At 44.6% G+C, this 71,802-nt stretch overlaps 3 protein-coding genes and 1 long non-coding RNA gene across 8 annotated transcripts; 1 reads left to right on the forward strand and 3 right to left on the reverse strand.

The window, feature by feature from the left end:
* Nucleotides 1-12,902: 12,902 nt before the first annotated feature.
* Nucleotides 12,903-25,972, reverse strand: LOC109735540 (uncharacterized). 3 transcript variants are annotated; one of them, XM_020294757.4, is made up of 24 exons: nt 25,760-25,972; nt 22,816-23,042; nt 22,610-22,715; nt 22,190-22,291; nt 22,030-22,089; nt 21,828-21,906; nt 21,559-21,709; nt 21,341-21,464; nt 20,810-20,987; nt 20,637-20,665; nt 20,152-20,300; nt 19,974-20,076; nt 19,710-19,805; nt 19,570-19,622; nt 19,328-19,451; nt 19,044-19,106; nt 18,899-18,958; nt 18,624-18,785; nt 14,634-14,704; nt 14,455-14,548; nt 14,072-14,208; nt 13,887-13,967; nt 13,576-13,681; nt 12,903-13,214 (listed from the first exon to the last, which is right to left on the reverse strand). In XM_020294757.4, exons 1-24 carry the CDS (start codon nt 25,955-25,957, stop codon nt 13,158-13,160), a joined length of 2,610 nt encoding a protein of 869 aa, XP_020150346.1. In that variant the 5' UTR covers nt 25,958-25,972; the 3' UTR covers nt 12,903-13,157. The 3 variants fall into 3 exon arrangements, with proteins under 3 accessions (XP_020150346.1, XP_045089359.1, XP_040256008.1); XM_045233424.1 differs by lacking the exon at nt 25,760-25,972 and adding an exon at nt 24,255-24,587; XM_040400074.3 differs by lacking the exon at nt 25,760-25,972 and adding an exon at nt 24,248-24,502.
* Nucleotides 25,973-54,035: 28,063 nt separating this feature from the next.
* On the forward strand, nt 54,036-56,396 carry LOC123495657 (uncharacterized). The gene is made up of 3 exons (XM_073509679.1): nt 54,036-54,284; nt 54,796-54,901; nt 54,996-56,396. The coding sequence occupies exons 2-3, from the start codon at nt 54,797-54,799 to the stop codon at nt 55,479-55,481; spliced, it is 591 nt and encodes a 196-aa protein (XP_073365780.1). The 5' UTR covers nt 54,036-54,284; nt 54,796; the 3' UTR covers nt 55,482-56,396.
* A 570-nt stretch (nt 56,397-56,966) lies between these two features.
* LOC141041366 (uncharacterized) lies at nt 56,967-58,564 on the reverse strand. The gene is made up of 3 exons (XM_073507510.1): nt 58,472-58,564; nt 58,201-58,430; nt 56,967-57,393 (listed from the first exon to the last, which is right to left on the reverse strand). Exons 1-3 carry the CDS (start codon nt 58,562-58,564, stop codon nt 56,967-56,969), a joined length of 750 nt encoding a protein of 249 aa, XP_073363611.1.
* Nucleotides 58,565-59,243: 679 nt separating this feature from the next.
* Nucleotides 59,244-64,354, reverse strand: LOC109735542 (uncharacterized). 3 transcript variants are annotated; one of them, XR_002226143.4, is made up of 5 exons: nt 63,832-64,342; nt 63,313-63,446; nt 62,629-62,757; nt 62,102-62,170; nt 59,244-59,530 (listed from the first exon to the last, which is right to left on the reverse strand). It is a non-coding gene; the product is annotated as an uncharacterized lncRNA (long non-coding RNA). The 3 variants fall into 3 exon arrangements; XR_012203563.1 differs by lacking the exon at nt 59,244-59,530 and having other exon boundaries at nt 62,101-62,170; nt 62,629-63,226; nt 63,832-64,354; XR_012203562.1 differs by lacking the exon at nt 59,244-59,530 and having other exon boundaries at nt 62,101-62,170; nt 63,832-64,339.
* Nucleotides 64,355-71,802: the final 7,448 nt, after the last annotated feature.

The raw sequence follows: 71,802 nt of genomic DNA on the forward strand, positions 1-71,802 counted from the left end.
ATGCACGACAAAACTTTATTTGTGATGTAATTAAACCGTCCTCCTCGACTAGCGACGATCACTCTAGTTAGGGCATTTTGGATACGATCAACTTTGTTATTTATGCTTATGATATGTTGCTTCTATTTTTGCCAAGTCTGTCTCTTTCTGTTGCTCAACTATATATGTTGCATATCATCGACTCATGTGACGATGCAGGTGCATAGATCATCGATGGCGAAGAAGTGCTACGCCAGGAGTATATATACCACAAGTGGCCGGAGTGTCAGGCCCAGGTGTACCGGTTTTCGGTTTCCGAGCGACAGGCAGTAGTTAGTTTAGGTTCACGCTAATGCGAGAGAGGGATACGAACTCATGTACTACATAGTTCCGCTCTCACTCAAAGTGATAGCTCTTCTCGCTTATATCATTGTTTAGATGGATGACGATGTAGTTGCAAGTAATCGAGACTTGTATCGCTATTTTCGAGATGATGACGAGAGACCACTTTGTGTTGGATGATGATTATGATGATGACATGATTTGATGAGACTAGTTGTATGTATATGCTATGATTACATTTGTATATGTATGATATGCTAAAGATTATTGTATAAAGCCTATTCAAATACAAAACAAATATGCAGAAAAAAAACTAATAAAACTAGTAGTAGCGAGGGGAACAAAGTTAGCAGTAGCGCCGCCTTACCAGTAGCGCTTCCCTGTAAAAAGCGCTGCAGATAATATCAGCAGCGCTCTTCACCAAAGCGCGCTACTGCTATCCGTGTATAGCAGTAGCGTGGGACGACAGGCGCTACTGCTACACGTTAGCTGTAGCGCCTTATCAGTAGTGCATCGTCCCGCGCTACTGATAGGCCTAAAACCCGCGCTGCTGCTAGGCTTTTCTCTAGTAGTGAACCAACATCAACACACACAGATAAATAAATACGTTGGCAAATAGCATAGTCATATAAGACCAAAGCGATTAAATTCATGATTGATATATAACATCAACAACCATAACCGCACCAACCATCTCTTGACACCACAAGGACAACGAGGTTATTCAACAACAACGCATTCAGAAAGGGAACGGCGCTCAAGCATTGCCGTCACCGGATCCAACCACCAAAGGTCAGATTCTAATTTTTGTCAACCTGAAGACCAATCTGATCATGTACGAACAATTCCTTCAACAAGGTAACGATGCAAAAAACACCAGGTTTAACCAACTCGACCTTGGCTTTCACCCTAGAGCTCGAGACCAAAATTTTCACATAGTTCAAAGAAAGAAAAGGATATGCTTTTGTTATGCTCTCTAGTTACGACATGCATATTTTTTAACACAAAGGATCAAAATTAGCTCTGCTTTAAACTAGTAAAGCCAAGATCGATCAAGAGTAACCATATAGCAACACTGGGTTCCGGGGTTGCTAGTCCCTAGATTACAAGTGTATAAAAAAGAAGAACCTGCATGAAGTATATGTATCAAGAAGTAACAGTTCGACAGCTGACCGGAGAACGATATGTTGCGTTCAGCCATCAAGGCACGCATAGCCGACGGTTGCCTGGACGAGAGAAAACAACCTGCATGCAGTATATGTATTCAGCCAGTCAGACATCATCACAATCAGTACCTGGAATGTGGAGGTTCAGACATAATTTCTGTCAAAGTTTCAAAAAAATTACCACAAATATTTCATAAAATGATTAAGTTGATGATATGTGGAAACGACATGTTCAGGTCTTCCCCAAGAAAATACATACACCATTTAACTTTCTTTTTATCAAGTTTCACTATTTATTGCAGTGAAAATAAATGATCGTTATATTTGGGACACCCTGCTGATTTTCAATCATATTTTAAAGACTGGAGGGAGTATATGACTTCCATTGGTGGAGATACATACATACATACATACGCAACATATCGTCCTTTTCCCCTTTCCATGGATCACACGCGAGAGAGAGAGGAGGCCGAAGGCTGTCGCCGCAGCATGAAGTAGGAGGCCGGAGACCGCCGCCGCCGCCGCCCCAGTCCGCCCGCTGCTGCAGCAGCAGTTCCGCAGCCGGCGAGCGGCGGGCGCGCGTGGCGGGCGTCGGCGTCGGCGGCGGGCCCTCCTCGCCGCCTGACGGGGTGAGGCTGAACGAGATCGGCGGCGGCGGCATCTCCGGGGTCCTCTACAAGTGGGTCAACTACGGCCGCGGGTGGCGGCCGCGGGTGGCGGCCGCGCTGGTTCGCGCTCAGCGACGGCGTGCTCTCCTACTACAAGATCCACGGGCCCGACCGCATCGACCTCTCGCGCGACACCGACCGCGGCGCCAAGGTCATCGGCGAGGACTCGCTCCGCCGCCTCGCGCGCCCCTCCGCCACCCCCTCCTCCTCCTCCTCCGCCTCCGCCCCCCACTCCAACGGCCACGGCCACCACTACACGCCCCGCAAGCCAGCGGCGGTGCTGCAATGGAGCTCTTGCCGGCGGATCCAGGTGCTGCGTTGCAGCACTCGCCGACGGCTGTTGAAGCTGCAGTGCAGCGCTCGGTGCTCCAATGGAGCTCGCCGGCGCTCTCGAAGCTGCAGTGCCGCGCTCGGTGCTCCATTGGAGCTCTCTCCGGCGGCTCCCGGTGCTATGTTGCAGGGCTCTCTGGCGGGCCCGAAGCTGTAGTGCAGCGCTCGGTGCTCCAATGGAGCTCTCACCGGCGACACACGGTGTTGCGTTGCAGCGGTCGGCGGCGGCTCCGGTGTCGCAGCTGTTGAAGCCCCGCCGGAGTTGAAATGGAGCTTCGCCGGACGCGCCAGTGCTGCGTGGGCCGTCGGTGCTGCTTTGGAGCTGCGCCCGGGCTGCAATGGAGCTCGCCGGAGCGTCAGTGCTGCTTTGGAGCTTTGGCCGGGGCTGCAGTGGAGCTCGACCGTAGTTGGAATGGAGCTTCGCCGGAGCGTCGGTGCCGCGTTGGAGCTGCACCGGGGCTGCAATGGAGCTGGCCGGCCGCGTCGATGCTACGTTGGAGGCTTGGAGCACTGCGCGAGGTGTGATAGCGCTGCGTTGAAAGCTTCCCTGCGCGAGGTGTAATCCAACGGCCACTAGTAGGCAGATCGGACGGCTGGCAAGGTGGTGTAAAAGTCCCTGCCATCAACCGGTTTACGCCTATTTGATGGAACATATGAAGTACATGAACACTTTTTCATCGACATGAATATTTCTAAAAGTATATGATGAACATTTTATTTCATATATATAAATGTTTTTACCAAGACACGTTAGCATTTCTAGTTATTTGTTATGCAAAAAAAATCATTTTTTTTGTCAATATCTTTTAAAACATCTTAAACAAAATAAAAAAATTCAAAAGAAAAGATAACAAACTTAATGGAACGTTCTAAAACTTCAAATGATCGGTTCTAAAACGAACACGAACAACACAAAACTCGGTACCAGTACAAAATTCTCTACTTATGAACTCCAAATTTCAAATAAAACATGTTGATGCACACACTCACTTACACCACTGCACGAATTTAGACAACGCCGCCTACAAAAAGAACAACTCTTGGACAATTTTTTGCTTGTTAATATTTTTTGATGTTTTCCTTATTCCTCCAACAGCCATAATTGTTTTCTTTCCTCTGGGCAATTTCCATACGGAAATGATAAATCCCGAACGTTTGGGATTTTATCATGGCAAGTCGAACGTTTTCGGTGTCAATTTTAGTGCCGCGAGGACGGCAAGTTTAGTTGACACGTATTTCAGTTTTCTAGCAAAAAATACACTGAGCACGGAGTTGCCATGACTGCCCACTAAAAATTTCATCCTTGCGTCATTAAAATTGCCATAAAAAAGTTTGATTTGCCATGGTTAAATTTCGAACGTTCCGGCGTTATCGGGGTCCATTTCCATAAGCCTTGTATAAATATTCTTGTGTCGTTTGCGACAGCTGTACTACTTTTTCAAGAATTTTCTTGTGTTATCACGCAAAAAAGAAAAGAATTTTCTTGTGTTCCACCAATAAAAAACCGTGCTGTGTTTCTTTCATCTGAGTAGTTTGTACAAGCATGGTAATTAAACATGATCTATGCATGGAAACATTTTTTATGAGGCAGGGAGTACTAGAGACACATTTCAATAACCATATCAAAGATTTGTCCGCGTCCGGCAAGAAATTAGTGCTTTAGTTTTGTCTTCGGTCAGCTCGGAAAATGAAAGAAGAAGAAGAAGAAGATCGTTCTTTTGCGGTAACGGGATCATTTTCATAGCCCCTATATTTACGGACCTTGTTGAAGCTCATGAAGCCGAGGTCGAGCTGGACGCAGCCGCCGGCGCCGTCGTCGACGGCCACCGTTCTGGCGTGCCCTCCGAGGCTGTCCTCCTGCTCGTACAGGGTCACACGCACGTCGCCTCCGCCACTCGTAGCAAGCAGCTCATGCGCCGCCGCCAGTCCGCTCACCCCGCCGCCCACCACCGCCACTCTCATCTTGCTCTCTGCTTTGCTAGTCTGCTCTCACTCCTGCTCACTCTCTCGCTCCCTTCCACTTGTATTTAAAGTCGGATGGAGGAGTGGACAATTGGCTGGTCTATTCTTTTTATTTTTTTGACTGGCCGGTCTATTCTACTGTACCCTCGATAGGGATGACAATTTTACTCATGGTATGGGTACCAGCAGTACCCTACAAAAAACAGCGGGTATGGATAGGACTTGGTAAGATATTGTACCCATGGGTAATGGATATCCATACCCGCAAAATATATGGGTAGGGTATAGGTATAAAATTGCGCCCATGAGTAACCCAATGACCCAGATAAAAATATTAAATTAAAATAACTCCTGTGATATGTGGGGTCAACATTCAACTCATATGGCCCAACCCTCAATCGCTTATTCCGATTAAATCAGCCGCCTCGATAGCCGTCGGATGCCACCCGAAACATCCATCCGATCTATCATCCTAGCCAACCGAGGACCTTTGCAACAACTAGCTTGTTGTGCTCAGGGGCTTTGCAACAAGGGGCTTGTTGCAAAGGTCCATCGAGACAGCACCGTTGCCCCGCCATGGCCTGAGCGCCTCAGCCATGGAGTGCCGCCGGCCGCCGGAATTGCCGCACCTCCTCTAACCCAGCACCCCGAGCAGCTGCCTCTACTCTAGCACGACGACGACGAGCTCTCAAACCGGGCACTCCTTTGTCGATTCCTGCAACTGGAGCTATGTTTCTGAAACATGCGTCCTCTTGCAATGCTTGGCCTCGTATGCTCTAACACCGGGCACTCCTCCGACGCTTTGTGCAACCGAGGATATGCTTCCGAAACAAGAGCCATGTTGCAGAAGAAAAAACGTCACCGTCAAACCATATCTTTTCTGAAACAAGACCTATGTTGCAGAAACTTTCTGAAACTAGGCCAAGTTGCTGAAAAAAACTTCACCAACAATCCTTTTTTTTCTTCTGAAACAAGACTTCTGTTGCAGAAATCTTCTGAAACAATACGCTTGTTGAAAAATAAATGGTTGCACGAGACTGGTGGCCAGCGTGAGCGCTCGATCAAAATGGACTACGCAGGCGGCGGACGCTGCGCATCAGTCGACTGAAGGATAGGGTTTTCCATAATAAAAGCAACATCAGCTTTGAGAGGCGAGGTCCGTCCAAGTCCAATACTACATCGATCTGCACTTACTTGCTCGCTCCCATTGAATGCTTGACGATGTTGCATTCGCGCGTAGGGGCCTGGTTCTAGCTGAGCTGGATCGGGCAGACCTTGTGATGCTGAAACGACCAAACTAGCCACAGCATTTACGTGACGCTTGAGAGGGACCCGGGTACGACGGCAGACACATATTTACAACGTCTGTCGATCGAGCTGTCGGCGTGCATGATCGATGAATCTGACCCTCTTCAATACTGCAGGCCGGCTAGCATGAGTGATCTGCATGTACAGCAGCCGATCGAGTAGACGAGTACACGTACGGGCTGACCACTTTTCACCGTCGTGCACTTTGCTACTGTAGCCATGCATGTGTGCAGCAGCGTGAGCGTCCCAGCCGGTAAAGGTTGGCCCGGCAGTGGGTGCTCACCCTTCCCTATCAATTCGAGTTCTTACTGCAAATTATACGGCAGCAGCATCACGAAAGACAAGTGTGAAGAAGCTTTCTTGTGGTGGAATCGGTCCGTCAGGATTTAATATTATTTTAGACTTGACATTGATACTCGTATTTTTTTCAATTTATTTTAGACTTCTCCGCTATGTTCGTTTGGTGGGAGGAGACATTTCCGTCGACCACGAGACGTCTATGATGACTTCGTCAATCTTAAAATGTGATGCCGGCTCAATGTATCAGAGGTACTCATGTGAACAGGATGTGTGTTTATGTGTTCGTAAGGTCAGGGCCATACCCAAGAATTACAGGGATTTTGTATTTAGGTGCTTTATATGGAAATAGTAATTCTAAAGTCAATATATTTACTCCCTCCCATCCATAATATAGTGTATATAGATTTTTTGAAAAGTCAAACCTCACAAACATTGACAAAGTTTTTGAGAATAAACATTTACATCTAGTGCCAAGCATATATCATTAGATCTAATATAAGATATAGTTTTCTATTTTTTATATTTAATATTAGAGATATAAATAGTTTTCTCTATAAATTTGGTCAAAGTTTGCAAAGTTTAACTTTTCAAAAAATCTATATGCACGACATTATGAAACATATGAAGTGTTTATTAGCATACTATAAACATAAACTTCTTAATAATAATAATAATACAAGAGCGATAGATGATGAGAAGAAAACTAAATAGATGAGATCATTTTCGAAATCCATTGTTTGCCTCAAACTTCTTCAAAACATGTTATACCTCAAGACAACCGTTGGAACATGCATGAGAATTTCTTTCTAATCAAGCGTTAATATCGAAAAAGATTTTCGCCCCGCTTTATATATATAAACAAACCGCCACAGACAAAGTACAGTACAAAACATGAAACCCAACAAACACCACACCACACGAAGAGGTACGAAAGTACAGAAAGGTTCTGCTGAGGGCACAACTCAACAAGCCCAAGGCAAACATAAGAAACAGACAAGGGGTCGTAGCCTCAACTCCAGAAGGAGGCGACTAATCTGGCTCAGGTGGTGGTGGCGGCAACAGCGGCATCAGGCGGAGCGCGATGGAACGAAGACCAGCGGTGACAGAGTCGATGATGGCGTGCTTCGGGCGGCGGCTAAACGGCCTCCATAGCTGCAGGAAACCATAAAGTTTGTATAGAGCATCGAGATGGGGAGAGACATCGAGATCAAGAGAGAGGCGTGTGCTTATGTCATAGTGTGGGGTGGACAGATTGGGGTTGGAAGTTGGAACGTTGCACAGGAGGTTAAACATTCCTATTTAAGGCTGGACATAGAGGGGCAACATAAGTAGTATCATGCACTTGGGACTCGTAAACAGGGAATTAAAGAAGAGAGAGATGGTTATAGTAACATAGGTAGATACCGTAACATAATAAATGTGATGCTACTATGTGTCATGCATGGCAATAAATGAGACTACCTATGATACTAATCTATGATACTATGCATTATAGATGTAGTATTATACACTAGTATCATATGCATGATACTACTATATGATACTCCCCACTATGACCAGCCTAACTATATTCGAGTTTGCAAAGTTTGGGATGCATGGTACTGTTAATTGCTATTTAAGCTAATTTTTGGGCCCCCAAAATGTTAAGGGCCCTGTTCCACCTGTTTGTGGCACGAGTCTGATACGAGTGAGTGTATGTATATGTATGTGGGTATCTATGATTGAATTGTGTTCGTAAAAAAAAAGAGAAAAATGATGGATGAAGGAGATGGTTTCCGAGCTGACGGTTGCCGTCCAGTCTCATAGCTCCGTCGCAATTGGCATTGTGAAAGACGGTTCCCTTGCTAGCTCGGCCTATCGTCGCTTGCTGTAGTTTGTTCCCATGAAAATTAGCGGAGAGCAAAATAGAGTTACTGATTGCCTAGCTAGTTATGGTCACTCTGCTGGCAGCTCCGTTGTTTGGTTGAGCCCGCTGCAGACTCCGCTTCGGTGCTTCGTGGAATAAAACTATTGAAGGCAATGCAATTCTTGATGTATTGATCGGGTACACAACACACATATATAAGTACAAGGGGAGCCCTCAGCCTCATCTATACAAGGAAACTAGAGGCGGGGCCGGTAGGAGATTATCCTAACCATATACATGCACATAATATGTTCAACAAAAACTTACTATTTCCCCGGGAAAAAAGTGGACCTATTTATTTTTTGTGTTAAATAATCAAGAGCATATCCAGTGGACCTAAGATAGGGAATGGCAGTCGCTTGCAATGCATTGCCTTCCACAACCCACAAGATCAGTTTCAGGAGACGACGGCGAGGACGGTTGATTGGTTCCGCCATTACTATGTCGGTAGTTGGATGGATCTGCAGGAGCTTCCTTGAATGCTCGACGTACGTACTGCTGCCACGCGGAGGGTGCATGTGATGTGCCTGCTACCACGGCCGGGTATGTACGTGTCAGCATGCATGCATGTGACACTCTTCACGTACGTGCTGGCCACTTTCGTCGGCATGCACTTCATCATCTTTTTGTCGCAGCAAGGCACCGTGTGGCCATTTGTGCAGCAGCGTCTCAGCCGGCAAGATTGGCCGGCCCGAATGGTGACCTGGCCTAACAGATAGCCATGTAGTCTCCGCCATCACCCTCGCTATGATGGAGTTACGTCTGAATCACACATTCAGACTTCAAGGACACGGTAGAAAATGCGTTGATTCTCACTCACATGTGCTCGTGGAAAGAGACGCTGCTGCCACAAATGGTCACGGTGCATTTTGCTGCGGTAAAAGGAAGACGGCCGCGAAAGAAGCTAGTTCATCTCCCCTAAAATGGACACGTTATTTGTGGCCTAAATTTCATTTCAAATGCATAACAATATAGATAAAATTAAAGTATGATATCCATAGCGACCGATCACAATCAGAAAAGATGGATGTTCGAGAGCAGTGAATGGCTTCCAAGCTCATCTACTCCTGACCGCGAAATCAAAAAGAAATAATACTTCCTCCGATCCATATTAATTGATGCACGCTTTCTTTTTTAAAATAAACCGAAACTTTATTCATTAGAAATAACCAGTACATCATTTATGAGGATCATTACAATTTCATTTAGAGGCTCCTCAAACCAATCCAAAGTCGAAAAAAATCTAGCTAATCTAGCGAGCTCATGAGCTATTTTATTTGCCTCTCTATTACAATGTTCGAATCTAGTCATGACAGAATCACAGGCATAGTGAAAACAGTCATCGAAAATTGCCGCTGCCGCACCCGCCGACTGTCCTCCGTCCTGCATGGTCTCAATCACCTCCAGGTTGTCTGAGTTGATGATAAGACGATTACACCCCGCCCTTTGCGCCAATGTTAGGCCAAATTTGAGAGGTAAGGCTTCTGCCATCAGAACATCCGCACAATAGCCAATCTTCGCATTTCCTCCAGCGATAAACCTACCTTTGTCGTCTCTCAAAACCGCCTCCATCATACCCTTCAGCATGTCATGATCAAAAGAAGCATCAACATTAAGTTTCACAAAACCCCTAGGGTGACAAGACCAACCCCCCTCTTTCATGGAAGCCTTTGGAGTTGATGCATTTACGAAGTTTGACGTGAGGGCTATGATCCCCATTGAAATTTGAGTTGCATTCCGAGTTAATTCCTTGTGCATTAATTTCCGTCTTTCCCACCATAGATACCAAGCTGAAATAGTTATCATTTCACGCACATTTTGGCACCCCATAATACGCAAATCTTGGTCTAGAAGAAGTAGAAGGTACTCCAACGCCGCCTCTCCAGCATGATCAACCTCACAAGCTTTATCAATAATCTCATCCATCTCTAGCCTCTTCCAAACCTCCTTTGCTTTACTGCAGAGGAAAAGCATGTGTTTCGTATCTTCTAAACCCTGAGAGCAAGTAGGACAAATGGGTGAGACCTTCATGTGTTTATTAGCGAGTGTGACCCGACATGAAAGTGTGCCATGTAACGTACGCCATATAAATTTTTTGACTTTTGCTGGACAAGATAACTTCCATATCAGACACCAGATAGGGTTAGCTGTGGTTCGCCCCATCCCATTAGAATGTTTTAGTTTAATTCCATACTGATAACTCCACTCCACAGAGTAAGCAAACCGTACCGAGAACATACCATTTTTCGTATAACTCTAGGCAATGAAATCTGTCATATCATGTTACGAAAGCGGGATTGAAAGAATCCATTGTACATCAATGGGCCACATAGTTTGTCTAATCAGGCCCTCGTCCCAATTATTCGAAGCAGGGTCAATCAGGTCAGCCACTTTCGATAACAATTGTCCCCCCTTAGGCGCCGCAATCTTCCTAGTGGCACAATTTGGGATCCAGGCATCTTCCTAAATATTGATATTATGTTCATTCCCCACTCACCAAATATAGCCATGTTTCAGATAAGTTATACTAAAGTTTCAGAGAAATATGCATAGCAATATAGATAAAAAAATTGTGGGGGAGCAATATAGATAAAATTAAAGTGTGATATTCATAGCGGCCGATCACAAATCAAAAATAGATGGATGTTCGAGAGCAGTGAAATGGCTTCCAAACTCATCTACTCCTGCCCGTGAAATCAGAAAGAAATAATACTCCCTCCGATCCATATTAATTGATGCACACTTAGTAGAACTTTATACTAAAGTTGTACTAGGTGGGCGCCAATTAATTTAGATCAAAGGAAGTACGAAAATCTAAAAAGGAATTGCATGAAAGATGTTTGAGTGTGTGATGCCCCTGTCAATTTTCAGCATGTTTAAACATCTGAGTAGTTCTCAGCAAAACAAATTTACGATATGTGAAAAAGTTTATTATTCATGTAGTGTTCAGACCTTTTTTTTTGCTAAGAGTTATTCATATGTCCAAATGCGCGGAAAATGGACACGGATCTCACGCACTCAAACATTTTCCTTGCAATAAAACAAATCAGATTTTTTGAATTTTTCCAATATTTTCTTTGATCTTACTGTTCAAGATCAGATGAGGTCGAGTGTAGAAATGAATATTAGCGGATGTTCATAGTTTTTACATGTGCCCAATCACAAAAGTTGCAGTCATGCAGTACGTGCAAAAAACCAACATTTTGGCCTGCCAGACCGGCTGTCCGAGCCTCCTTGCTCACTTTGCCGTCGGCTCCTCCTCGCCAACTGCCTCCTTCTCGGCCACCATCTTCTTGTCCTCCTCTATCTTGACCGACAAGTGCTACAACATCTTGACATAGACGACACGTACGATCACCGTCGCTTCAAGTTCCAACTCGGCGGTCTTCATTGTCAACATTTGTGTCTGCGCCAAAGCAACCGTGAGCTCAACTCTCTTCTCTTCGAGTTTGGTCTTCTTCTCTTTGAGGTTATCTTCTTCTTGACCGCCGCCATCAAGATGCTAAATCTCTCTGCCTTTTTGTCCTCCTTCAATTCAGAGCCTTTAATACATGCCTCGTCCTCATTTGCCAAGAAGCCCTTGAACCTCTCTGTTATCTTGGTCGTCGTGCCTTCTCGCTTCTCCTTCTCCTTCTCCCACTTCTTTCCCGAAACCCACTTCTAACATTCTTGGGTGGCTCTTTTGTTGGGTCGTTTGGATCACCCGTTTCTTCCTCATTCCTGATGCCGACGGTCTTGATGGAATTGGCAATGGATAGTTGCCACTTGGGTTGCCCTTGCAGCTTCAACCAACAATGCATGAGAATGAATTATTCTCCTCCACCTACAAGAACAAGTTGCAATGGATAGTTGCCACTTGGGTTGCCCTTGGGCTGATTTCTTTACAAAAATCCAAGCTTGAGCACAACATGACTTCTATCTCTCCTAACTTAGTGTTGTTAACCCACCGTGAATCTAAGGGTGGGTGTTAGAATTATATTTAAACCTATGTGTAGCATGTATGTTTTCTTCATTGTAAGTGGTTACAGAATTCTGTACAAGTGGTTACAGAATTCTGCACGGAAACCCAAGCTATAGCACAACACGACTTCTATCTCTTCAAACTCAGTGATGTTGATCCACTATGAATCTATGTGTGGGCGTTAGAATTATATTTATGCTTTGACAAGAGTGATACGAAAGCTAAAAGGCAGGTTATATAGGATGGCGGTTCGACCCGCAATGTTGTATGCCACTGAGTATTGGCCGACTAAAAGGAGACACGTTCAACAATTAGGTGTAATGAAGATGCGCATGTTGAGATAGATGTGTGGCCACACAAGGAAGAATCGGGTCGGAAGTGATGATATATGGGATAGAGTTGGGGTAGCACCGATTGAAAAGAAGCTTGTCCAACATCATCTCAGATGGTTTGGGCATATTCAACGCAGGCCTCCAGAAACTCTAGTGCATAGCGGACGGCTAAAGCATGTTGAGAATGTCAAGAGAGGTCAGGTTACACTGTACTTGACATATGAGGGGTCCATAATGAGATATTTGAAGGACTGAAATTTCAGCAAAAAACTAGCCATTGACAGGGGTGCATGAAAGCTAGATTTGCATGTGTCAGAACCATAAATGGGTTGCGAGATCTTTCGGGTTTCAGCTCTAGCCTACCCAAATTTGTTTGGGGCCAGGGGCTTTGTTGTTGTTGTTGTTGCCGCTGTATATCATTTATGCTTTACTCACTGTATAAGTGGTGTGATGCATATTTTCCTTACATGTGTGTGTATATGTGTTGGCCTATGGCTCCATGCGAAAAAATGGTAGTTAGGAACATTGATTCTGCCTCATAACCAACATTTGAAGAGAAAAAATGTAAAATGCTGAATAGATCAAAAATAACAAACCAGGACATCAACTCTTTTGATATGATAGATATCAAAGCAAAAAACCAGTTCCTTCCATGCAATTTGCAAATTCTATTGACCAATATAAGGTAGCACTTGCATACACACATAGAAGTTTATTTATAGATAACACACTGCCATGAAAATAACATTCCATGTTTAAAACAACAAGATAGATCCACAAACCGCCTGATTAGGCTGCCCGTATGAACGAACCATTCCAGGGCTGACTTATTAAAAGGTCATAGGCTATCGAGGAGTAAGTGAGTAACAGTTCGAGAACTGAACGGACAAGGATATGTTGCCTTTAGGCTTTAGCCAAAGGCTGGCCTAGCCGACGGTTGCCTGGGCGAGAGAAAACAACCTGCATACATCATTGGCAGAATGTCAGACAGTCAGGCATCATCACAGTCAATATATGGAGTGCTAGCTCCCTTCCACAAAAAGGTGCAGGTTCAGACATAATTTTGGTCAAAGTTTCAAAGTAATGCTATATGAAAATCACAAGTGAAGGTCTTTCTCAAGAAAACACTTTCACCATTTAACAATTTTATGAAGTTTTACAATTTATTGCGGTGAAAACTAATGGTCGCTATATTTGGGAGACCGTGCTGTTTTCCAAAATGTCATCTTTTTAAGAGTACCGGAAGGAGTATATGACTTCAATTTGTCTGGAAATAACATAGGTAAATACTATATACATTACAGCATGCGTACATATGTACCTGGTAAACTCCAAGTGTCCGTGACTTCATACAAGCCGCAGAGAATATGAGGTAGTACTCCCATATACGGATGAACTTCTCATCAAAGCCCAGGGCCAACATCTTACTGCAAGAAAAACAAAGCAAATAAGATTTTAATACTAACTGAGCAACCAACTGTAACTATATATGTAGATGTGTATATATCGTCACAGCAAACTTACTTGCTCAATGAACATATAATATATGTGCTAGTCTTGTTTTTAACTAAGTTTTTTTCCTAATTAACTGGACAACACTATTCTTCTATAGTGATGGCAGGTGATACTTACTCTTTGTTGGCAGTGAAGTTGTCCATCCAGCACATCAGAGTTGGGTAGTAATTGGGCCCAATATTCTCGACATGCTCTATGCTACACCCAGTGCGCAACAAGATCAGGCAGGGCTTAATCAATGGAGATTCATCCATGACTATTAAGTAACCAATCAAGCATCAATCGATTGATGTGAAACGTACCAGAACCTTGATGATGTGCTCATGGCAGACACTACACGGGCCAAAGAAGGAAGGCAACCACCAGGAAATATGTATTCTGTTAGGAAGTCTGGCCTTTTTCTGTATTGTTCGTACCGTTCCTCTGGAGCTGAGATGAACTAAACGCACATGTATGTATTTGCAGATAATGGTTAGTTCATGATAGTGTAAGCCTAAGGTCTTGCTTGGATAGGAGTACGTTTCATTGGGTTTTCTGCCAATACGAAAGAATAAAGCAAAATTTTGTTCTCGTGCGCCAAAATAAGGCATATATACTACATTGTTTGTGGTGATAGTGGAATCCAGCCGTAAGGTTGGATGGAAAGACACTTAGTTGTTGAAAATGATATTTGACGTGCACTAACCTGCAGGGCCATTATGCCATCTTCAGCTAAGTAAGACTCGCAGCAGGCAAAAAATTCATCCATGCATTCATGGCCAACATGTTCAATCATACAGCTGATTCACAGAAGAGGAATACGTATTATAACAATGAGTACATGTATTGTCGAAGTCACTGCGCACGTCTGTAATATATACTTACATGCTTATGATTGCGTCATACTTGTAAGGTGGTATGTGACGGTAGTCACACAGCAGAAAAGTTATGTGGTCCTAAAAATTAATAACAATAGACAGTAGAATTGTTAGCTAAGATTTCACCCTGCCGAAGTAAGCTGGGGACAAAACCAGATTAATTCTCTGTGCATGCATGTCTATATTTATCTATTCTATTCTATATTTAAAGTGCATGACAGGCTAGCCAGAAAAAATAAGTTGCTAGAAAATCTCACAAATAGCAGAGGATATGCCCATTTTTTATGTGGTACAGCAGCATAATTTTGCAAGTTTTACGGCTCAGATGTAAAGTTACTATCATTTTTTAAGGGGACATGTAAAGTTACTAGATCAATCAGCGACAGTCAAAGCTGTTAAAGGCCCAACATGACACTCCGCCTAGGAAGTTCATGAAAAGGTGTGTTTTCCGTAGCAATGAAAAAGCTTCGAAAACGGTAACGTGTTTGGATCCTTACTACTGCATGCCTATTTCTATTGTTTTTAATGTGCATGTCTATTATTTCCACGTGCCATTCTCGAATGATATTTCTCTTCACGAAAGATATTTAGAACCAAAAATATATTAAACCTGACTCTGTCCGATCCAAATGCTTAAAGAAATCTTGATTAACCAAACTATATTTGTATACTTTGGTTCCAAATTGAAAACTCTTCTCGCCAAATTCTACAAACCTATCGAATACTAACACATAGCAGTAAACTGAGTAAAGCCGTAACTTAGAGCTGAGGTGAGAAAATAAGTCAAAGCCAAACTATAATGCTGGCGGGCACGTGGGGGCCGGGAATACCGTTTCATTTGGAGTGGGCTGGTTGGACCCTGGGTTGTACGTGCCAGCTGCTCACCCAATCTGTCCCATTCAACTCTCGCAAATCTGAATCATGTCGATGGTGACCAAGGCAGCAGCAGGGGAGTAGGAAGGTGGTGATATCTGGAGCTCGTGATTTGTGGTCCTACAGGGAGGTGTTGTTGACTCCTTCGCAGCGGAAGGGGCGGCGATACTCGTTGCAAGCGGGTGGCAGGGAGAGGTCAAGCAAGCTATGGAGGGGGTTTGGGCAATGAATGGCATGTTGTGAAGAGGTGGTGGTCATCAGGTCATGACAAGAGTGGAGGCCGCGATGACTGTGCCGTTAGCGGTGGATGGATCAGGGTGGACCGCAAAGGGCGGGGGCCCCGAATCACAATCACTTGGTGGCACGCATGGAGACACAGTGGAAGCCGAAGCCGGTGCTTCAAGGGCATTCTTCCTCGACTACAGCCTCCACCAAGCAAGACAGGGCTACTTCGTCTAAGGTAAATGTGCCTGTATAGCCACACAAAGGAATGAAAGTTCCGATCTGGGACAACAGGCCAAACCGTCGCAGCGCTAGGAAACTGCACTAACCCTCGGTTTGATTCGAGTGTTTAGAGGTAACCTTAACCCTGCATTGTTGTATTGGTTTCTCCGTGCAGTATCAACGGAATTGGTCATGGGAATTTGTTGCTAAAGGAGAGGATTTTGTCCCCTGCAAAAAATGGGGAGGATTTGTGGTACAGTTTCCTTCTCCTGAGATGATTGAAATGTTGGTTGATTTCGAGGATTTCGAACTAAAAGGCTGCAATGTGTATGTAACAGTGAGGATTTTGACTGAGTTTAGACCTAAGGGGAGATTGCACAGGCGTGTGCGGGCAGATGGAGCCCAGAAGAGATGAGACGTTACAAGGGGATATGTGAGGGTGGATCTTCCAATGGAACATTGGACACAGTGGATATGCAGTTGTTGGAGGACCTCAATATTGTAAGGTTTAGAGTGGATGTAAAAAAATGTCAAGAAAATTCGACCTATGTTGAGGGTTAGGTGAAACCCTGGATATATGATATTCATTTTTCAGTAGAGTCAACTGTGGAGCATGGTATTCTGAATCTGGATACAGGTGGGCCGACTGGAAAGAGAACAACTGATAATCCTGAGCACTAAACAGAGAGTACAAAGAAAACACTAGGCAGAGAGAAGTAATGAGCCTGAAGGCTACCATCTTGCGCAACAGTTATATTTTTAACTGAGATTGGAACTCTGGTTATGCCTGAGCTAGAGAGTGTTACCCTGGAAACTGCAGAAATTTCAACACTGTCTCAGACTGAGTTTGCGGGTAATAAGATCCAGGAAGCAGAGTGTTGGATAGGCCCATTGACAAAGAAAAGGATATGGAAGAAGAAACTGTGAAGATAAAGAGGAAGCAGGAGGAGATGATGATGAACAATTGACTTATTTTCAAGGGTGTCAAGACAGAGTTCATTTTTCACAAGTGAAAGTGGCAGAATACTGAGAACCCTTTGGGACCAAAATAAAAAATGCTTTTGATCCCGATAATGGGAGCATTAAGAACGACAAAGAAAATGAGGAGCTGAAACTAACTGATGCTGGGTGGCTTGGGGTTCAGGAGGCTGGGTCTTCTGGAGCTAAGGTCAAAAGATGTGATAGGCTAAAATGCCAAGATGCTCACATGGCTGAGCTGGCTATGAAGACAGCAGCCCTGAAGAACGCTTTCTCAGGTACAAACACTGTCTCTGACAGCTCCCTTCTACCAACTACTCCCTCCGTCCCAAAATAAGCGTCGTAGATTTAGTACAAAGTTAGTACAACTTTGTATTAAATCTGCGACACTTATTTTGGGACGGAGGGAGTATTTTAAATACTTAATGATGTTTTGCTAGATCCAACTAATATGCTAGGAGGGGTTAATGCTAGTGATATTGATTTCCATGCTTTAACTTCTGTTGATACATCTTTGGAAGTGGTAAGAATGAATTTGTTTGAGGAAGAGGAAAAACATAAAAATGTGCAAGAACCCATGGAAGATAATCTGTTTCAAGTTGTGTCAGAGGAGAACGAAGATCTTACTATTGATAGTGGGTTAATGTTCCAAATGCTAACCCTAGTAGCGCTATGCTAAACATAACAAATAACAAGATTTTCAAATTGTGCTCCTCAGCTTTTAGGGTTGAGCCAACTAAAAAGGAGGTAAACACCGAAAGAAAAAAGTTGATATGGCAAGTGATCCTTTGTGTCTTTGACCTTGTTAGACCCCCAGACAGTACTGAGGATCAACTTGGTGGGTGGTTTGATACATTCCCAGTGTCCTATCACAAACTGGTGCTTTGTGGGGGAGGAGCAATTTGCTCAACAATTTGGAAGATCAGAAACGCAGCTTGCTTCAAACAACAATATCCTAGTGATCTTCTCAGCCTGTACAGCAACCCTGACGCTTGGGCTATTTTGCAGAAAGAACAAGATCGAAGAAATCTTGAAGAGTCTTGATGATACAACTAGTAGTCAAAGAGGCTTACGCGAGAAGACATGGTTGGGTCCCGATGGTTGGCAGGTTACTTAATGAATTAATGATCCTGAGAATTTTTTTGGGCTGTTGGCTCCTACATTCCTGGATCTGTAATAAGTAATTGGTTCTGTAGCGCAAAAAAGTAGCTGGTTTTGCAAACACTCTTTATGCTGCTTTGTTTAGTTTTTGCTTTTATCATTGTAAGAACTATGTGGTTTGGGTGGTTTCGCTAATGGAAATCGACAAGGGAGCTCGTTGTTTCAAAACATTGGCGGCAACAGAAACTAAATCAATTATTGGTAAAATTTGGGCCATGCTTGTACCTATCAAATGGCATATTCACTCTCACATCTTTACATCATCAATTACAAGAAAGGGTGGAGGTCTGGACGATAAAAAACCTAAAATACTCACACTACACTTTCTCAGTTGGCACATGCATATGGTGGATCGGTAATTACTGATAAACTATCAAACTGCACATGTATTTCCTAAAGGAGGGAGTAATATAGAAAATTTTCCTCACAGTACACTTTCTCAGTTAACACAGGCATATGGTGAATTAGCAATTATTGATAAACAATTAAACTGCACGTGTATTGCATAAAGCCGTAAACGAGGGCCTAACATATAACTAACCTCTAAGCCAGCTTCTCTTGCTTTTCCCTGGGCGTATTTAAGCTGCTCCTCCGACAAAGTGACTCCGGTGTATTTGCAGCCAGTTTGCTTAACCACTTGTATTGCCAAACTTCCCCAGCCGAAACCGATATCAAGAACATGATGCCCCCTCTCGACTTTAGCCTTTGGTTAAATGTGTATTTTGCAAGGTTGAAGTACCATCAGATCATGTTCACAACGTTGTCTAACTAGTAATCAGTCGAATGATACAATCTCTGGAGACATGGTAGTATTACCTTGTTGAGTAGAAGTCTAAGTTTACGTTCCTGGGCTGCTTCTAAGCTTTCGTTCTCCATCTACCAATTTAATTTTAGTCCATGATTAACAAAAATACTCTTCAAAAATTACAAGCTGCAGAACAAAATAACAAGATTTACAAACCTTAAAAATTGCACAAGAGTAAGTCATCGATTTATCCATAAAAAGCGAGAAAAACTCGTTACTCTGCACACATATATGAGAAGAAAGACAGAACTATTAGTATATTTTGGCATGTAGACGGTAAGTACCGAATGATAATCTATCATTTTTATAAGGTTTGGAACACAAAAAATCTCAATTTCTACAAGATCTGCAATAATTATAGCATTACAAATTGACCGAAGCAGCTAGTTATCTTAATCCTGAAGGAATATAATAACAAAAGAAGAGACATGAGTACTGACAAGATCATAGTGCTGAGAGACATTTCGGCGACTTCGTGTCACAGTGTTCTTCCTCGAGAATTTGCCCAAAAAGTACTTAGCATGTGCCAACCGACCTAATACATGCAATGGTGTCCATCGACCCCTGCAAACCGAACAATTTTTATATACATGATTAGTCACAATCACAGAGATTCATAGATACTACTTCATTTTTATGAAACAATTCATAGGAATCTAGTGGAGAATTGAAGGTTCAGAACCCTTTTCTGGCAATGCGGCGGTTCCTACGGTCATCTCTGTTAGCAATGAGAATCTGCAGGGGAGTGGATCATTGATTTGATCTGTAATGAAGAAAGAAATAGCTCTACCAATAAGCTCATAGGCTATGATATAGTTTTACCAGGATAAGATTCAGAAGGCCTTCTCTCTTGTCAAGAAAAGAGAAACAGCCGTTAATATAGGCTTCTGCCAAGCCAAGGTTTCCTTCTGTTGCAATCTGAAAGCCGTGAGAGAGCCAGGATAAACACATGTAGTTCAAATGAGAAGGTTGGATAAAGAAATTGCAGTGGAGTATATAAGAAATAAAGAATCATGCATGGACACATCACCAATCAGAAAAAACAAAAAATGCATGTGTAGGAAGAAAAAGAGAAGAGAAGATAACCTTCCAATAGAACAAGGGGTCATGAACTCGCATTACAGATTTTACACGGCATTTGTCGCAAGCTTTACCAAAGCTGAACACACTACCTCCTTCTTCAACCAATCTGCACGAAAAATTTTAAGGTGAAAAATAATCATAATTAGACGTCGTGTAGTATATTGATCATAAAAGGACTCACATCAAGTTGCCGATGGATATGTATAGGTTAAAAAATCTTGCAACTGCAAGGCGCACCCCAGCCTCAGTCCATGATGGAATCATCTGCTTTGGGTTCAGCAGAAGTTCGGATTTCTTTCCAAGCAAACCTTGAGCTGTTGCTTTCCCAGCCTGCATCGATTCAATATGTCCAATAAAAATAGACCGCATGTATCTATTTCATGAAATAGTCATTCTGAATTATGTGATTGAAACCAAAAACGTATTTTTCAGACTGGTGTAAAAAGGAAACGGCCCCCATAGATTAATAAAGGAGAACCTTGGAGATCTAGTAGCTTGGGCCTTAGGCCAACTAGAGGTAAACAAGGATATAATTTGTTATGGTTATGATAGGATTATTTATGTTCAGATTTGTTAGACTGTTGTCAAATATTTTAGCACGTAACAGTATTGTCCACTATGGCACACAGGTCCAAAAGAGAGTGGAGAGGTTGTGCATGCAAATACCTTCAATCCATCTTCATGGAAGCCGTGACCTGTTACCCAAGGCAGAAGAGACATTTGAGACCTGATGTTCTTATTTCATACCAAACTTTAATGTAGTAAAAGTATGTCGTACATCTACATGCAAGTTGTTGCGAACAAATCATCTACAAACTGAAATTCATGAAACAGGTTACCTTGATATGCCCCACAGAACCATATTCCTCTCTTTCCCTGGATCTTATCAAGCTGAAGATAAGCTTTCGCCGCAGCCACAGACGGAACAGGAAGGCTTGTAGACCATTTAAGGAGTACATGATCCGGAACACAGGGGGGGTTGAGTGTCACCAGGAAAGGCCTGGCAGATTCAATTTTCTGGAATTGCGAAAAAAGATCAAATATACCACAATTAAAAATTAAGTAATCCATTCATACTGCTGGAGGGGTTGGGCTGAAGGTTCCATTTTGCTTTTATTCAGTGAGTCTGCTCTAGAGTGTATTGGTTCTAAGGTGATGAAAATATGGCTTATTGCTACACAGAAATGACTTTATCCATTCTTCTTTCTTTTTGCTGCGGAGACATGCCTAGTCCTGACAACATGTAACGCTAACGTACAAAATGGTTTCAGCGTCGTAATAAATCCGGTGCAGGGCCCTTCTTCAAGATATATATCATCAATACAATTAATTCATTATACAAAACCTGTATGTGAAACCAAAGAATTTACCTGTATATGATTTAGCCAGTAAGTAACAGAAAAACCCCTGCTAGTTGTCCCCAGGAAATTCCAGGCGCTCCATGCCGACGAATTTCGGGGCATCAAATTTTGATCGCAGTGGAGGTATATATCCCTGCAACATAAATGTGTCTTGCGATTAGTACATCAGATCAAACTTTATTTATGCATTCGTTTAGCAATAGAAGACGGGAGAAGACGGGCTTTACCTGTGGACATACTGACAAGCACCTAGAATTTTCAATTCGTAATGTGTAGCTTCAGCTCCTAGTACTTTCAGAGCATTGGGTGCATGGACCCCAAGGATAACACTGTCATATGTTTCCTCTGAACCATCATTCTCCAAGACTCTGTGGCCAGCTGCCAGTGCCAAGATATTGTTTCCGTTAGTGCCAAGATAATATGATGACAGACACATTGTTTGTACTCCCAGGAAATCAACAAAGAGTTTGGCATTAGCAATAACGCATGTATTTACCTCCATCAAAACTTGAAACGGATTTGACCCGACAGCTGGTTTTAATTCGACAGCCCATGCTTTCCAATTCTCCTTTTACCTGCGTGTACGCAACAGTTGCACTGTTTAATCCCTGCATTTGACTGCAGCTAAAGCCTATAGAGTATAATAAACAGCGATCATGTGTGACCCTGTTGTCACCCATCTGGGTCGCTGTAAGTACCTTGTCTACAACGGACTGCAAAAGAGCCTTGACAGTGGGCAACTGGGGGTAGCGAAACAGCTGAGAGTGCAGCAACTTTAATCAGCTTTCTAATGCACAAAGAAGAATTAAGAATGCAAATGCAGTGGGAATGGAACATATATACAAAGTAGCTAGGCACCTGAAGAAGGTCATGGTTACGGAAAAATGATAGCACGAAGAAAGCGGACAAGCTCAAAACACCTTGGAATGAAAATGGCCACAGGCCTGCACACACTGGAATCTGCACCAAATATATATTTTCGTGTCACCAACTCAATAGTACATAATAACCAGCCTTAATTACCGTCCCCTGCACTGCACCAATGTTGGTGGGAAAACATACTAGCCATCAAGTAGTCAGCCCAGATTTTCATTAGAATTTGAACATTTCATCTGAATTTTATAATTAACAGAAAATTGTAGTTTCTTTTTACAGTTTTACATGACTGTTCAAAAACATAAAAATCAAAACTTGAATATAGAAATTCTGATGTTCGCCAAAGAGTTGCTGGATACACCAAAAAAGGAGAAGCATAAGCAAGTAGATTAGAAGCAGTACAAGATAAGCTTCTTGGAAAAATAGCGAATATCCATGTGACTGAATGAACTGCCCCAATGTCTCATTACAGTCCACGTCAGGGTTATGTTCATGATACTCCAGGTACCTTCATTCCAAAGATTAAACCAGCAAGTTAATTGTTATCATATATAAACACAAGGCATATGTACAGCTTCACATGAGAACTGAGGGACTGAACTGCTTACGTCAGAGCATCGTTCTTGAACTTCAGTATCTCACGGACCATACGCCAAAAACTTGTTTTCAGTATATTGGCTTTTTGCGCCAAGAGGCTCGAGATACCGTTGCCATTGCCCCACTCACATCCTCTGCTGCCGCCGTCCGATTGTGTGCTCACTGAGAAAGACATGTCTGATCTCTCCATCTCCACCCCGAGCCCTTCTAACCATTCCATCATGTGGGAATATGTTACCTACAATTGATGCATATGGTACAACAAAAAATCTTATAATATAGGTTTACGAAGATCTTCCTCTGAATAGATTTAATCAGAGTAAATTAAAATATCAAAATAGGTTACAACCATGCACACTAAACAGATATAAACTAACATGTACAGCTACAATTGTATTTGCAACCATAAGCATTATAGTACAATTTTGAAAACATGACAATACATAACTTAGGCAGTCAATGCGGCTCCATTCAAGGGATGTACAACAGATGACAGCAAATGCTAGATGGACACATGTCATAATCTTAGATAAGCACTGAATTGTAAGAAGGGAACAAGAGCTCTGATTGTTGAGATCATGCCAGATACCGTGAGGAAAGGCCTCCCAACATTGGTTAATGCTAGGCGTGGGCGCCAATAGCGCTGGAAATTTGATACCGAGGGAAAAAAAGTCTATCTCTGAACTCTGAGTAAAACACATAGATGAACACACGAACTTACACCAGCACACACATTTCGACAACGCCTACGAAAGACTTAACTCTTGAACAATTTTTTAATATAATATTTTTCGAAATTTTCCTAATTGCTCCAAAAGCCATAATGATTTCTTCCTTCTGAACAATAAAGCAACTTTCACAAGCCTTGTAAACATTCTCATTGTGACAGCTGAACCTTTTCCTGTACTTTTCAGAAACTTCATTTTCCCAGCAAAAACCATAATGTTCACTTCCCTCTATATAATTATAACGGAACAATTTTCATAAGCCTGGTGAGCATTCTCGTTCTGACTTCTGACTGATGATCTACGGGAACATTTTTATGAGATATAGACACATTTAAGAAAACGAAACAGTAATGCGAAGAAACTAGTGCTGTAGAATCTACCCACTCGCTAGGAAAGTTCCGAACCTAAATCACGGCCAATGAAATTGCTTCCCTCGAGCTAGTAACAGTGTCATTTAGATCGCGCCTAACTCTGAATGGTGAGGTCAGATACCGTAGGTTCATATGCTATGGTGGTGACCAATCTCCAAGCTGACATAACCCAGTTAAAAATTGATTTAATGAGTCAAATTGAGTCTTAGTTTGAAAACAAAATGAGTCAAGTTGAATGGCAGTATTTGGTTGGGTAATTGTTTGTACACAGTTAGTCTTTCCGAACTAAATCAATGAGCAAATAAGTAGACACTGGATGAGTTTGGCGCTTAGAAGCATTTTACCGAGCACCTTCCCTGCTGTCTTGGAGACTGACGGGGCTTGCTTCAAATGACGGCGGCAGGGCGTTGCAGTAGGCGAAGGCATAGGGCTGCAAGGGGGAGGCTTCGTGGCGCCGCCGAAGCAGCATCGGTGGGTGCCGGGGGGCGCCTCGTCGGAGCGGCTTTCGGGCCGGCGCCGGCTGACATAGGCGAACGCACAGAGCAGCGATGGGTAAGCCTCGACGGTGGCGGCCCGCCGGAGACGACGGTGTGGTCGAGATCGCCGGTTGCGGCCCGCCGGAGACGACGAAGTTGGCCGCCGCGGCGGAGGACCATAGATGATGGCTGGCGGAATCAGTGGAAAGGTTTTTTTTTTTTTTCGAGGAGAAGAGTAAGTGGAAAGATGTCCAACGAAATTAATTGTTAGGGCCGGGCCCATTTCCATCCTTCTTCTGTTTCAGATTTCCTTTTTTATTATTTTATTTACTATAGGAGTAGTTGTTTTCTGCTGTTGTTTCTTTTTATCTTTCCTATATTTTTATTTTATTTTATTTTTAATTTAATTCTTCGCCTATATTTAATTTTTTTTTCTTTCAAGGTATATGTTTGAGTTTGAAATATGTTAATAATTTTTTTAAGTATATGAAGAACATGTTTAATCTGTCAACGTTTTCTAATATCTTTTATATACATGAATATCTCTAAAAATGTGTGATAAACATTTTGTTTCATTTATATGGGCATTTCTACCGAGGTACGTGAATTTTTTTCAAAAAAATTGTACAGTAATATATTAATTTTTCTGTTGTTTTAAACTCATTTTGACAGTAACATTTTACGACATGCTAGAAAACACATTTTAAAAAACGCAAACTTAATGGACCGTTCTAAACATAACATGCCGTCCACTCAAAAACTGAAAAGAGCATGCCCGGTTCTACACGAACATATTGCCACAAAGGGTCAAGGGAACCCCTAAAAAACAAATGGTAAAGAGAATATGTCATAATTAAAATCAGCACCGAGTTACAAGAAGCAAACAAGGACTCCGAATGCCAAGATTAAGTACACGTTTGGACTCTCTCCGCTCTCCAACTCCACTCCGGAGCGGAGCAGCATCCGGTTCTAATTTGGGGAGTCGCTGAAAAGACGCTCCGCTCCATACTCAAGGAGTGGAGAGTTGCCGAACAGGGCCTAAGGTAGGATCTATATATTTCTCGCAAAAAAGAAAAGGTAGGAAGGATCTATATCTAGAGGTTCAGCTCCAGTATTCACCTCAGTGATCTAGTATATCGTTTTCCTTCTCTCCTTTTTTTTGGACGGTTTTTCCTTCTCTCTTGACAATGGAGCAATTTTTACAAGCCTTGTAAATATTCTTGTCTATGACAGCGGTACGTTTTCGTATACTTTTTTCAGAAACAATTTTATGCGAGGTACAGACACACTTGTAGAAAACCAAAGAGTTGTTCTATGGTTCTCTTCTCGAGTTGGTTCTGCATGAGGCAGGTGGCTTCACTCATGCATGTACGTACGTACCTGGTTGAAGATCAGGAAGCCGAGGTCGAGGTGGACGCGTCCGGCGCCATCGTCGACGGCCACCGTGCTGGCACGCCCTCCAAGGCGGTCCTCCTCCTCGTACAGGGTCACACGCACGCCGTCTCCGCCACTGGCGGCGAGCAGCTCATGCGCCGCCGCCAGCCCGCTCACCCCGCCGCCGACCACCGCCACCCTCATCCTGCTCTGCTCTGTTCTCCTCTGCTCTCTCTCAATCTCCCTCTAGCTCTGTATCTCTGCTCTGCCCTCCCACTTCTATTTAAGTCGGACTGCCGGAGTGGACGATGGGCTTGGGCTGGTCTAGTCTAGTGTGAGTCACACAACTCACATGACATCGTCCTCCAACGTGCTACGTCTTCACCTAAAAAAAACAACGTGCTACGTCTCAACAAACAGGATTTAGAGACAAAGAATGGGATTAGGATTAAGATCCCCGAATTATAGATCGGAGCTTAATGATGTCCGCCCCTCTTCACCCTTCTGCTTCTTTCGTTCTCGTGGGTTGTCCCTTGCTATTTATTAGTCTTCAAATAGTAAATAATATATCTAGAGTGTTCAGCTACAAAAATATTCTAGAGTGCTAATATTTCTGGTAAGATACAATTCTTCGTGTTTGCGATATACAAGTTGCCTCAAATTTGAATTCAGGTTAGCGATTCTGGAGAGAAGAGGAGGCGTAGACGGGGTGCCAAGGCAAGTGACATCGAGGTGGGCGGTCGCTGAAGAGGCCGATCTGGGAGTGACTTGGAACCAGGGACGACGCGACAGCATCGTCGGCAGGGGAGGGGAGATAGGGGATGACGGTTCGGGATGTGGGGTGGGTTGCTACCGTTCAAGAAGAACGGTGGGTGTGTGTGTGTGTGTGTTGGGGGGGGGGGGGGGGAGAAGCATTACGAAGGCGGCAGCAGCGAGGCGTGCAGGGGGTGCCGCCAGGTAGGCGGTCCGCGGGATGGGCGTCTCGAGGAAAAAAATACGAGGGAGAAAGAAGAAGAAGAAGAAGAAGGCCAAACGACTGGAACCTTTTTCGAATGCCTCATATATAATTGGCCCATATTTCTTCAAATTTTAGCACATTAATTATAAACATAAATTTCTTTTGTTGTTACTTTTTACACATAAGAGCATCTCCAACCGGACCCCCTACTCTGCCCCCATATGTCCGGGTGCATAGCCCAGACACCAAAAAATGACATCCAACCGGACCCTACTCAGCCCATATGTCCGGGTTGCCTGGCACCCCTCAAACCCAACCCGTATGTACGGCAGATTTGGGTCCGTCCGGACGCGTCCACCATGTAGGATTTGACAGATGGACCCACCCTAATCCTCTCCAAATTGTCCCCAACCCTCGCCTGAATTACCCTAGGCCTCTTCCTCCCTTTTGCCTCGTCTGCACCGCCCTTGCCTTGCTCGCCGTTGTACCCACCTCTGTCACCATCCCAACCCGTAGCAGCACCACCATGTGCCCGAAACCCCTCTCGGGCGTCCATGCCTCCCACAACATGGTTGTCGCCTCGGTGCGTCCTATTCAGGCGGACGTACACCTCGCCCGCCATGTGTTCGATGAAATGTCTGAGCAGGTCCGGCAGCGACTCCGGCTCAGAACTCCTCTCCCTCTCCAATTCCGACCCCATCCACGACGATGAACGGGTGCGGCAGCGACTCCAGCTCAGAGCTTGAATACGAGGAGGAGATGCCCCTCCACATTGCGCTGGAGCGGTCCAAGGTGGAGACCGGCGGCAACTCCGGATCTGGAGCGTCGCTGCAGCTCCCGCGTCGGCGCAGCGCGGACACCGGAGCTGGATCCTCCCGGCCCGCACGCAGCAACGCAAGGACATCACAGTCCGTGCCGGCCCCGCGCCGTCTCCTTCCCCCGCCGGCCGCTCCTCCACGCGGCCAACGTTGGTGCTTGTGCTCGCGCCGCCGTCCCGCACACGCACTCCAGAGTCGGAGGCGCGCGCTGCGTGCCACGAGAGGCAGCGTGCACGGGAGAGGGATGCGGCAGAGTAGTCCGCACGCCGCCGCCGCAGGACGGAGGCAGAACCCAACGAGGACATGCGCCGCCTCGCATGGGTCTACCGCCGCTCCCTGACGACGGCGGAGACGGATGCTCGCCGTCTCCGACGGAATAACGCTAAGGTGCTCCGGCTTGCTATTGAGCAGTCGGAGCGCGAGGCGAAGGAGGCGGTGGCTGAGAAGGCTCGGGTCGCCAGGTTGAAGCGGGAGCAGGACAGGGCAGTTCGTCCGATGAAGGGGCTCATTGTCCTCTCTGACTCCGACTCAGACGACGACGACAGCTGCACCTCCTCACAGCCGCGGACGCCTACAGCTTGATCCCCCCTCCCCCCTCAATGTTTATATCGCTTTTAGTTGTAGATGTTTAAGAACTTGTCCGGTGACAAACTATGATCTTTTGGATGTGGCGAAGTTTGTTATTGTCCATTTGCAGCCAATCTTGTGTTCCTTTACATCCAATTCTTTGATCCGTTGATCACGTCGGGTAGATCAACGTTTGCATAGGTAGTATAGGTATAAGGCGCCGGATATAAGATACACGGATGCAGAGTGCCAAATACGAGGCGTGCTCGGTCAGTGTCCGTGGACGCGCACGGACGGTGTCCGCGGGCGTTTGAGGGACCGGATTCGGCCATCGCGGCTGTAGATGCTCTAAGAGGGCTATCTTTTTTATTTTATCTTTCGGCCGTGTACTTTATCTAACCTTGATATCCTGATCGACGACCAACCACCTGCACAGGCCAGTGCTGGGAGCGACCGCACGGTCGGAGTGCTCCAAAATTACAGGGAATCGCTGCCTCCTGTGGGATGCTACTCCCTCCCTCCATCTATTATAGTCCATGGAAAAGGGCCGGTCGCTCTCGTTCCGTATCGAGTGTGGACCTGCGAATCAAGAGCCTATACGGTGGACATGGGTGGGGATGGCAGTCTCTTGTTGCAATTCATTGGCTCACCACGAGATCGGTGTCAGGAGACATGCCACCATGCGCAAGGTGCATGTGCCTGCCTACCATGGCCGGGTACGTGTCACTGTGTCAGCATGCATGCATGTGACCCTCTGCACAGTCTAGCACGGGCAGCGCTGCACCGGGTTTCGCTCGTACACGTACTACTACGTGCTTATCAACCGCTTTCGCCGGCATGCACTTCATTCATTTCTCTGCAGCAATGCACTGTCTGTGCTCATCTGTGCAGTGCAGCCGGTGAGGTTGGCCCCGGCGAGTGCCGGGTGCCGAGTGAAAACGCATGCATTTCTACCGTAAACACCGTAGGCCAGGCCCGGCGACGATCGACCAAAGGAAAGTGGTCTCTCGGTACGTACGCGCGTGTACTCCGCTACACGTACGCGTGCTAGATGTGCATGCAAAACCCAGTGCAACCTCACATGCACGGTGACAGATCGATCGACAGCCGTAGTAATATCAATATCGGGAACACGTACGTACCCCGTCCATCTCCTGTGCGTATATGCTGTGGCTAGTTTCGTCCTCTCATTCACTGTCACGTGGTCACTGGTCATGGTCAGCCAAAAACTTTTGCTGCATTGGTCGATCTCAGCTAGGACTAGCTAGTATCATGTCCATACGTGCGGCATGCACCGTCTGCAGCGATTGTCGAGCATTCAAGGCAGCGATTGTTCAAACCGATCTTGTTGCTGTGTAACAGTATGTCAGAGAAGCGAGTAGTGTTTTTAGTTTTTACTGCTCGTGTCATCTCCCATGAAGTATGTAATCTCGGAGTCGCCGTTAGCTTTACCGCTCCTACGAGTTCTCACCGGGCTGCATCATGCTGAAAAATAATGAAAGAAACACATCAAGGTGTACAAGGAGTCTAGGACCAAGGAATGGGGTCTTGCGAGAGGGGTTGATCGCAAGCCAGAGGTGGCGATGCCGGGTGTTTCTAGGCTTCCGTAGTTGAGGAGGACCGTGAGGCACGGTGATGCCCGCCCTCGTTACGGGATTTTCAGAGCAAGTAGAAACGCATAACGTGCTTTCGCTACCGTTGGGAGGGGTTTGCGCTTCGTGACCACAAGGTCTAACATCATAGAGGGACACCCTGATCATCATCATTCAGGGCTTTGGAACGTGCCTTTGTGGTTTTCGGACTGGGTGGCGGCTGATGCGTGGGCGAGGGAGCCCGGTTCATGAGCAGAAGCCCTGTAATTTGGATGCGATCTATGATTGCAATGTGAAATCGCAATTCCATTGATGGTACACCATTTCAAACGCCGTCATGAAGTATTGTGGTGTGATTGCACAAGTGGAAAGATGGTGGCCACCAAGGCGCATCAATCGCAGAGATCATAAGTTTTGCTTCTGATTGCTCTACATATTGGTCAGTTCATTAATGAACTCAATGTTACAAGTTGATGATCACGTCATTCTATAGCCCGAAGGCGTTGTATCAAAGGATGGATACCGCCATACTGATAGAAGAGCGGCCTTGGCGTTGGGCACAGCGTTTTCATTCGCTTTTTCAGTGACCGCAGCTAGTCTATTTATGCTCCAATATGCGGATCTTGGCTATTTCATGCTCCAACCTACGGATCTCGGCCATGGCTTCCGCGCTAGTTTCATTCGCTATCCGTAGCTGAGCCTGAAGACTTTTCACTTCATCCAGCAGCCTATCCTTTTCCTTTTCTTTTTCTTTTTCGGTCACCACACCCGAGTCCGAGTGGCTGTCATCCTTCAATTGACTGGGGGTCTCGGCCTTGCCTGCTTCCTCGCTGGTTTCTTTGGCTGTCCGTAGCCGAGCCTCGGCATGATTCACCTTCTCCAGCGGCCCACCTTTTTCAATTTCCTTTTCCATCACCGTAGCTGCTAGTTTATGCCTCAATTGACGGGTCTCGGCCATGGCTTCCTCGCTTGTTTTCTTGGCTTCCAGTAGCCGAGTCAGGAGGCCATTTAACTTCTCCGCAGCCACTAGTTTATGCTTCAGTACACGGGACTCAGCCTTAGCATCATCGCTAGTTTTCTTTTCATTCACGACGATAGCAACAATCGACTTCCTAATATAGTTGGCAAACCTTCGCTCTTCGGACGACCATTCGTGAGACAAGTTCTCAGATGACGCATCCATTCTCTCAACGGACTTCGCGAGCCAACACATCACCATACATATCTCATCGTTATTCAGCGGACTCATGTCGATCTTGTCTACTTGTGTCAGACCATGCTCGTTCTTTTGTTCAGTCGGGGCCAAAATTTCTGAACATGCAAGCTTGTCATTGTTCGGTGCCTCTGTTAGCCCTTGGACCTCTGCACTTGCGTCAGACTCAGCTCCCTGTGTCGCTCCAGTATCAATCGCTACACTCAAGTCTGGTGCATCTTTCTCTGCAGGATCAATTGTCAGGTCAATGACCCTAGTACTAGTAGTCACCTCATCTTGCAAGCATCTGACGTTGTCACGAAGTACAGCAGCTTGAGATTCTTTATCTTTAAGCAAAGTGCTTGTTTCATCTAATTCTCCCATGACTGAACCAAGAACAGAATTATCTGCCTCAAGCTTGCTCTTGTTGTTGTAGAGTTCTCTAAAGATTCCATGCATTACCGAAAAAGGCTTTCGCCCCGCTTTATATATAAAGCAATGATCAACAGCACCTGGTACAAACGCACACCCCCACAACATACGCACACACACACCCAAAGCATGACACATAGGTGCTGAGCGCGGCAACACCATCCCTAGCACTATGCGAAGAGGTGAAGCCGCATATGACGAACCGTGGGCTCCAAGGCGGCGCCTTCAAGAAGGGGACGACACCGGAGCGCCGCCACCGCCCGATCCGAGGATTAGAGTTTCCCCTGGAGCAACACGACAGTCAATGAGAGCCGCGACGACGCCTTCAAGAAGGGAACGAGCTTCGCCGCCGCCGGTCCGTCCGAAGATAGAGCAGGTTTTCACCCCGGCCACCAATCACCACCACCGAATGCCACACCCCGGCTACCACGCCGCCCACACGGCCATCGCAACCGGGCAGCACCCAGCCACGGGCTCTGCCCATGAGCCTCGCGAACCCACCATCAGGGCCGCCGCCCCGACATCCAAGACCTTGACACCATCTCACCCGAGATCCGCCGCTACCCCAACCAAAGACACGAGCGGAAAGGACCCGCCTTTCGCACCCCTGGGCTGCCCCCAGTGCTGAGACCCAATAGGCCGGTCAAAGGGGGTGGGCACCCTCTCATACGCCATGAATTCTTTCAGACTCTATGAAATAAGAACAGAAGGGATTAAGAAAGCTTCTCAAATACGTATAATTCAAGTGTCTAAATCATGAAAGGAAGCAGGGTAATTTAGTAGCCATGCATCAGTGTCATAAAGTATAGTGTTTCTTATGGTCTATCGAAAGATCCTAGAAGAGCTACATCCGACGATCTAGCTTGGAAGTATGAGTTCTGGCAAGATTTGGAGAGGAAAGATTTACTCCAGTGTTCATTGTGTGGCAAGATAGTCCATGCTAGAGTGAGAAGGCTGAAATGACACATCGCCGTGGTTACTGCGAACATGGTTACCGCTATATACGATGTTCTGGATATTCCAATATGGACTATATATGAACTGAAATGAGTGAAGAAACACACTAACACGTGTCTATATAAATCCAATCCAGAAACAAGTTAGAACATCTCACATTTAATTTATGAACGGAGGAGTAGGTGGTCAAACTTTGACCTAAGATATGAGAGGGACTAATAAACCTGGACGGAGGAAGTAGCGCTTAAACGGCGAGCGACCCCCCCGCGGCGCGCCAAAGCGCCTCGCCTTGCCTTAACATTGGGTGCTCCCAGAATGTTCATAAGTAGTATTTTGAAGATAATCGATAGTGTCGTTAGGAGTCTGATGTCAGGCCTCATTCATCCTCAGGTAGGAAGATGTAACCACTTCATAGAAATTTGTTCATAGCAGTGCCCACTTAGGTTTCAACCAGCTCTAATTGATCTTTTAAAGATCTATCAACAGATATGTGCCCATTGAAGACAGTGCACCATGGCACCAAAACAGAATATGGTAATGAGGAAAGACTCCCAACCCACCAGCTTGATTCGATTTTAAATCAGTTGATGATTATAACAAATAACACCTACCGAGTAATGAGTCAACGTTTTTATTGCACCCACCCGTTGGAACAAAAATTGACAACAAGACAGGTGAAAGATTGCAGTGTATTTTGTAAAGCACTACTCTGTTCGAGTTGGCAACAAGAGTCGTAAGGACATATGACAAAAATAGTAAGAAAGAAAATGGGAGCGTTACTTACAAGCGGTGGCAAGCATCCCCAGAAGTCCTGTAGAAAAAACAGAGAGAAATAGATCAGACGATCCTGAATTCTTCGTATATTACAGAGACCAATAAGGAGCATCAGCAACGAACGAACAAGTACCTCCGCTAGACCGTTGAGGTACCTCTCATCAGAAGAGAAAATTGCGATGCCAGAGGGTGCTTTGTATAGCAGCATAGCCGTTGGATCACCCGAGAAACCAAGAGAATTACAGATGGAATCCTTCAGACGGCAAAGTATCACCTCACAACCCGGAACATCAACATGCAGACAGATTATTCTCTGAAAGCAAATGGTGATCAAATACTGTTCACCCAAAAATAAGCAACAAGAAAGCTTACAAAGTTATACTAACCAGTTCCATTTGAATTATTATTTTATATTCGGCACTTCCCACAACTAATGCCTTGTCAGAACCACACAGCTCAATGAGACTGTCAGCCAACTGATTATCAACAGACTTATTAGCAAAGTCAATGGGCACCCTATCATATGGTTTGAATATTTCCAGACTCTGAGAAAAAAGCACAGAAGGGATTTAAAAGGCTTGTCAAATAACAAAATATAATGTATAATGCAAGTGTCTAAATCACAAGAGCCCCCCTACAAAAAACCATGAAAGGTGGTAGGTTAATTCAGTATCCCTGCATCAATCATAAAGTATAGTGTTGCCTAAGTCTTTGTTTGTACAATACTCTCAGCGGTGCTCCCAAAATGTTAATACGTAAAGCTACATGCTGGTATTTAAAAAAACAACCCAAAGTGACATTCACTCATTCTTCTTGGTAGGAGTACGCGTCAGAGGGCTCATTCATCCCTGGCTAGGAAGATATAACCACCTCGTAGAAATTTGTGCATAGTAGTACCCACTTAGGTTTCAAGCAGCACTTTTAAGGATCTGTTAGCAGATGTCAGGCCATGGAGGACAGTACACCATGGCACAAAAACAGAGCATGGTAATGGGGGAAAGACTCCAGCCCAGAAAAGAATATGGTCGACCGACCAGCTTGATTCAATCTTGAATCAGTTTAATAACAAATAACAACTACGTACCGAGTAATGAGTTATTGTTCATATTCCACTCACCTATCGCAACAACAAATTTTTTACAATAAATAAAGGCAGGTGAAAGAAAATTGGAGTGAATTTTGTAAGCCATTACTACTCTGTTCGAATCGGCAACAGAAAGCGTAGGAAAATATGACAGAAATAGCAAGGAAAGTGCGAGCGAGCTTTACTAACAAGTGGCGGCAGGAATTTCCAGAAGTCCTCCTAGAAAACAGAGAGAAATCGATTAGATCACAGTGACAAAAATAAAATAAAAAAGGAGCATCAGACCAAGCACCTTGGTTGGACCGTTGAGGTAGCTCCCATCAAAGGAGAAAATTGCGATGCCAGAGGGCGCTTCGTATAGCAGCATGGCCGTCTTAATCTCTCCTGCCGATAAACCAAAGCAAGCTTGAGCAAATGGAACTACACAACTCCCAACCAACCCAACCCGAACGAAGGTGCGTATCTCTCCACTCCCCACCAAAGTTTTAAATGGCTATAGCCACCACCAGAAACGGTACTTTTCCCCACGGCCAGAACCCCACAGGAAAATGCCGATTACCGACAGGAAATATTTTCCTGACGGTTAACCGACATGCAAAATCCGTCAGGAATAAAACGACGGGGAAATGGATGAATGCCTGACGGTAAACCGACAGGAATTATTTCCCTGGCGGTTGTTCCTGTCGGCCACTCCCAGGAAAATCTTAGATCCGTCAGGTTAAGAAATCAGCTTGTTATGACGGTTCCCGTCAGGAAAAAGACGCCAGGAAAACCATATTTCATTTCATGCAATTAACCATGCATTTAATCAATATATATTTTCTGGTAAATAGATATTAAACAAATTGTCCACATCATATATCAATGACAGCCGAGTATCCAAAAAAACAATCTATATACAACACATAAATTTGAATCCATATTTACACTTGACCAAGGATTGCATAAAATACATACAGGCCACAACCACTGTAGTTATCATATCCATCAAACTGCACAAAACAATGCAGTGATAGCAAAATACATGGATAAAGCCTCCTAGGTTAATGACCAGGGACATCAGTTCAGAAAAGTGAATGCAACAAAAGGATAAGCAGCTAAGTTTGGCCCGGAGCATATGGTACTACTACCCACATATCCAAACTACCACAAAGACCATTAGTCATCAATTGCCATGCAAGTGACTAGTGATATCCTCCTCGGGAGGCACCATCAGGATTGAAGCCACAATTTTGATCGTTACCACCAATGTTCTCCTCATCATTGCCACCGTCAATGTTGCCATGGTCGATAGGGCCATCCTCTGAGCTAACATGAGATGAATCTGCGTTTACCTACAAGATCGTACACAACAATAATGAGAACAGGCACATAAGAACACATGATTTGAAGATGAGCTGTTTTACGGTGATTGGGTTAGTACTTGGAGTACTTAGCAGTACTTACATGTCTGATCACGTCTGATTTTTATTAGCCGTCCGATCTTGCGGGGAATTTTAATTGATTAAATTTAATATGTTAATTGCGATAAGGGCATAATGGTCCAGGAGGAAATATCTTTTCTTGAACCGATCACCTGAGGACCAGATCCATGTCTACTCGATCCAGTTCAGAATCCTCCTCCGATGTATTCGTCGCCGCTCGCCGCTCCTGACCTTCTCCGTCCTCGACCTGCCTGGTGAGAGGAATAAATTCATCGTCCTCGTCCTCCACCCAACCAACCCCAGCCCCCACGCCGTCACCGAAGAAGAAGAAGGCCGGATCTGCGCCGGCTGAATCGGCGGCGACGGCGGCGGGCGATCCCATCTCTTCGCGCGTACCATCCTTAAGGTATGAATTCGGCTTGGCGTTCTGCTCGTTCTCTTGGCCGTTGCGCCCCTTCCACCGTGCATGCAGTACAATCTCAACCCCACAAGATCCGGGTAATTTAGCAGTATGTGAGATTTGTACGGACTAGAACAACGAATGGAAAGCTTCATCGTGGCATAGTTTCTCTTGAGCTAATCGCATCATGTTAGTTTAACTAAGATGTTGAGGGCATTGCTTACTTCCTTTGGTACCGCAGAAAAAAAAGTGACATACTTGACGTTTGAGATGAGATATACTAAAGGAAGATGAGATACTGGTTCATTAGTTGACTTAATTTAGTTTATTAAAGTCATCATCACTTTAGGTTTGCATAGTGCATGAAATATAGTTTAAAGGAAGATGAGATACTACTTGTTGGGCGTTGATGATTGGTTTCCCTCACATGTCAAACGAGCAAAGTCTTTTCCATGCACTTGTCTTTGCCTATGAGCTATTTTACACCTGCAACATTGATAAACAGAAAGATGTTGATGATTGGTTTCCCTCACATGTCATATGCAGGAAGACATGGCGTATGCAAGTGATGAGAGTATGTTCGAGTATCTAAATGTTGTCAGCAAGATGTTTGATAGTGAGGCTGAAGGCTATGAATTCTACAACAAATATGCTCTTGAAAAAGGTTTTAGTGTGAGGAAAAGCTACGTTGAGTGGGATGGATCCAACAAATACATAATTTTAAGGAAAATTGTGTGTAGTCGTCAAGGGTTTCGCGAAGAGAAGCACATGAAAAGAAAGATGGAAGATAGAAAGAGGAGGCCACGAAGTTTAACTCGTGTTGGGTGTAATGCTAAATTGGTCATTACGAGACAGGAGGAAACCGGTCGGTGGTTTGTCAAGGATTTCATCGATGAGCACAGCCATCCTCTAGCCCCACGGGATCTTTCTTGTCTGCTGCGTTCGCACAGACGAATTAGCGATGAGCAGAAAGCGGACATTGCGGACATGGAAAAATGTGGGATCCGCAAATACCGTATTATGTGTATTTTGTGCTTTCAATACGGTGGATTTGATAAGGTTGGATGCATAAAGAGGGACATTTATAATTTCTGCCATGCTAATAAGCATGAGACAATCAGTGCCGGTGATGCTAATACGGTGATCATGCACATGATGGCGAGGCGAGAGCGAGATGTGGATTTTTTCTTCAAGTACTTGGTAGACGAGCATGGCCATCTGAAGGGACTGTTCTGGGCTGATAGTCAATCGCGACTTGACTACGAGGCTTTCGGAGACGTCATTGTTTTCGATAGCACATACAGAACCAACAAATACAATCTGCCATTCGTGCCGTTTGTCGAGTTGAATCACCACCGGAGCACTGTCATTTTTGGCTGTGGTATAATTTCTCATGAAACAAGCCAGTCATACGAGTGGATGTTGCGGACCTTTTCTGATTGCATGGCACAGAAGCATCCGATATCTGTGATCACAGATGGGGACCTTGCAATGCAGAGAGCAATCAGGGTGGTCTGGCCAGACTCAAACCATAGACTATGTATATGGCACATTCAGCAGAACATTGTACGCCATCTGCATGATGACGACGTAAAGGAGGAATTCAGATCTTTCATTTATGATACTTCTTCCATTGAAGAGCATGAGATAGAATGGATATACTTCTTACAACGGAATAAAGTAACCAGTGAGGAGTCTTGGCTGCATCAGATGTATCAAATGAGAAAGTTGTGGTGTGCTCCATATCTTGAGGGGCGTTGTTTCCTAGGATTGAGCAGGAATCAGAGGAGTGAGAGCTTGAACTCTATGCTACATACGCATCTTGAGGGTAAGATGTCGTTGTTTGAAATGCTAGAGCACTATGAGCGTTGCCTTGCGTCGCGACGGATTAACGAAGCTCTCCATGACGTCGAAGCCTTGCAGTCCGTTCCATTTACAGAGGAAAATGCTTCGCCACTTGAGAAACACGCCGCAACAGTTTTCACACCTAGTGTCTTTAAGATGGTCTTATGGAGCATAGATGCTGTCAGCAAATGTCAGATCAGAGAGATACTAGATGGATCAGAAGATTCCACTTTTGTTGTGTCCAAGCAGGAAAGAATGGATAAAAAGTTTGGAGTGCGCATTGAAGAGCAAGGAGGTCTTTTGCACAGGGTGAGTTGTTCTTGCCGTAAGCTGGAATGCGCAGGCACACCATGTTCCCACATTTTTTACATATTGGGGATTTTAAAACAAACAATTCTGCCCAGTTGTTGCGTTTCCACTAGGTGGACTATGAATGCAAAATGTGCATACGCACCTACCAGAAAAAACCAGATGTATGACTATTCGGTAAGCCTGATGAGGTACCGCGAGTTGCGGAATAGTAGTCACGCCGCATGTTTCAAGGCATGCCACTCTGATGAGGACTATCACCGTCTAAATATGCTTTTGCAAGCACAACATCATGGCAAGCAATCAAGTTTTGAACAAGCTGACAGCAAGGAGTCAGCTAATGCTCAGTATAACAACATTAGGTTTGGCCCGTTGATGCCGCACTCGGAGAAAGTTGATAAGGTTCTGGATCCCGTGCATGTGCCAGGCCGAGGTGCACCGAAGAAAAGGCTGCAAGCAAAGACAAAGAAGTCAAGATCACAGAATATCTGTGGCTATTGCAAGAATCCTGGTCACAATCAACGTAAATGCGCTAAATTGCTAGAGGTACGAAATATGTTCATATTTATTTTTTGCATGTGTTTTACTCATAATTGATGTCCATGTGATTTATTCTATTCTTCTGTGTAGGATCTCGAGGCTGAACTGTGATGTCTACATACAGCATGAACCGACGATGAGCCAGAGAAAGTCGTGAGCCATTCAGCTTTGTGTGACGTGGTCTTTACATTCTATTTCATCGTGACAGTAATTTAGTGAAGTGTGGTTGTACTGCCATGTTACTGTATTAGTTCGACATGTTTCGTTTCCATTTTCTGTGTGTATCATTTGATGTCCAACTTTAAGAATGATGATGTATTTCGAACAGGAATAAGGGCTAGCATGGAGCACTTGTTATTGTCGAGTAGAATAATTTTTGTGATGTATTTCTGCACGCACGCACGGCCGCCAGACGGATCTCCCGCGCGATCCCACGGTCTGCATGGCTCATGCATGGCAGGCCGTTTTCCTACGTCGACCCAAACACCGGCCCATCCGAGGTTGCAGCTCCGGAGGGCCCACGTCACGTATGATCTCGCGCGTTGTTCTCGTGTAACTAAAAATAGTCCCACCTCGCCCCTCGACCAGCTCCTTTACCTGCTTAAATACCTTCATCGAGGTGATTTTAGCAAGCGTTGGTCCTCATTGTAGGATGAATATGATTCTTCACCCTTACTATGGTTGTCATGCATATTCATAATCATCATGCATATTCTTCATTTAGAGATCATTAATGACTGACGTATTTTTTAAATAAGCAGGGCCCAGTGGGGTGTGCTTGGAAATATTTGAGAAACCTCCATGCACGTTCATCTTGGCTGCATGCAAATCGGGCGGCAGCCGCTGTGCCAGCAGCTGTCAAGGCCTTGATGAATCACTATTCACATGCAGGTCCCCGACTCTTGCATGCAGGTGCCTGGTTTTTGCATGAAGGTCCTTGGGCCGCATCATTGGTTGAGGAAGTATCTCTAGAGTGTTTCGAACTGACATTACCCAGGGCATAAAAAATTCAAAAAATACAAAACCTTGGAAACCTAGCATTGTTTGTGCAAGAGATCATGTGTGCCAAAATTGAGGTGATTTGGAGGTGGTCGAAAAAATGCCCGCATTTCGGAGGGACCATTTGGTCTAACTTAAGCCAGTTTTTGAAAAAAGGTGAATTTTTCCACCACCTCCAAATCACCCAAATTTTCTTGTACATGGTGACCCACATGTGCCAAACATGGCTATGAAAGAAATGTTTGCAAAAATTATTTTACAATGCCCCCTTGAGGCATAGACCGATGTTTTCAGCAGTCAGTCTAGAGGGCATTATAAATTCAAAAAAATTCAAAAAAATACAAAAACTTGGAAACCTAGCATTGTTTGTGCAAGAGATCATGTGTGCCAAATTGGAGGTGATTTGGAGGTGGTCGAAAAAATGCCCGCATTCCGGAGGGACAATTTGGTCTAACTTAAGCCAGTTTTTGAAAAAAGGTGAATTTTTCCACCACCTCCAAATCACCCAAATTTTCTTGTACATGGTGACCCACATGTGCCAAACATGTCTATGAAAGAAATTTTTGAAAAAAATTCTTTTACAATGCCCCCTTGAGGCATAGACCGATGTTTTCAGCAATCAGTCTAGAGGGCATTATAAATTCAAAAAAATACAAAAACTTGGAAACCTAACATTGTTTGTGGAAGAGATCACGTGTGACAAATTTGAGGTGATTTGGAGGTGGTCGAAAAAATGCCCGCATTCCGGAGGGACCATTTGGTGTAACTTAAGCTAGTTTTTGAAAAAAGGTGAATTTTTCCACCACCTCCAAATCACCCCAATTTTCTTATACATGGTGACCCACATGTGCCAAACATGTCTATGAAATAAATTTTTGAAAAAAATTATTTTACAATGCCCCATTGAGGCATAGACCGATGTTTTGAGCAGTCAGTCTAGAGGGCATTATAAATTCAAAAAAATTCAAAAAAATACAAAACCTTGGAAACCTAGCATTGTTTGCGCAAGAGATCATGTGTGCCAAAATTGAGGTGATTTGGAGGTGGTCGAAAAAATGCCCGCATTCCGGAGGGACAATTTGGTCAACTTAAGCCAGTTTTTGAAAAAAGGTGAATTTTTCCACCACCTCCAAATCACCCAAATTTTCTTGTACATGGTGACCCACATGTGCCAAACATGGCTATGAAAGAAATTTTTTAAAACAATTATTTTACAATGTCCCCTTGAGGTATAGACCGACGTTTTGTGCATTAAATCAGGGTGTGTACAACTCTAGCTTGTTCTTGCCAAAATGCAGCATGATGGACAGGCTGCAATGGAAATAATGGTGACAAATGCAAAAAATGAAATATGACAAAAAAAGCCCGCCTACTTGCCCGCTTTCACAATTCAACGGCCTACATACGACTAGTAACCCAATCATTTATTGGGCCAGGATGCAGAGGCCCGCCAGATTGTGAAAACAGGTAGCAAGTAGGCCCCACAGGGCAGGGACGGAGACGGTTAGGCAATGTGCTGCCCGCTTTAGAAAGGAACTTGAGAGGGAAAGCTCAGCCCGCTATATAAACCGGTGCTAGCTCCCTCGCTCGGCGAGGTGGGACTAAACTCCCTGCACCCCTGGGATGTGCCCGGCGCGACGCTCGCTTGGGCCTAATTCGGGTGGGCCGTCCCACGCCAGCCTCACCCGCTGGGTCGCTGGATGGACCGTTGGGCCATCTCGTTGTCTGCGCCTGAGGCCTGCATGCATGGGAAGGGCGGCGACGCGGGTTTGCATGCGCGGGTGGCGGACGTGCATGCATGCGAGCGGGGCGTTTAAAACCTTGTTTTCACACTTTTCGATTCAACGTGGCAATTAAAACCTTGGTTTCACACTTTTTTGATCCACCCGCATCTATTCAACGTGGCAATTAAAGCCTTGGTTTCACACTTTTTTGATCCACCCGCATCTATTCAACGTGGCAATTAAAGTGGCATATGGATCGTTCGACGCGGCTAGTTTGAACGTAAGCGCGGTAGGTTCCCTTCCCTTCCCCTTTCCCTATTTAAACCACCAGCCCTCACCTTCTGCACACATCCATTTGCGCCGCCCTTCTCTTCTTCCCCAAACCCAGAGCACTCTCTGAGCGAGCCGCGAGGATGCAGTACAACGGCCCCACCTACCGGCTCCCACCGACCGTGCCGAAGAGACAGTATCCGGCCGGCGTCGTCGTGGAGAGCACGCTTCGCGTGTGGGCGTTCTCACGCTGGAGGGGTGCAAGGGGCTTTGCCCAGTGGTTCCTCCGTGCAGGGTTCGCCCACCTCCCGGCGGGCTCGCCGGTGATGTTCCGACTGGATGAAGTGCGTCCAAACTCCTGGTCTCCGCCGATAGGGCTCACCGTCACCTTCACCAACAGATTTGATGCGTACTACCTCCTCGGCAAGGTGTTTTGGTGTGGATGTGAATTCATCGCATGCACAACCCACAACATCTTCACAAACTTCGACTGCGTCTTCCCCACCCGCGACGGTATGCACACCCTCCCCTACTACATCGGCGAGGACGGGATGGAGAGGAGCACTGGAGAGGAGGCGCAGTGAAGATGGTGGTGAAGGCCCGGTCTCGTCAGCTTGTCTTGGCCTAGCGTGTTAGAGCAAGTTTTTTATCTTTTAAATATTTCTATTAAATCATGTTGTTGGTTCTACCGTGAACTTTATCTATCCGAACTATGTTATGATTTCTACCCGTCTATTTGATATGTTGTTGGTTATCTGTGTTTTGCTTGCTATTTCTATCTTCTTCCCTTGATATTTCTATCTTATTTGACGTCCAAACCAGCAAGTTTTGGGGTTAGCTCAGATTTCACGCGGCCCACGGGGGTGTGCTTGCGCGCTTGATGGAAAAAATTGGTGTCATTCAACTTAGCCGTTCGGGTAGCAGGGGATGTTCCATCTGGGAAGACGGATTTTTTCGGCATGCTTGAAATGGACCCAAAAAAATTTTGAAACCCTTGTACCAACATGACAAGCATCCATGCCAACTGGAAATTGTTTTGCGACGTTGTATGGTTTTGTAGGCTATAATGATTACACGTGTAGATGAAAGGCACGAAAAAACAGTTTCAACAAAGACAACATAAATGATTTTTTACAAGTTTTATAGATGGAAACTTCTTTAGATGCAATGCCATCTCACAAACAACTCAGAAACAACTGTATGATTGATCATAAAACACATGCATTGTTGTTCAAAGAACTGTCTCATGAATAAATTGTACCATAATTGCGAACATAGTGTGAAACAGAAAAAAAATGTTTGTTTGCAACAAAATAATCCTGGTTTGAAGCTTAAACTGGTTGAAAAACAATTGAGCCTACTCCATATGGTCTTCTGCACTGCCAAAATCCAGTGACCTCTTGCGTTGCGACGTTGGAGATTGCGTCGGGCTTGGCGACGACCCATGTGCTTCAATCTTTTTCTCTTTAACATCAATGTAACCATACAACTGAAGTTGTTCTTGTTCTTTCTCCGCCAACTCTCTAGCAAGACCCTCCATTTCTTGGATTCTCACTTCCTGTAGAAAACCATAGGAATTTTATTAGGAAGAACTTAAAAATGACGTAGCCATAAACTAGATGCATGTAACATGTAAAATTTGAACCTCTGGATCAATGTCATCCTCGGGAAAACAACCCGTAGTTCTATTGTACACAATGTACAGGTGACATGTCTTGCTGCCATTCAGATCAGAAAGCATTTTTTCTACATCATCTGGTCCTGCAATCAAGAACATTCCTTCTGGCAGCTTCCACGCAGACCCGGGTAAGAATTAGTACAGTTCTGCTCCCAGTTTGCAACCAAAAGTATCTCTCATTTCACTCATAATGAGATCGTAGGTCACTTTGGCGGGTTCAAAAATTCTGACTTCTGCCGGGTGTTCATCAAAGTATGCTCTCGGGACATGTGACATCTCATCATCCCTACTAACAAAAAATTCCATGACCAGCACCTAGTATCCCACATCAGAGTTAATACATTCAATGAGTAAAGGGGCAAACATAATTTTTTATGTGCATAGCAACATTGCGGTGTTGTTACCTGCTTTTGTGGAATGTATCCTTCATGTGGAGTGACTGGGGATTGTGCCATCTCAAACCTTCTCACCTTGTTATGTGGAATGTACCCTTCATGTGGTGTGACTGGGGACTCTGCCATCACAGGTTTCTTATCCTGCGTATGAAACATCGACAGTGGGTTTACACACAAATTTTAAAAGGTCATACCATATCTTGGGTATGGCATCGTTGCGAGGTACTTACAAGGGGAGAATTGAAGATATGTTGTTGGGGTGGAGTGATGTCGCATTGAACGGGTGACTCTATCGCAATGTCTCGAGTGGATGGCGACTGTGCCGTCTCATGATGCTTAGCCTACATACAATCGCCGACATAAGGTTGCCACAAATTGAAGATGTTTGTATCATAGAATACGTAGGTCCTTAATATATACAATCGGTGCGAGATACTTACAGGGGGAGAAAAATTGAAGACATGTTGTCGGGGTGGCCGTGAGATCGCACGGGCTTCTAACATATGTCCTTCCAAACGGACCTTCTCCAGCATGGCCTTATAATCCATGTCCGACCGCTCCTGTAGCAGCTTGCTGTCCATATCCGAACGTGCCTGCAACACATAGGCATCCATCCCGACTCGCTCTGTCTGTATAATACTGTCCACAAGCTTCCGGTCCTTCTGCAACGTTTGATGCATTTCCTTGTAGGCAAGAAAAAACTTTTTTTCCATGTCCTCACAGTCCCGCTTATACTTTTCTTCAATCTCAAGATGCATCTTCGCCATCTTACGGGAAAACTCCTCACGCTCCTCCTTTATCATCATGTCCACGTATGAACGTTCTTTTTTGAGTTTCTTATCTACCTCAGCGCGATCCTTTTGCACCTTCAAGTCGATCTCCCGGCGCGCTTCATGCAAAGACTTGTCGTACTCCGCACGGTTGTTATGCGCCTCTGAGACCATGGTCCCTAAAACAACACATATACCCATAGTATGAAAACTGTATCCACAACCTCATCCAACTAATTCCTAACAATACCACTGAGAAAATATATTCATAACCAGTTCATACGAACAACTACTACAAACTATCAATCAAAAAGCTCTTGCATGACATCATGTACTCCAATTACACCAGAACTACTCAACTATGGCAAAGGCTGTATTTTCTAATCTCTTCGGAAATGACTTCTTGGTCGAATCAATGGAAAAAATAATCAGCACTGCAAGTACGATCATGGGAGGAGCCGTGGAGGAGACCTTTTTAATCCGGCGTCGGCGTGGTCGCTTGAGAAGCGATGGCGCGATCCCGGCGATGGCTATGTGAGGAGAAACAAGGTAGATGGGGGTGGTTAGGATAGGGTTGATATGCGGTAGACTGGGAAGGTATATATCCGTGATTGTAGGGTTAATTAGTTATTTTGAAGTAATGCGCTTCGATGCAAGTTATTTTTAACGAGCACGATCTTTTGGGGGCTTCCAAAACATGTGCACTGACCGCGGGTCCAACCACATATCACAGAAGCCCGAGCCATCGCCGTGCCCGTGCCAACCCGCGGCCCACCATTGCCTCCCTTTCCCTTGCCCGACCAAATTGTTATTCTTCTCCGGTGATGAAGCCTGCCATCGCCGGCGGACGGTGAGAGACGAGAGATTTCCATGTCCAGTTCGGCCTCTCCGTCATCATGGTCGCGGTATGGTTCACTACCGATGACCAGATGCCCCGACTGCCCACGCATCGCGCCACTGAAGCGTTTGACAACCATATCGGAGAAGAATGGAAACCATGGGTGGGAATTTGTGGAATGCGAGAGCAAACCAGAAGCGGGGAAGGTTAAATCTATGTTCTGTTGTGTCTTTTTGCTATGAATTCTGACCCCAGATTTATTTATATTTCCTTGAAATTGGTATTTAGGGTTTCCCTACCCTTTTTCAGAAGCTGAAAACATGTAAGCATTTTGAGTGGCTGGATGAATACGTTGAGAGGCTTCAAACGGATGGCTTAATTGATTTGAGGCACGGGGCAACCCTAGAGGTAGATCTGCCATCGGCGGTGGATAATAAGGGCTATGCCAATGTTCCTCCGATGGTGGCGGATGCGGAACTCAAGGTGGAATTGAAGAAGATCAACAAGAACTTAAGGCAGTTGATCGATCTGAAGAAGCACGCAAATCTGATGGCCGCGGGATTTTATTTTTCAATAATTGTTGTGGGATGTGTTTACTTGTTGATCATCAGTTGTTAGTAGTTGTTAACAAATAATTTCAGTCAGCTTGTGTATAAGCAATGTCATGTGTGCTTAATGCCTTGTATGACCAGACCAAGGAAAAGCTCATTTGAAATCTATTGGAAAGGACAAATAAAATTGAAAACTGATTTCTTGTTTCCAAAATAAAATTTGTAACTTATTGTTCTCTAAAAAAGGAAGAGCAATAAATTCCTTCCAAGAATTTCCAAAAATAATTGTCAACCCATTTTCGTTGGTAATTACGTGATATGTTTGGCGCAATTAGTGGCTAACTGGTTTTTTTTTGAGGAATAGTGGCTACTTGGTTTGATACATGCCAAACGTTACGTTCAGATTAGTTGCATTATTTCGTTCATTTTTTACACGCAAGTACGATCTCTGACACGCGCATTTCCGGTCCCTGTACATGTACATGTAAACCAACCCAACATCGATCCGGTTCAGTGGATGGATGCATGCTCTATGTGGCACGAAGTATGTCGGTCGATCCAGTCGACGGACCAGATCGATGCTACCGGAGGGATTCCATTGTAGACCAACGCTCGACCTATGTCCGGTGTGTGTGATAGGTCCACTGTAAGACAAACATAGTTCCGTCAACCCTAAAATCGTAAACACTGATAACCCTAACCCCCCCCCCCCACTAAACCATAAAAACATTCAAAATTTTGCCCCACATGGAAACCATTACGCATGCATTCTCTATGTGGTCATGGGATGCCATTAAGAAAGTTTGGGATCATTAGTACATGTACACGCAAGTACGATCTCTGACACGCGCATTTCCGGCCTAGCATGTCAACACCCCGAAAGCACTAGCTGGGTTCCTCACCTGTATGAAACCAACCCAACATCGATCCGGTCCAGTGGATGGATGCATGCTCTATGTGGCACGAAGTTTGTCGGCCGAGCCAGTCAACGGACCGGATCGATGCTACCGGAGGGAATCCATTGTAGACCAATGCTCCACCAATGTCCGGTGTGTGTGCTACGTCCACTGTAAGACAAACATAGTTCCGTCGACCCTAAAACCCTTAAACCCTAAACCCTGATAACCCTAACCCCCCCACTAAACCGTAAAAACATTCAAAATTTTGCCCCACATGGAAACCATTATGCATGCATTCTCTATGTGGTCATGGGATGCCATTAAGAAAGTTTGGGATCATTAGTACATGTACACGCAAGTACGATCTCTGACACACGCATTTCCGGGCTTGCATGTCAACACTAAACCCTAAACCCTAATAACCCTACCCCCCCCCCCCACTAAACCCTAAACCCTGAACCCTGATAACCCTAACCCCCCCCACTAAACCCTAAACCCTGAACCCCTAAACCCCTAAACCCTAATAACCCTAAACCCCTAAACCCCTAAACGAGTTGACAAGATTATCTTATTTTTTATATCATTTATCCAAATCTCACATAACTCACGCGGCCCACCCCTCCCTAAATCCCGCAATTACAGCTCCGCATTCTAACCACCCGGGCCGTCCGCACCTCCCACGACCGCTACAAGATCAGATCGGAGACGCCGGTCGCCCACGGAATACAGGAGTCGGCGGCCACCACTCGCCGCCCACCGCCAACGTGATCTGAGGGGTCGGACGTCAGTGTTCTTCTCGCCGCCTCCTCCTCGCGTGAACGCGCCGTTTTTCCTTTGCGCCGTCGACCGCGCTATACCGGCACTTATAGTTTGCGACGCACTAACCACCGCCATCTAATCGGCGGCACCGTCTCCGAGAGAAGGTATTACCTGATCATAACTCTTTATAATCGTTGTCGGCCGCTCCTTTAGTAGTTGAACCCTCATAGGTTTTGCACCCAAATAGGTTCTGTGCTTAAACCCATAAGTGGATCATATGTTAGATGACCCAGTTAATTTCGTTAAAATTAATTCGTTGCTAATTTTGTTATACATTTTCCAATTTTGTTCAGATTAATTGAGCCGGATTTTATCATTGCATATGAGCCAGCAATGTCAGTTTCAGATACAAACCTTCATAATGGAGAAAAGCCCATCTCCGAAATTACGGATGCGGTAAGTAATTGACTGTTTGTGTACAATCGTTTCGTACACATAATTCATGTGTACTCAGTATAATTTAATGGCATGTAACAGGAACTCGCCGAAAAGCATGGTCATATGAAGTTAGTATGCTCACAGACAAGGTTCGGAAAAACCATAAAACTGTTGTCACCAGACCACAAAAAGTACATCATATCAGAAACCAGTCTTGGCGGTCTAACCCAGATGCATGAAGTGACTCTACGGCGCATAATGTTGGTTAGACTAGCCAAGATCATAGATATGGACACCCAATCCATTACCATCGGAAAAATGCCAATTCCTATAACAAAAGAGGACGTGCAGTGTATATTTGGCATTTCGATAGAAGGGGAGGATATAGAGCCACATCTGGAAATGCAAACCGACACAGAATTGTTTACCGCCTATGCAAACAATGGGCAAATTTTGATTTCTGACCTTGAAACGGCGATCCGAGCTTCCAAAGCCCCAGACGGCGATTTCCTGAGACGGTTCATTCTGTACGCAATTGGTACTATTCTAGCACCAACAGCACAACATTATGTGGACTCGAAATTTCTCAACCTTGTTACAGATCTTCAAAACCTTCGGAAATTTAACTGGGGATGTTTCACACTTAATCACTTCTTCAAGTCCGTTCACAAGTTTAGAAATCGAGATCACGTAAATCTACAAGGAAATCTAATTCTGCTCCAGGTTAGTGCTAGATCACTACTTAATGTCCTTTAATTATTGTTCTGTTGCATATCTGTATGGTGATGAACTAATTTATTGTGTAGTATTGGTACTGGGATCACGTGCATAGTGGCCGATTGATGTATGCTTCTAGACCACCTCCATTGATCGCACGATGGGACGAAATGATGGCTACTTTAAGAAGCGATGCTTACGAGAAAGGAGGTCTTCATAACGGGCTGGTACCTATCTACAATTGAACTTTCTATGTCCGGTTTTTTATTTGGTACTAATGGTTCATTATATTTTATAAAAAAAGGCTGTCATGGAAATTTGTGCTCCTCAACGAGCGTCTGAGAATTCTAATAATTTTCCAAGAAAAAATGATGAACATGTGCATCAACATGATTCGTATCGAGCACCATCACAAGGACAGCAATTTAGTAGCCAGCAAGTATGTACTCCAAAGACTATTTGTTTTTGCAATATCACAAATAGGTGTCATGGAACCTCATTCATTTAGCTATTGTTATCAACGGGGTTTTATTTTGTTTACACAGATTGACATGGTAGTTGAAGCCATGAATGCACGCTTAGCTGATCATGAAAACAAGGTAGGCAGGAAGTTAATGGAAATTGAGCACAGATTTGATGTCAAATACCAGACGCTAGGTGAAGACTTGAGCGACATGAAGACTAAAACTGGCACTAATCCTAGGTTGTCGAAGGCCGAGGACGAAATTAAAGACTTAAGGAGGGAACTACATGTATGTCATACTGTGCATTTTGTATTTTGTATGAATATGTTCCTTCATGTTCATTATTGTTTGCATTGTTACAGGAATTAAAATACGAATTTACAAACAACCGACAATCAGTGTCACAGAAAGGAGGCGTGCAGGTGATCTTTATGGCCCAACACGTTAATATCTAAAAGTAACAAACTAATGATGAACTACCTTTGTTCATTGTAGGATCAAGTCAATGTGTGCAATTCATCCCTGACAGGAACTCCTAGGGCTAGCCAATTCACGGCAGGGACTTCGACTACACTAAGGTCAAGACATGTGACGGAAAACAATGAGAAACCACAATTAACTCCGATGAAGCCTGTCTTTGGTAATGATTACAAGTTCACGGATGAGGACATAGAGACAGCCGTTTACATCCGCGGAACATACGACCCTGTTGAAATAGCTAGAATCGGAGACATTACCCTCACAGCAGAACAACTGAAGCGAAATTTGGACGACAAATACATTTATGGTGATGTAAGCCCATTATACTCTAGTCTACATCATTACTGCAACAACTTTCTTATTATTGTATGATTGAAAATTTGGCAGGTTATTATGGCATATGCTCGCATTAGCCAAATTAAGAATGATACTACCTCAATCATATCCCCTCAAGAAACCGAAAAGCTGTTACAAATGAAGGGGGTGGTTCCTGTTGGACGTGTAGCCTCATGGTCAGCTCGTGTAGCAGAAAAATTTGTAGGGCGCCGAAAGGTACATGTTTTCCTCACTTTCATAGTTTATGTACACACTGTACACGAAAAATTTCGGTTCTCAACCCAACCCAAATTTTACTGCAGGTGCATGTCACACTGAATGTACACCAAAACCATTGGATGCTAATGATGTTTAATTTTGACAAAAAAGAAATTCAGACTCTGAACTCCATGAATTATCATTGCGAGAAGACCAAGGAAGATTCTCTTGTAAGTGTTCTCTTGCTGCCTCTTTTGATCCGCATGGCACATGAGCTCCCAAAGTACCGTAACCCTATGTATAACTCGTCGTACCCTAGGTGGACTCGATTCAGTTCTGCATCGACGAAGCTGTCAAGAATGGGTTGATATCACCAGCTAAAAACATCAATTTTGCCGAATGGACCAAAAAACGCTATGAGAACATAGCACAACAGACCGATGGGTACGCATGGCCTCATAAATTATTATTTGCCTACACGAATAAGATTACTGATATTTAACTAAACATTGCAGGACTTCCTGTGCGGTTTGGACACTGCAGTACATGTTGTCATGGAACGGGGATGAAATGACCGATATTTTGAACCAGGTAATTGAATGCCTAATTTACATTTGTACTTTGTTTAGCTTGAAAGCTATGCTGACGTAAGTGTCGGTTATCAAATATAGGCAAGGATAGATATTTTCAGGTGGAAAATATGTACAACCTTACTGCATTCAAATTGCAACGCGCTTCGTCTCGAATCATATAAGTTCCCCATAACGGTTAGTGCTACATCAAGAATATATCATTTATTTCATAAGTCTCATGATTAGAACTAACGCAGCACTCTCTCTTACAGAAGGAGGTGTACGATGCCCAGCAAGCAGTTCTACCTGATGGTTCAGAAGACGACGTACAATTAGTCAACAATCCTGATGGTTCCAACGAACCCGACACATCCAACTCCCAGAAGGATACCGGTGCACCCAACTCCCCCAAAAGTGGTGCACCCAACTCCCCAAAAAGGAAGAGAGCACGTGGACGCCCGAGAAAGCTAGTCGATCCCGAGGAAGCAGCAAAAACAATGAGTCTTAAAGAACTGAAACTTAAATTTGACAGCAAGACCATAGCCAACCAAGTGTCTTCATTACCATCACGGTCACGCAGAGAGCATAAACCAGCACCAGCTTTATTGAGCCCATTCAAACACAAATAGGTAGCATCAATTGATGAAGCATCAATTGATCATCAATTGATACATGCTCATGCTCATGCTCTACTTTCAGCATCATTTCATACACGTTTAGTTCTTATCAGAAAGTGGAAATAGGTACTTTTGGAAATCATGAGCATCCTCTACTTATCAGAAAGGGGAGTTGCTTATAGAAATAAACCAGGCTTTTCTTAAGCACAGGTGCTTATTTGTATAGGGTAGACGCATAACTAGGCGTCTCTCCTGTAGAAATAGGCACCGGTGCTTCAGAAAAACCCTATTTATTTTTCTAAGCACCACCCTAAGCATCTAGCATTGTACAAGGCTTAACATGCATCACCAAAATAGTATTAACAACTTGGAACACTAAACCAGAGTAGCAGCAAACTCTTAAGATAAACGGCATAGGTTCAGACACACCATAGGACATCAGTTTTAGAGTCGAACAACAAAGAAACATAGATAACATAAGAGGACACGGCGGTCCTGGGGCAGCAGCAGCACTCTAGCAGCACATCACTTCTCTCCCTTCTTCAATGGAGGTTGTAGGGCTCATTGACTTTGACAATCTCGAGGAAGCGTGCGTAGGCCGCATGTTTAGCCATAGTACTGGCCGTATGCTTCATACCATGTCCATTGCCAGTGCTGAAGGCATGCTGGATCATGCCATCTATACCGCCACCGATCACCTTGCAACAGAAAGGGCACCCAATCTTGCCAAAGAAACGGTACTTGATCTTGCCAGCAATCAGATGCCTCAGGGTGTAGCGGCTCTTGCTGTGCCTGCTGTCCATGCCGTAGTCCACGTCGTCGTCATCCTCCTGTGAATTAGTGAATTAGTACACATAGAAGAACTCAGCTAATCTATTATGGTACATTGCCTTAATTACAATGTTTTCAAAGTACACATGTGTAACATGGCAACTATCTATTTGCTAGAAATAAGGCGTATGTGCACATACATAATTGAGCCAAAGAAATTGACATGCATAAATATGGACGGTGGAATAGTTGCATTTATAGATTAGTGCACAAGTAGTACATAATTAACACATGAAAGACTTCATGAACTGGCTTGGTTTAATGATATTTGATACTTGTTACAGGTGTAATTCTGATTGGAATCAGAAAAATGGCTTCATTATACTCCTCCATGTTTCACACAAGGGGGGTTTGTTCTATCTACTGGAATGAAGAAACCATTATTCTTTCTGACAGCGGCAATACTGCTTCTCCAACATTGTTAGACCCTGATAAGTTTCAGAAGGAAATTGGTAAAGGAGCTATGGGGTGTCTCACTGCTCATATTGATGAGAGATGTGGCTGTGATAATCTAGATAATATACTGGGGAAAATTGGCTACATGAAATGTTTTGATTTTTTGGTATCCAGTGGATATGTAGTGTCAGCCCATAATTATTAAGGGAGCAATCACTTCCTTTGCAAAATGGAAATCTGTACAGAATTTGCAAATGGATCATCTATGAACATGTGTGCAAACTGATCATCTATGAACATGTGTGCAAATTAATTCATCTACATAAACTAAAATGAATCAGGAACTGCAGCATTTTGTCACTGTCCTGGGGAAGCCAATGGTGAATCCTGCCATATATCCATTGTTTAACCCACTTTTTTCATTAATGTATCCCTGCCATGAACATTTTCTTGTATTTGGGTTCATTACCCCACTTCTTTCATTAATGTATCCCTTGTGAAACGTATGCTCATCTAGTTAACAAGACAAACCCCAATGCCATGAAAAAAACAGAGTATCTACTGGAATCAGAATGTGAATCAGATTTAAAATTCCACATCCAACATGAAGATCTATGCTACATCCCTACAATCCTACATACGTACAACTAGCACGCCCAAATGAATTTGATGCTCATCTAGTTAACAAGAAAAACCTCAATGCCATGAAAAAAACCAGAGTATCTGCTGGAATCAGATTTAAAAATCCAGATCCAACATGAAGATCTATGCTAAATCCCTACAATCCTACATATGTACAACTAGCACGCCCAAGTGAAATTGATGCTCATCTAGTTAACAAGAAAAACCCCAATGTCATGAAAAAAACAGAGCAAAAAACAGAGTACTACCATAGCTCGTCGATGGCATCCTCGTCGAAGTCACTGCCCTTCCTGCAATCTACGTCGAACTCCTTTATGGCGTTCTCCTCGTAGAGCTCTTCGATTTCGTCATGCACCTTGCGCTTAAGCCTTCTCATCTCCTCCTCCTCCAGATCTTCCCCGACCTTGTGCTCGCCGACGGGTGCCTCCACGGCCGCGATGGCAGCGGGAGCAGGCACAACGGTCGCTGCACCGCCAGCTTTCACCGCTACGGCGGACTCAGCCGCTCCACCCACGGCTGCAGCCACGGCAGCAGACTGCTCTGCTCCGATGGTTGCCTCCGGCTCGTCCGCCGCATCTTCACGCCCGCGTTTCATCGTCGGTCGAAGACAGGAGGAGGGAGGCGTAGGAAGGGAGGAGGGTGGTGAGGAAGGTGGTGAGGTGGTGAGGAAGGAAGAGAGGGTGGTTAGGTTCGGGAGAGGACGAGGGTTTTCTACCCGATTTGGGGAAGAAATGCACTACTCCTGCCTGTTGGAGTTACCGAGAAGCCGCGGGTGCCGATTTGACTTGACACACCCACCCGGCCGTCCCCATTCCACGTGGGGACGTGGCGGTCGTGCACGCGGTCGTGCACCTCCTGCGGTTTGCCATCAATTGCTATCGGTCTCACAAGTGGGTCCCCTTGTCATCCACACAACCGCGCCACCACATGTACCACATTTTTCTTTCTCCCCGTCTCGACCACTCCACATCTTTCTTTCTCCCCTTCTCGACCAGCGCCGCCGCCGCCATCTCCCGACGACCCCTCTCTTCGCTGCCGGTGCGCGGCCGCCGCCAACTCCGGCAAGTACGTGAGATCTCCCCTCTTCTTCCCTTCCCCAACCGCGTCTCCCTACGGAGGCGGATCTGAGTCGATTGGCTGTTGCCGGCCGGAGCTCGTCGGATCTCTCGAGCTTTGACGCCATGTCTGATCTAGATTCATGACGTGCCCTCGCATATGGCTTTGTCCATGGTTTGAACCTTTGGATTCAATCCAAAAGTTGAAAACGGTTTGGACTGGGTTGGATGACGAGCATGTATAGTTCGGTTTGGTCTAGATTCTAAATGAAAATATCTGGATTGGTTTGGTTTTGATGTGTGCCGTGGATTGGACTGGTTTTAGTTTGGATGCCGAACTATTCCCAGGTTTAGATGAGACGGGCATTTCCATTGTCATTGGCATTGCTTTATTACGTAGATGATAGTAAATAGATTGATTGGCCATTGCCAGTATAGGTTATCACTATGATTTATTATATATATGATCTTTGTATTGTACTATGTACAATTCAACTTAGAGTTCAACATGTTCTGTGTAGAATGGAGGAAGCACCATGTGGACGCTGCAACTCACGGTGCCGGACCAGCCTTTCTACTGCCACGCTGTTCGGCATCTACTTCCAGCCTTCTTTTGTTGTTGCAGCGGTAACAATTTATATGAACCTTCTGACAGTACATTCTTTTTTTTTGCTATTTCCACTAATGTATTGTGTCTGTTATTTGTTTTTATCTTACACAGATCGTACCATGCAATGTGAGATTGGCATTCAATGAGCTCATCGGAGACACCGTGACCTTCGACGCTCTTGGGGGCCCATACACTATGCAGGTCGAGAAGGGGCGAAAGATAACCCAGATAGGAGGAGATGATTGGGATCGTTTCATCGCCCACATGCGTCTTAGTGGGGGTGAATTGATCAGCTTCTCCTTCAGAAGAGATAGGCCCAGGATTTCTGTTATCTATCTAAATTTGATTCCGGATAGTGAGGATGAAGTTCATGAGGAGGAAGATGGTGCTGATTCACATGATGACGATTCAGATGATGATGAGAACCCACTTGTTGAATACCTGTATGCCCAAGGACTCAGACTGGGCGACGAGGAAATCGGCAACCTCTGGGACATGCTTCCGCTACGTGAAGACTACCTAGGGAAGCCATTCGTGACCCGCCTCACAAGGACGAATGTTAAACGGCATATCATGGTATGTTACTTAGTGTGCTAATTACATGATATGCATGCTTAGTTAGTGTAGTAGTTCATATGATATGCATGTTGTAGTACTGTGATGAGAGGCCTAGTTTAGAATTCATTTAGTGAAGAATTTTATGACATGCATGTAGTGTAGTAATATGCGATGATATGCTTAGTGTACGCAGTAATCTAATGATATGCCTAATTACTATAGTAATTTGATGCTTGGCGTATAGTGTAGTGATGTGATGATATATATGCTCAGTGTTGAATCCAATGATATATGTGTCTTGAAGTGTATGCTTTGTTGATAATTGCACGTGACATGATCATATATCATGTCAACTGTTTTCAGAAATTACCTAAGAGGTTACTTGATAGCTGTGGCATCGACCCGGACGAAGAAGGCATGGCTGCTGGACTACGCCTTACCAGAACGGGCTTCATCACCAGTTGTGCCTATGCAGTGGACACGGACGGTCGCACTGTCTTGAGAAGGGCAGGGTGGAAGAAGTTCCTTCGTGGCAAGAATCTTCGGGTAGGACAGGCCATCCTACTCACCGTTGCGAACACCAGTCCCCATGACTTGAGGATGATGATCACCATCCACCTCATTTAGAACTGGGGTGGGCCATGTATCGATGTGAAATGAACTTGTTATGTTAGCTCTTGTTTGCGAGTACTTGTCGTGTATTACCGTACCTATATCTACTCATATCTAGGTACTATTGCTTGTGATGGAGTGCAACTATTATTAACTGGTAACTAATGCTCTACTAGCTATGATTATTCCACTGTGTGATGTTTTATAGAATGTAGTGTGACATGGTAACTGTTATATATGGTAGAGGCTGGTCTCTAAGACCTTGTACAATGCAAGGTGCTTAGGGATGTGCTTAGAAAAATAAAGCGGTTTTTTCTGAAGCACCAGTGCCTATTTCTACAGGAGAGACGCCTAGTTAAGCGTCTACCTTGTACAAATAAGCACCGGTGCTTAAGGAAAACCTGGTTTATTTCTCTAAGCACCTCTCCTAAGCACCCTGCATTGTACAAGGCCTAATTGGACCGACATGTTGAACTAGTATCAATGGTAGAGGCTGGCTGCCACAAAGTTCCATTCACAAGCTACTATGAATTTGAAATAATGCATAAACAAAATACGAAGCTTTTCTTAAGCACAGGTGCTTATTTGTACAGGGTAGACGCTTAACTAGGCGTCTCTCCTGTAGAAATAGGCACCGGTGCTTTAGAAAAACCCTGTTTATTTTTCTAAGCACCACCGTACGCATCAAGCATTGTACAAGGCTTATCATGCATCACCAAAATAGTATTAACAACTTGGAACACTAAACCAGAGTAGCAGCAAACTCTTAAGATAAACGGCAGATCAACCACCGCACAGCATAAGTTCAGACACACCATAGGACATAAGTTGAGACACACCGAACAACAAAGAAACATAGATATCATAAAAGGACACGGCGCTAGCAACTTGAAGGCAGACTTTGATCTCTCTTCATGCCGCGTAGTGGCGGTGGTAGTAGGGGTCAGCCTCCTGTGCTTCTGAAATTTCCACACCTGATTTGATGTTGTCTATTATCTTCCAAGCCTTGTAGGTGGCGTACGCATCCTTCGCTGCGTACTCGATGAGGTAGTCTGGCAGCGGGCTGATCCCCCACAGTTTATGGTCTTCGGTCCTGTTGGTCTTCTTCTTCATGTTTTGGTAAAATGGGTGGATGACGCTGGCTGCAACATCAGCCAAGGAGTCGTACTGCTTCTTTCTGCCGGCATATGGAACTCTATAGTTTTTCTGAATGTCGATGTACTTTTCGGGGTTGATCTCCAAACCAGACATCTTCAGCATCTGTTTGTCATTATGAATGCTGAAACCGGCAAAGGTGAACAACTTCTTCTCCTGGAGGAAGCTCTTGAGGCGCTTGGGCCTTCAAGGGGAGAGACATATTGAAGATTAGTAGTAATTTTGAAGATTTAGGAGTTGTTTGGTTTGTGACTAACAGACTAAGTTTGCCAAAGATTGCCACACCTAAGGTTAGGCAAGTTTGACCAACTTAGGTGTGTGTTTGGTTCAAGCCACACCTTAGGCAAGCCACACTTGGGTCCCACATGGCATACACACAAAAAGTGTGGCAAGATTCCCTTAGGCTTGCCAACTTGTGGCCCTCATTTTGATGAACTAACCTTAGGCAAACTTGGCAAAAAATTGTGGCAAAGTGTGACAATGCTAGTGCTAGAACCAAACAATACGAGTGATGAATGCATGAAGTACATGATGTTATTTCTCTTTTTGGATCATACAGTTGAAAATAACACTACAGCAAACTACTTCACTACATCAACTTCAGAAACAACTTTTAATACATCTAGTCCAGTGCATCCACACCGGTAGACACAACACTAATGCATCAATATCAGAAACTACACTAGTATATTAGAAACTACACTAGTAGACACAACACTAATACATCTAGTCCAGTGCATCAACTTCAGAAAATAACACTAATGCATCCACACCGGTAGACACAACACTAATGCATCAAGATCAGAAACTACACTAGTATATCAAGTTTGGTGATTAATCTGGTGCAAGATTTTAAGATACTAATCCAGTGCATCAGGGTAAAAATCTATGCCAGTGCATGTACTTGAGAAACCACACTAGTGCGTCCACTTCACAATCTACACTAGTACATGTAGTTGAGAAACTAGGGTATATGAGTAGGATGGCTCACCATTTTATGGCCGCAGCGATGTGGTACACCACGCAGAGTTCCTCCACGCATAACTGCAGAACTGCTGCGTACTGCGGAGGTTCGTCATCCCTGGTATACTCCACATCAACGCCGACGAATCTAGGATACATGCCGCCGGCTTTCATGAAGAGCCTCGTGAGCATTTCGTCGGCAGTGTCTGGATTGCTGGTGCAGATGACCTCCAGTGTCTCTTTGCCGTGGAGTTCCACCTTGTCAAGTTTGGTGGTGTAGTCGCGCTTCTCACCGGGACCTGAACGTCGTCTTCCTTGATGCTCTGCTCTTCCTTGATGCTCTGGTCAGACGTCTCGCCACAACAACGCTTGGTAGACGGCTCCTCCGCCATTGCCCTTCTCCAGCGACGACGGTTTTGAGACAGAGACGGTGGTTGCAGTTTGTGGAGTAGATGGACGTGGTTCGCATAATGAGGGAGGAATGGAGGAGAAGGTGCCTTTTTGAGTTCTGGGGGAGGCGGTTCGTCGCGTGAGGGAGGCGCTCATCGTTATCGTGATCGTGGGGGTCGTGGGGCTCGTGCTGTTGGTGTTCCATTCTGTAACCACCCACGGGCCTGCATCGTGGCCCATATCACTGGGTTTGTAGTCGTATGCAGGCCGTGGTGTGTGAGAAAACTCATGTTAGGTAGGTGGGCTTTTCTCCTCCTTCACCCGGCGGCCGTGATGTAAACATGAGAAGCAAGTTTGCTAAGGTTGTAAACGGACCCAATATTTTTCTACATCTTTGTATCAACATGAAAAGCAATCATGACTAGTTTGCTAAGGTTGTCGGCATTTGTATGGATTTTCTAAGGTTTTTGCAACGATAAAATGCTTAAAACACTTCTGACATGTTGTGATGTTTTCGGTATTTAGTGGTCTACTCGCTGGGATTATTCCACTGTGTGATGTTTTGTACGTGCCAGGTTGTAGTATGAAATGCTAACTGTTCTATATGGTAGTGATTGGTCTCTAATTGGATCGACATGTTGAACTAGTATCAATGGTAGAGGCGTTTCGTTGTGCGCCATATCCAACAGTTCACATAATTAATTATCCAAAGATTAAGGTATCAAACCCTTGGTCATACAAAGCAACATTTCGTTCCTAAAAATTAAGGTACTTCCACATTCAAACTAACTAATACTACAAATTCGAAGGAACTACTTAATACATTAACAGCACATAGGGAAGTAGCCGTGGTCCAACGGCTTGAGAAAGGACGAACAAAAGCTGAAAGAAGAAGGATCAGCCAGTAGCAGCACCATCAACCTCCCAGCCTCACAACTTCAGCCAGCCTGGTGAACTCCAGGTTTTTCCTGCAAAACACACATGGGATGTTGGAGGCATGAAAATAAATTTGCCAGGGGTCTTGTCATGGCATCTAATCGCACGAAATGCTAGTACAAATGATGGAGAACAAAACATCCAACATGAGCAAATTCATAGGAGTTCTAGATCCATGGATACCATCAAGAAAAAATACTCAGTTCTAATTCAGACACAAGACTTGGTGAAAACATGCATATTCATATCAGCAACATTGATATGGCATCTTTGCAAGCTTGGGTCAGTGACTTGTCTTGTGTTTCATGGCATGACAATAATTTTAACAATAAATAGACATGAAATTGACCCAAACTCATGTACAAAGTTAGGACATATGATGCATGGATTAATTCACAAATAAATGACAAAATGCAAACTTTGTATAGAATTTGCAGTACTGAAATATTTCAGTGTGTACCGGTGTGTACTGAAACTGCAGTACTGAAATAATTCAGTGTGCATCGGTGTGTACTGAAATTGTAGTAACGAAATATTTCATTGCCTACCAGTGTGTACCGAAATATTTCAGTGTCTACCACTACAACATTACAAATTTTGCCTAGGGCAGTACCGAAATATTTCAGTGCCTACCGGTGTGTACCAAAATATTTCAGTGTCCACCACTACAACATTACAAATTTTGCCTAGGGCAGTACCGAAATATTTCAGTGCCTACCGGTGTGTACCAAAATATTTCAGTGTCCACCACTACAACATTACAAATTTTGCCTAGGGCAGTACCGAAATATTTCAGTGCCTACCGGTGTGTACCGAAATATTTCAGTGTCTACCACTAGAACATTACTAATTTTTCCTAGGGTTCATATGATGCCTAGGGTTCACATACATCATAATCATCCTCCAAATCCATGTACTGAAATATTCATGCAATTCATTGAGATTAAAATGCCATATAGCATTCCCTCTCTGAGCTATTACGATCAGTATCACCACGATGTAAGCACGAGCAGTAGGAAGATGAGGAGTGGGGAAGCTTACTCTATACATAGCTACCGCCGCCGTTCAGACGAGGAGAGCGGCGAGGGAAGCGTGGAGAACGGCGGGGAAGCGAGGTCGCGACCACTGTCCTCATCTTGTGCTTCGGAGTCTCCGATGACTCGGTTGGAGGCTGCACAATCTGCAACGGCACCTCGTGCACAGTGGGTTCCTGATCCAATGGATGCTCTACCCTGGATCTGAACACCCACCACCTCCGCCTGGTCCACTTGCTGGACGAATTAGCCTGCTCCATCGCCCAGAGGAGGATCTCAATCTTGTGAATCGGTTGTGCGGGCGGGGGGCAAAGCTTTGCCCTCTCCTTCTTCGTCAAATTCTTGAGAGTGGCTATTGCTGTCCAGCTCATCTGCCTTGTGTTGTCAAACCAAGAACGGATCTCCCTCAACCTGGCCAACTTGACCTGGTCGCCGCCGGCGATCTGCACGAAGTCGGTGTTCTCGCCGCCGGCCATCAGCTCGATCTGCCGATTCTTGCTTCGATGGAAGAGGGGGAGGGGGTGGGGGTGGGTGGGGGGGGGGGGTTTGCCTGAGTGGAGAGAAGTTGCAGCGGCGAGGAGGAGATGACTGCGGTGGACTTGGAGGAGAGGGCGGAGATGGCCGTCGATGAGTAATTGTGGAAGGTGTAGCACCATGGCGGCGGTTTTGCATTCGACGAGAGGGGCGGCACGTGCAAATTTTCCTAAGACTAAACTGCCCCTATATTAAAACGCGTCCCCACCTTGTCACGAGTACCGGCCCCACTCGTTTTAGTACTTTCGCGTACTTTCATCGGAGTACTACCCAGTACTTCGTATTTGTCTGCCGTTAGATCGACATCAACGAACGGTTCTAAAAAAGCCCAACCACTCTAAAACTTGTATTTGAAGATATTTCAGTAATCTCCAATCATTTTATAACAGGTCTATGAAGCTATGAGGTCTTGCTTTCAAAGTAACCAGATTTACAATATTGCAATGAATTTCAATAGTAGCAAGCTGCACTTAGTTCTGTTTACATCTCTTCCTTCTGTTGTGCTCCAGGTTTCATAAATCATTATCTAAAATTCGCAAGATCTCATAATCACATACACCAACAAACATGGTAAAATATACAAGGTGTACTATTAGCAGAAAAGAAACATGGCTGAACCTGCTGAATAACCACTAAATTAAAAGGATAACTTACAACCAAAGAATTACAAATTCCTAGCCATGATATGAAAAGGAAAAACTAATCTAAAACTTACTTAGCACACTGATAGACATTCATACAAAAGAAACAACAAGAAATACTTCTAGCTTGAACCAACGAGACAAGCTCTAGCTAATCAGAACTTAAAGAAAGGATGCTATAAATGATAGTCACATCTAACTTGCCTAAGTACCAAAGAGACCAGCAAAATGTTACTGTAGAATATTGTGTGGACCAATGCAAGGTTCCAATTTTATAGGCAATTAGCAAGCAAGAGGTTTTACTAGCAATAGGTCTCACTAGAAGTAGGCATTCAACAAGCAGTAAAGTTTTACTAGCAAACAGAGAATCAGCAAGCATAGAATGTAATCTGACCTGTGTATGAGCATTAGTTTGACCCCAAAGGAACCGCTCCGGTGGCTCTTTCATCTTCGCAAAAAGCATCTACCAAGGATAAAGTATATTTACCATGTATTACAATTAAACATATTTATTCAAAGTTACACATGGATTCTAGTAAAGGATATTTATCATTACGATGAACAATTGATCGCGTGTTTCTGTTTTCCTTTTTAGACTCTCATTTGCATATGACATAATTGTTCATTCTCTTAGATAACATTCCGGTAAGCAATACAACTAGATGACTTCAGATTTGTTGCCCTAGCAGCGGAAAGAACAACGGCTTTCTACATAGCACGAGATGCAATCGCTACCCGACCATGACGCATGCCACCTGATGTGTTGTACACGACCCTTTAATCCAAATCAATGTCCTGCCAATTCTCTGGACGTGATTCCTTTATACCGATAGAATAATTGTCCGAGAACAACAACAATAATCTCATGTTGCACATAAATGACAAGCTAACACAAAAAAATTGGAAGGAGACAGAACATACAAGGCGCTTTTGTGCTTTCTGGCTGCTGATTGCACTAGTATTGCCACTTTGATCAAGGTTTTTCATTCCAGATTTCATCACAGCATATGTGTTTATTATGGTGGCCTTCTCAGGTCCAAACTTATATTCCTACAAGTGCAAACAGATAGTTAAGTGAAAGCATGCTACAGCCACTAAAGATAAATTGTAGTGAGATCCTCAAAAGCATCTGCCAAGAATGCATTTTATCATTGATTATACAATAAAGTATATTTATTTGAATTTACACATGGATTATAGTAACGCCTTGCAACATGGATTACCAGCAGCCTTGCAACATAATCTGGTGCAGTGAAGTGAGATAGTCATGCAACGTGCCAATAGTATATACAAATAACTCCTGACTGTAAACATAACTGGATTAACATAGAACACCAGCAGGACACTAAACTGTTATTCAATCATGAAGTCATGATCAAATGCACATAACCACCATCGAGAAAATATCCAGATCTCATAACCAGTGAACCAAGAAAAAAAATAGCCTGATATTCATTGATGCAATAGGAGAAAGAACACAGAAAAAGCAAGTAACCAAGCTCCATCTTGTAGCGTTAGCCTGGGTCAAATATAATACACTATCAAGACAATATAAACACTAACACTGAGATTTGTATGCAAGAAATCAGTTCAGAAATCATGTACCTTTCTTTTCTTCACTTGGATCTTGAGGTTTCTCCATCACTATGGAGAAGCTGTACGGTAGAGAAGAGGCGGAGGAGACAACCAGGTGCAGAGTTCCGAGCGACCGAGAGAGTTTCTTAATTCTCATAGAGTTCCTGTAAGCACACGCAAGCAAGGGCCAATTATATGGGGAAAAACCTTTTTCAGTTTTTCAACCACATCAACAAATGGAAGTGCTAATAGCACACCTAAAAGTAGCTCCTAAAATTTTCTAGATAGGAGACAGAACAAAGCACTTATTGCAAAATAAAAACTGAATAAATCAACACACTACAAACAAGTGCAAATGGCGCTTATTTGTCACTCTCATATGGCAAATCTTTTGGTAAAATGACTAAGAAAAAAGAAAATCGAGATATTGTTGCCCTGAGACCAGTATTCTTATAGATAATTTGTATGAACAACTTCAGAATCTTTTTTTGTGGGTGAACAACTCAAGATCCTGCATAATGTTTTTGGATGGCAATAGTTGAGACTTACCACCACGGTCTTGGAGAAAAGGGGGAGGAAGAGACTGCTGCTGTCACATCAGAAGAGGAGGCAGCGGCTTGCTGGATTTGCGACCGGAGACTTCCCAGATCTGCAGTAGGGAGCACGAGGCGTCGGCAACGCATACTGGGCGACTCTTGGAGTGCGGTGGAGGGTTTGAGCCGAGGGAGGTGGGATGTGGCGGCAGGCGTTGGTGAAGGCAGAACGGCGGTAGAGGCCGTCGAGACGGGGTACGGGAGATGGGTGGGGTGGCGGACGCATGTGGACGAGATGAGATATGGGCGGTAGTGGAGGTCGGAGGCGGGCAGCGCTGGAACTAGTGCGGCTGGAGAGGATGTGGCCATGGAAGTAGGCGGCGGCCATGGAAGTAGGCGGCGGCCATGGAGGAGTGCGGCTGGGGAGGAAGGCGGCGGCCATGGAGGTAAAGAGAGGAGAAGTGGGGATTTTTCTAGGGTACTCTGTTTATCTCTCTGGGCTGTTTTTCCTGTAAGCCCATATCACACAGGAAAATAGAAATTGGCGCGGAAGTTTCGTTTGAGGGGGAGGAATCGCGCGAGCTAACATTGTTTCGGCGCCAAGGCTGTTTCGTTTTTTTTATGCAACGCCAAGGCTGTTTCGTGGTTATGTAATGGCGGGCTGGGCCTAAAATGTTCTCCCGTGGGCTGTACAACTCACAGGAAATCATATTTTCCTGAGGGGCATGGCAGTACCTACAGTAAAATAGGTTATTTTCGTGAGAGTTACATTTTGCCCGTCAGGAATATTCGAATTCCTGTGGGGGGCTTCGGGCCACACATGAAAATAAGCCACTCACAGGAAAAGTCAAGTTTCTGGTAGTGAGCGGTTTGAACAAGTGTCGCTACGTGGCATAGCCTGCTAAACTTGCGAAATAGCCGGCTATAGCCTCGCTATAGCTAATTTGGAGGGCTGCCGCTATTTGCCATAACTCGCTATTTAAAACACTGCTTCCCACACAATTGTGTTCATATGACGGAATGAATCCCGACCTGAAATTCGTGTGATTTCGGCTGCTTATTCCGTGCCAGGAAAGAAAGCTAAGACCCATGGGATGGCAGCCTAGTTCTAGCAATTGAAAAGAAAACTCGCCGCATGAACGACGACGCGAGGCTCCCTAGGGTTTCCTTTCTTATCCCCACGGCTCCAGATTTCTACCAGAAAGGGGCGGGGGCGATGGGGATGGGGGCGGGGGCGTGACACACCTGTGCTGGAGGGCGTCTCCAAGGCCAAATTCCGACGCCGGCGTCGATGTCGCCCCATCATGCAAGAGAGAAGCTGGGAGGACTTGCGTGGAGATTAGTCAATCGGACGAAGCCTAAGAGCAAAGGTTCTAGGCCTGCCGCTATTTGGCGAGTTCTATGTTACCCGAATCTTCTCTACTACTTTAAAAAATAGTACTAAGGTTCCCTTTTCTGCCATATTTTACCATGTAAACTAATTTACCCCGGCTGGCATATTTGATGCATGTCTCCTCTTCAAGGTCGAAACTAATTCTTCTCTTGTAGTAGTCCGCGCATCTTCAAGGTTGAAATTAGTTCCTTTCTTAGCGTATTGTGCCTTTTAGTCATCCGACCAGGCCTATGAACTCAATTTCTTTTTTCGAATAGAAATAGACTATGAACTCAAACTTATAGCATCAGTTTTTTCTTTTTTTGAGGGAAAGCCATCATGAAGGTTTATATTTCATGTGAAAAGAGTGATACATCGTTTGTTAACACATCAACTAAGAATCCGGGAGGATCAAATTTCCAAACAATGGTTCGCGCCACCTCCGAGTTCCTAGCCACTACATCTGCCGCCATACTGGCCTCCCTAGGACAATGAGAAATAAAATTACTAGCTAGAAAAGAACATTTTTTATAAATCGCTGCTGCTGGCCCAAGCGAATTCTCATCATTCTGGATGATCTCAGTGACCTCCATGCAGTCCGCCTATACATGTATGAGTCCATCTTGTAGTCCTCTTGCTTCAGCCATCGCCGCATCTTCCATGAAGGGTATGTTATTGCATGCAGCTGCAATGAAGAAGCTGTGATCGCTGCAAAGCACAGCACCCGTACTTCCTGTGTCATTATCATAACTGAAGGTGGCGTCAACATTCAGTTTGATGATCCCCTCTGTTGGTTTACTTCATCCGTGCCTCTTAACCTTTGCGCTCTTCAACTTTGCCCGTGAGTAATTTTGCACAAGTGTTGAGATTGCCTGAGCCGACTTGGCCGGTTTATACATATGTTCTCTATTAAGAAAATTGCCTCTAGGGCATATTTCCAACAGTCTCCCACTTGCACTAGAGTCAATAATCTAGTTACATTGTGATGAATCGAACACCCATAGCGTCCTGGTGTTGATCATGTTTTGCTCTAGGGAGAGGTTTAGTCAACGGATCTGCTACATTCAGGTCCGTATGTACTTTACAAATATCTATGTCTCCATTTTGAACACTTTCACGAATGGAGTTGAAGCGACGCTTGATATGCCTGGTCTTCCTGTGAAACCTGGGCTCCTTCGCAAGGGCAATAGCTTCAGTGTTGTCACAGAAGAGAGTCATCGGGCCCGACGCATTGGGAATCACCCCTAGGTCGGTAATGAACTCCTTCATCCAGATTACTTCTTGCGCTGCCTCTGAGGCTGCCATGTACTCCGCTTCACATGTAGATCCCGCTACGATGCTTTGCTTGCAACTGCACCAGCTTACTACTCCTCCATTCAAAATATACACGTATCCGGTTTGTGACTTCGAGTCATCCAGATCTGTGTCGAAGCTAGCGTCGACGTAACCCTTTACGACGAGCTCTTCGTCACCTCCATAAACGAGAAACATATCCTTAGTCCTCTTCAGGTACTTCAGGATATTCTTGACCGCTGTCCAGTGTTCCATGCCGGGATTACTTTGGTATCTTCCTACCAAACTTACGGCAAGGTTTACATCAGGTCTGGTACACAGCATGGCATACATAATAGACCCTATGGCCGAGGCATAGGGGATGACACTCATCTTTTCTCTATCTTCTGCCGTGGTCGGGCATTGAGCCGTGCTCAATTGCACACCTTGCAATACAGGCAAGAACCCCTTCTTGGACTGATCCATATTGAACTTCTTCAATATCTTGTCAAGGTACGTACTCTGTGAAAGACCAATGAGGCGTCTTGATTTATCTCTATAGATCTTGATGCCTAATATATAAGCAGCTTCTCCAAGGTCCTTCATTGAAAAACACTTATTCAAATAGGCCTTTATACTTTCCAAGAATTCTATATCATTTCCCGTCAATAGTATGTCATCCACATATAATAAGAGAAATGCTACAGAGCTCCCACTCACTTTCTTGTAAACACAGGCTTCTCCATAAGTCTGTGTAAACCCAAACGCTTTGATCATCTCATCAAAACGAATGTTCCAACTCCGAGATGCTTGCACCAGTCCATAGATGGAGCGCTGGAGCTTGCATACCTTGTTAGCATTCTTAGGATCGACAAAACCTTCCGGCTGCATCATATACAATTCTTCCTTAAGAAAGTCGTTAAGGAATGCCGTTTTGACGTCCATCTGCCATATCTCATAATCATAGTATGCGGCAATTGCTAACATGATTCGGACGGACTTCAGCTTCGCTACGGGTGAGAAAGTCTCATCGTAGTCAACCCCTTGAACTTGTCGATAACCCTTAGCGACAAGTCGAGCCTTATAGATGGTCACATTACCATCCGCGTCTGTCTTCTTCTTAAAGATCCATTTATTTTCTATGGCTCGCTGATCATCGGGCAAGTCAGTCAAAGTCCATACTTCGTTTTCATACATGGATCCTATCTCGGATTTCATGGCTTCTAGCCATTTATCGGAATCCGGGCCCGCCATCGCTTCTTCATAGTTCGAAGGTTCACCGTTGTCCAACAACATGATTTCCATGACAAGGTTGTCGTACCACTCTGGTGCGAAACGTGTCCTTGTGGACCTACGAAGTTCAGCAGTAACTGGATCCGAAGCTTCATGATCATCATCATTAACTTCCTCCCCAGTCGGTGTAGGCACCACAGGAACATCTTCCCGCGCTGCGCTACTTTCCGGTTCGGAAGGGGTGACTATCACCTCATCAAGTTCCACTTTCCTCCCACTCAATTCTTTCGAGAGAAACTCTTTCTCCAGAAAGGACCCGTTCTTGGCAACAAAGATCTTGCCTTCGGATCTGAGGTAGAAGGTATACCCAATAGTTTCCTTGGGGTATCCTATGAAGACGCATTTTTCCGACTTGGGTTCGAGCTTTTCAGGTTGAAGTTTCTTGACATAAGCATCGCATCCCCAAACTTTTAGAAACGACAGCTTAAGTTTCTTCCCAAACCATAATTCATACGGTGTCATCTCAACGGATTTCGAAGGAGCCCTATTTAAAGTGAATGCGGCAGTCTCTAAAGCATAGCCCCAAAATGAGAGCGGTAGATCGGTAAGAGACATCATAGATCGCACCATATCCAATAGAGTGCGATTACGACGTTCGGACACACCGTTTCGCTGAGGTGTTCCAGGCGGCGTGAGTTGTGAAACGATTCCACATTTCCTTAAGTGCGTACCAAATTCATGACTTAAATATTCTCCACCATGATTTGATCGTAAGAATTTTATTTTCCTGTCACGTTGATTCTCAACCTCACTCTGAAATTCCTTGAACTTTTCAAAGGTTTCAGACTTGTGTTTCATTAGGTAGACATACCCATATCTACTTAAGTCATCAGTGAGAGTGAGAACATAACGATATCCTCCGCGAGCCTCAACACTCATTGGACCGCACACATCGGTATGTATGATTTCCAATAAGTTGGTTGCTCGCTCCATTGTTCCGGAGAACGGAGTCTTGGTCATCTTACCCATGAGGCATGGTTCGCACGTATCAAATGATTCGTAATCAAGAGACTCCAAAAGTCCATCTGCATGGAGCTTCTTCATGCGCTTGACACCAATGTGACCAAGGCGGCAGTGCCACAAGTATGTGGGACTATCGTTATCAACTTTACATCTTTTGGTATTCACACTATGAATATGTGTAACATCACGTTCGAGATTCATCAAGAAATAAACCATTGACCAGCGGGGCATGACCATAAAACATATCTCTCATATAAATAGAACAACCATTATTCTCGGATTTAAATGAGTAGCCATCTCGAATTAAACGAGATCCAGATACAATGTTCATGCTCAAAGCTGGCACTAAATAACAATTATTGAGGTTTAAAACTAATCCCGTAGGTAAATGCAGAGGTAGCGTGCCGACGGCGATCACATCGACCTTGGAACCATTCCCGACGCGCATCGTCACCTCGTCCTTTGCCAGTCTCCGCTTATTCTGCAGTTCCTGTTTTGAGTTACAAATATGAGCAACCGCACCGGTATCAAATACCCAGGAGCTACTACGAGTACTGGTAAGGTACACATCAATTACATGTATATCACATATACCTTTGGTGTTGCCAGCCTTCTTGTTCGCTAAGTATTTGGGGCAATTCCGCTTCCAGTGACCACTTCCCTTGCAATAAAAGCACTCAGTCTCAGGCTTGGGTCCATTCTTCGACTTCTTCCCGGCAACTGGCTTACCGGGCGCGGCAACTCCCTTGCCGTCCTTCTTGAAGTTCTTCTTACCCTTGCCTTTCTTGAACTTAGTGGTTTTATTCACCATCAACACTTGATGTTCCTTTTTGATCTCCACCTCCGCTGATTTCAGCATTGAATATACCTCAGGAATGGTCTTTTCCATCCCCTGCATATTGAAGTTCATCACAAAGCTCTTGTAGCTCGGTGGAAGCGACTGAAGGATTCTGTCAATGACCGCGTCATCCGGGAGATTGACTCCCAGCTGAGACAAGCGGTTATGTAACCCAGACATTCTGAGTATGTGCTCACTAACAGAACTATTTTCCTCCATTTTACAGCTAAAGAACTTGTCAGAGACTTCATATCTCTCGACCCGGGCATGAGCTTGGAAAACCATTTTCAGCTCTTCGAACATCTCATATGCTCCATGTTTCTCAAAACGCTTTTGGAGACCCGGTTCTAAGCTGTAAAGCATGCCGCACTGAACGAGGGAGTAATCATCAGCACGTGATTGCCAAGCGTTCATAACGTCTTGGTTCTCTGGGATTGGTGCTTCACCTAGCGGTGCTTCTAGGACATAATCTTTCTTGGCAGCTATGAGGATGATCCTCAGGTTTCGGACCCAGTCCGTATAGTTGCTGCCATCATCTTTCAGCTTGGTTTTCTCTAGGAACGCGTTGAAGTTGAGGACAACGTGGGCCATTTGATCTACAAGACATATTGTAAAGATTTTAGACTAAGTTCATGATAATTAAGTTCATCTAATCAAATTACTCAATGAACTCCCACTCAGATAGACATCCCTCTAGTCATCTAAGTGAAACATGATCCGAGTTAACTAGGCCGTGTCCGATCATCACGTGAGACGGACTAGTCAAGATCGGTGAACATCTCCATGTTGATCGTATCTTCTATACGACTCATGCTCGACCTTTCGGTCTTCCGTGTTCCGAGGCCATGTCTGTACATGCTAGGCTCGTCAAGTCAACCTAAGTGTATTGCGTGTGTTCCGAGGCCATGTCTGTACTGAAGGAAATATGCCCTAGAGGCAATAATAAAGTTATTATTTATTTCCTTATATCATGATAAATGTTTATTATTCATGCTAGAATTGTATTAACCGGAAACATAATACATGTGTGAATACATAGACAAACAGAGTGTCACTTGTATGCCTCTGCTTGACTAGCTCGTTAATCAAAGATGGTTATGTTTCCTAGCCATAGACATAAGTTGTCATTCGATTAACGAGATCACCTTATTAGGAGAATGACGTGATTGACTTGACCCATTCCGTTAGCTTAGCACTCGATCATTTAGTATGTTGCTATTGCTTTCTTCATGACTTATACATGTTCCTATGACTATGAGATTATGCAACTCCCGTTTATCGGAGGAACACTTTGTGTGCTACCAAACGTCACAACGTGAATGGGTGATTATAAAGGTGCTCTACAGGTGTCTCCAAAGGTACTTGTTGGGTTGGCGTATTTCGAGATTAGGATTTGTCACTCTGATTGTCGGAGAGGTATCTCTAGGCCCACTCGGTAATGCACATCACTATAAGCCTTGCAAGCATTGTGACTAATGAGTTAGTTGCGGGATGATGTGTTACGGAACGAGTAAAGAGACTTGCCGGTAACGAGATTGAACTAGGTATCGAGATACCGACGATCAAATCTCGGGCAAGTAACATACCGGTGACAAAGGAAACAACGTATGTTGTTATGCGGTCTGACCGATAAAGATCTTCGTAGAATATGTGGGAGCCAATATAGGCATCCAGGTCCCGCTATTGGTTATTGACCGAAGACGTGTCTCGGTCATGTCTACATAGTTCTCGAACCCGTAGGGTCCGCATGCTTAACGTTACGATGACAGTTTTATTTAGTTTTGATGTACCGAAGGAGTTCGGAGTCCCGGATGAGATCGGGGATATGACGAGGAGTCTCGAAATGGTCGAGACGTAAAAATCGATATATTGGACGACTATATTCGGACTTCGGAAAGGTTCCGAGTGATTCGGGTATTTTTCGGAGTACCGGAGAGTTACGGGAATTCGTATTGGGCCTTAATGGGCCATACGGGAAAGGAGAGAAAGGCCTCAAAAGGTGGCCGCACCCCTCCCCATGGTCTGGTCCGAATTGGACTAGGGAAGGGGGGCGCACCCTTCCTTCTTTCTCCTTCCCCCTTCCCTTCTCCTACTCCCACAAGGAAAGGAGGAGTCCTACTCCCGGTGGGAGTAGGACTCCCCCCTATGGCGCGCCTCTCCCCTTGGCCGGCTGCCTCCCCCTTGCTCCTTTATATACGGGAGCAGGGGGCACCCCAAAGACACAATAATTGATCCTTGAGATCTCTTAG

Source organism: Aegilops tauschii, chromosome 2 (genome assembly GCF_002575655.3).
Source record: "Aegilops tauschii subsp. strangulata cultivar AL8/78 chromosome 2, Aet v6.0, whole genome shotgun sequence".
NCBI lineage: Eukaryota > Viridiplantae > Streptophyta > Magnoliopsida > Poales > Poaceae > Aegilops > Aegilops tauschii.

What these genes read in the sequence shown, in the direction of transcription:
- LOC109735540 (XM_020294757.4), bottom strand. Translation starts at nt 25,957, where the DNA reads ATGAGGGTGGCGGTGGTCGGCGGCGGGGTGAGCGGGCTGGCGGCGGCG. An exon ending in GTTCTGTGGGGCATATCAAG is followed by an intron (nt 20,666 to 20,809) that starts GTAACCTGTTTC and finishes CTTGGGTAACAG; the next exon opens with GTCACGGCTTCCATGAAGAT. An exon ending in ACCCCTTGTTCTATTGGAAG is followed by an intron (nt 19,806 to 19,973) that starts GTTATCTTCTCT and finishes CACGGCTTTCAG; the next exon opens with ATTGCAACAGAAGGAAACCT.
- LOC123495657 (XM_073509679.1), top strand. Translation starts at nt 54,797, where the DNA reads ATGGAGGAAGCACCATGTGGACGCTGCAACTCACGGTGCCGGACCAGC. An exon ending in CTTCTTTTGTTGTTGCAGCG is followed by an intron (nt 54,902 to 54,995) that starts GTAACAATTTAT and finishes TATCTTACACAG; the next exon opens with ATCGTACCATGCAATGTGAG.
- LOC141041366 (XM_073507510.1), bottom strand. Translation starts at nt 58,564, where the DNA reads ATGGCGGAGGAGCCGTCTACCAAGCGTTGTTGTGGCGAGACGTCTGAC. An exon ending in TCAAGGAAGACGACGTTCAG is followed by an intron (nt 58,431 to 58,471) that starts GTCCCGGTGAGA and finishes AAACTTGACAAG; the next exon opens with GTGGAACTCCACGGCAAAGA. An exon ending in ATCGCTGCGGCCATAAAATG is followed by an intron (nt 57,394 to 58,200) that starts GTGAGCCATCCT and finishes CTCCCCTTGAAG; the next exon opens with GCCCAAGCGCCTCAAGAGCT.